Source organism: Hippoglossus stenolepis, chromosome 2, assembly GCF_022539355.2.
Source record: "Hippoglossus stenolepis isolate QCI-W04-F060 chromosome 2, HSTE1.2, whole genome shotgun sequence".
NCBI classification, from domain to species: domain Eukaryota; kingdom Metazoa; phylum Chordata; class Actinopteri; order Pleuronectiformes; family Pleuronectidae; genus Hippoglossus; species Hippoglossus stenolepis.
Genome location: NC_061484.1, coordinates 19,583,188 through 19,654,306, shown reverse-complemented (window position 1 = coordinate 19,654,306; position 71,119 = coordinate 19,583,188). Strand labels below are relative to the sequence as shown.

The following is a 71,119-nucleotide window of genomic DNA, read 5'->3' as shown; positions in this document are numbered from 1 at the left end:
AGACATAAATACACCAATACTTTATCCTTTACACTTTTTTTTCCTATTCATTATTTTCAACTCTAATTCAAATTGTAATTATTCTGAAAGGCATTCTTGCACAGGCTCACATTTCCCTGCACGTATTCTGATAACGGCAAAACGTGACCTCAGCTCTTTGAAGTCAAAATCTCTGGCGCCCATTTCTGCTGAAAAATATGTTCATAATGTTGAGACAAGGCAACGAAGAGGAAATGCAATGAGACTATTTTTAGATACTCTGCATAGTGACAAGATTCAGTTGCAGCAAATGAAGATGAGAAAAAAGGACATGAGTGGCTCTAAAGGCCCAGCACTCCTACAAAAATCATTAGTTGATGATGAATCTTAGTGTATTGAACATTTTATGTCCAAAAGTGTGTCTCTCCTGTGTCTATAAATGCAGGGATCCGATCTGATATAGAAATAAAATGCTGTAAAAGTTCTGATTATCTGATTCATGTCACACATGCAACAGTGATGTAGAACAAATACAAATGAAAGTATTCCACCAAATATGAAACTGTTCCCCAGAAAGCAAAGACAAATATTCCCGAGAACAAGAATTTTATTCAAACTATTTTTGCTGAAGTGTTTGCAGGTATTTAAAACTTTTTTAGTTGTGTAATATGACGAAGGCAGTAACTAAATATTCATGTGCTAAATGACAAAGACTTTGTTTATTACATCCTGCATTAACAGCAATAAAGACACCAATGGTTTACTGGCAACAAATGTATAAATTTCAAAGGCTTACAGACAACAACAAAATCGAAATCCACAAAAAACTAAAAATCTAGCATAGTCGTAAGATTTAAAATCGTTTCTTGGTCTTTTTAAGTGTTTTGTAAACATGTGATTAGACTGAAGTGTTCCAGAGAGAAAGTGTGGCGTGTTGATCAGAGAGAAGAGGGACTTTTTTTATGCATCTTGAGTCAAGGAAAAAAAAGAAAAACACTGAAACTCCAGCTGCAGACACAGCACATGCATTATTTATGTGAGGCACTTTCTCGTGATTCACTGATGACAAATCCGCAGGCAGAGTCGAGTCTGTTGTCCGTGTAGGAGTCGGAGTCGGTGCAGGTGGTGTCTCGGGTCCTTTTTCTACTCAATTGTTTTCTACACCCTTAGTGTTTTGGTAACATAACCGAAGATTGTGCCATTGACTGCAACAGAAGGAACAAAACAGTTTTTTTCCCCCAATGTATGACTCATATAAATACAGCAATTGTGCTTACTACGTTTAGATCATGTTAACATGGTCTAGTTTTTGTTTTGTTTCCTAGAGGCAAGTTCATTTTCTTGTAGAAGTTGAAGAGAAAAACAAACAACATGATGATAAAATCTTTGTCTTAAGTTGAATCAAAACATCTGTGCCTGTTGTCATTAATAAAATTCCAGTACAACAAAAAAGGTAAAAGGTTTTCAAAGTGTAGCTGTCTGCAATAAACAAAGACAACTTCTAAGGAGAAATGTAACCACTTACCTCACTGCAACCTCAATGCACTTCAAGCATGTTTAAAACTACTGTTACTCCACCAAGGAGAATGTGTTTTTGCCCTCGTCCATTTAGTTTTGTTTTCTTTGCAGGATGGGGTGTGGACCCAAAAAAATTGTTTTTTTTGTGAGATAGGGTGTTTTTGGAAGTTTTCACCAATGCCCCAAGGAATAAATTTAATGAATAGAAAAAAATCTTGCATAATAAGGGAACTGATATCTATGAGAGCGAGCAGTTTGGTGCAGCATGATTGAATTTAAGGGGACTGTTTGGCCTTGGTGGGGGTGTGTGCTCTACTTAGTGCCATTCTAGTTACAAATGGATCTTAAGGATGCACCCAGTATAAAATCACTCATCACGTTAGTCATGTGGTATCACCTTTGAGCATAAATGTGTAATGAATATATACATATATATATATACACACACATATATACACACACACACACACACACACACACACACACACACACACACACACACACACACACACACACACACACACACACACATATATATATACACACACACACACACACACACACAGGTTCAGGAGGTGGAGCGGGTCGATTGTTCGATCCCTGACTCCTGCAATCTGCATGTTGAAGCCCCCCCCCCCCAAATTCCTCCTGATGGCATCAGTAAATGCATTTGATTTGATTTAAACTGGCACAAAAAATGTAATCACCATTATAAACAGGTGGTGTTTTGAAAGGAATTCAGCTCCAGACAGTTTGATGAGACCGACAGAAGACAATCAGACCCTCTTTCACAACTACTCGAAACACTTGATGGAAATGACTCATCAGAAAGTTGACAACTTACTTTCAAGGTCTTCATTGTCTGAGACCAGTCCAGCTGACTAATCTGCGGTATTGCAGTAAGCAGGATACTGCTGGCTTTGTTGGCGTTCTCCTTCATCGTCTTCATTACATTGTCAACACAGACCTGAGATAAAGGAAGAAAAATATCCGGCTGCGATTAAAAAAACACGATGCAATTTTCACTTCCTTGTGTCACAGTTACTTTGTATTTCCCAATAATGTATCGGCCTATAAATGTTTGCACTGTGAATAAAGTTGCGGGAATCAAAAAGTCCCAATGGACATATATTCATGATGTGAAGGAAGCATCCTGTGAAATCAAAGCTGCTGCTGTGATGACACTATCAGATGTTTTTTATATTCTGCATACAATATTCGTCTCAATTACGCTCAAGGATAAAGTTTGTGATATTGATACTGTATAAATATATATATATATGTTGTGATGAAGAAATTCTAATAAAAACACAAAACCAACAATGTGTTAGTCTTTGGCTACTTTCTGACTTCCCAAGCTTGTTGTTGACAATCAATCAATCACAATCCCACACAATCCCATCACAAAATAGCTTGATGATGAGTTCATTAAATTCACTAGAATTACCACATTGCACTTGTATGCCTTTGCAAACCAGAGCAGTTTCAGTCTACATACATTTATCCTCCGGACTCATGAGGTGACTGTGACCTTTGACCCCTGAATTCTAATCAGGTCATCCGTGAGTCCAAATGAACAAACGTATAATGAATTTGAAGAAATTCCCTCAGGGCATTCACTAGAATGGAACGACACAGACAGCCCGAACACATAATACCTCCAGCCACTGGTGTGTGGGCATAACAAGCTAAAAACAAACAGGCCCTGAAGCTTTTTGAAAATGACAGACAGCAGTAAATAGTGCATCTGCGATGGATTAATACATATTTGCAGCTGTGGCCATGAGCACTGTAATCAAAGAAAATGACACCAGAAAAAAAAAATCAAGAAAAGAAAAACGGTCCAATGCTGAGGCTCATTCATTTGCTTGAATAGATTCTGCAACACAACGGAGGTCTGTCACACAGATGATTAGGTTTTAGTCAGTATTGGACTAATGGGAGCCAAATATACAACATATAGAAATATGTACTCATCAATATATTGTTGTTTCAGTAAGACCACTGAATTTTGATAAATAATGACATTTAAAACACTGAAAAAAATGTATTAATGACAATATTGAATTTTTAGTCCACCTTGAATACAAACTCCCTCCCCCACAAAGTCGCTGTATTGCACATCATGAAACATGTCAAGTCAAGTTACAGCTCAATCCTGGATGCTGGGGTGAAAGTGAAAAGTTAGTTTCGTTACGAGGGTATTGACACAGCTGTCACAGCAGAAGCTGTGAGCAAGCCACCTTAAATTTCAGTGCAGATGCGACGAGCAGGTTGTTGTTTTTCAAGCAGTGAACTGTGCCCTGTACACCAGTGAGTCATCATTAACAAGGCAGCGAGTTTAAAACCATTTCACCTGCAGAGTCTATATTAATCCCCTTTATTCACAATCCATAACTCCCCTTTAAGAATGTGGAAATTTAAATCTATACGTCTGTAATTATTTATCTGATTCCCGGTCGAGAGTATAAATGTGTATCCAAATTAAATGATATGATATCTAAGGGTTAATTCTTATATCATTTCTCAGCCAGACGTACAGTGATCTGTACAGTAAGTTACAACCTTGTTTTCGTCCTGTGCTGCATGATTATCTCCTGCAAACATTAACACTTCACTTGAGTGCTTTGTTTTCATGTCACACTCAATGACTGGGTTCGTATATTTGTGGCATTTGCGAGGACGAAGACAGTGAAGTTGATGACTCACTGTGAGTCAACCTCCTCTGGCAGGGCTTCCACCGGAGGCTGGCAGGCAGTGTGCCGGCCCAGGAGGTAGTGAGAATCTGGTAGGGAATGGGGGGGGTAGGTGGGCGGAAGGATGTGGCGAGCATTCGGCAACAGGAGGGGGAAGAGGTCAGCGGAAGGAACTCGGAAGTGGAGTTGTGAATTGGGCTGGATCAGTGACTAATAAGCTGAAGCTCGCCCACATGCAATTTTTCATTGCATTACCCAGAGTGTGTGACAGAGAGTAGGTCACTCGGAAGCTGTGTGATACGGACGTCTGTTTATGGAGCACAGCTGGAGAAAACTTCAGTGGAGAAAGAAGACCAACTAAAACAACTGCGCTAATCAACCAAAATGCTGATACTTGTTATCCTGAACCACATTATTATATTTGTTACTAATATGTATTTATACAGATCCTGGAATAATACACATATCACTAAAAACGACTCCATATCATTTTTTTCCTTATATATAGTAAAACAATGGACAGTTTTTATATAACCAATACAATTAAATTGATCAAAAACTACTTTACTCTGTGGCAAAAAGTGAAGAGCTCCTTTACCCAAACTTTGTTGTGCTTCTTGCTACAAGACGACACTAATCATCACAGATCACAGTAAACAAGGTCCCTTTGTAACGAAGAAAGTGAGAACAATAACAACTACTGATTACTTTATGCATCAAACAGAGTTTCTGCAGGTTTCAACCAATTAGATTTACGACTTTTTAAGACCACATTCTACCTAATAATTCCATAAATGACTCTCTGTCTGTGGATTGCATATCTCACGAACTATTCAACTAATCGTTTTCACACTTGGCATGTGTATTTGAAATGGCCCGGGGAAGTCCAGAGCCGACTTTGGGGCAATTTGGACACACAAGATTCAATATTTATAAACTTTGAGTAAAAGAGGCGACCACTGCTCTGTAGCAGTCAGAGGGTCCAAAAAAAATGTCAGGGGAATAAAAACAGGTCCAAATAAAACAAACGAAGATGTTTGCTCATAGTTAACGGACTTTTTGTCTGCCACATGTTTATGGAAACATTAACATCTGTCCATCATCTTTGTTTTTATCTCCATGTGATCAGTGATTATTGACTTGATCTGCTGTGTTGCAATCAGAGAACATAATTGAGCAATCATTTTTTTATTGTTTTATTATTGGTTCACAGCTTGGCACGAGCAGTTAAAACCTGTACATTTGACCGACGTGGCACAATTTCATCTAAAGTATTTGCTGCAGAGCATCTGAGTCCTGGAACCCAGTTTGGGAATCACTTGTGTGAAGTGACCAGCCCAAGGATGTAGAAACAGCTTTAAGAATCAGCTGGGTGTTTAGTGAGGACAGGGTAAATAAAGCCCTAAGGGAAGTGGTCGACAGTAAAATTAGATATGCACTATTATCCCTGATAATAGTTAGAAGAGGTCACTCTGCATTTTTTCTTTCTCCAGCAAGTGTAATGTCCCCCATTCATAGTACTGGTGACGAACAATTATCATTGGCTCAGTTTTATGAGCAAAATGGGGGAAGAAATGAGTGAAAAATAAATACACACATACATACAAACATACATACATAAATAGAACTTGCTGTTCATTTACAATTTAGCTTATACTATAGGTAAGGTAGAAAACAAGATAAATGATAAATAATAAATGCTATTTTAGCTAACATTTTTAGCTTCCTGTTGCCTTGTTGATTGCCTTTACCCAGGTCTCCAGTTACGATTAGCATAACGTTAAAAATAAAAGACAAATAAAAGTGTGATGCAGTTGAAATGAGTAAAGGAGGAGGAGAGAAGTTGCGGAGGAATTTATGATAGAATAAAATAAAGAAATGATCGGGGAGCACGTGATGTCACCAATGACCAGCACTGACTCACACAAGGACAATGGCAGCAGAAATAAATAAACTCAGCTGTTAGGACCAGCCTGTCACTCACCGCCTCCTCATGTTCCTTCCAACAGTCATAGTCTGTTGCCATGGCGATGCTGGCATAGCACATGCCGGCCTCCTTGGCGAGGGCCACCTCGGGCACAGTGGTCATGTTGATGACGTCAGCGCCCCACTGTCGGAACATCAGGCTCTCTGCTCTCGAGGAAAAGCGGGGCCCCTCGATAGTCAGCATAGTCCCTCGCACGTGACACTTAACGCCCAGACTCCGCGCCACCTCCACCAAAACCTGCACCAGGGCAGTAGAGCTAGTAAGTGTCTCCACTCAGCAAATTGAAAGAGGAGCAGGTGACTGTTCACATGGTTTGAATAGTTACTGTATTTATCTCATCTTGTTGAGATAAATATCTTCTTGCTGCGCTGTTTGGTATCTGCTCATCTGCATGTTTCAGTCTATTGCTATCTTCAATGGACTGAAACATTACACAATATTTATTCCAAGACAGGACTGCCCTCAACACAGGAGGGTTTTTGTGAACCCAAAATTTTGTCACTCTGAGATACTGTTTTCAATTTAAAAACACTAGTTAATGAAAGAAACTCAAGGTCATAGAAAAAGTTCCTGAAAACTGTAAAATGCTCATCTTAAGAAGAGATGTCTTTAAGAGTTTCAAAGTTTCAAAACATGAAATTAATCTTGTTTTGGTTTCTGCTTGCACGAGCTTGCAGAATTATCTTTATCAGTTCAAAAACTGAAGCTACATCTCAGACATGAGGTTTGTAAGATTGTTTAAACGTATATACCTTTCCTCTTCGTTTTTCCACCTCCACACTTACCCTGGTAGAAATTTTGGGAAACTCCAAATTTGAAGTAAACTAATTATTCGAAAGGTTTGGAATAAATAAACGTACAAGACATCTATGAAATTAGATATTTGTCCAGGTATTCATGGACTCACCTCTCTGGTTCGGTTACAGAAAGGTTCGGCCATGGGGATGTGACACACACCTGGAGGACTGGTGGGCTGTCCATCATACAGCGTCTGAGATCTCTTTGTGGTCCTGGCAAACAGGAGCAAACACAAAGGACTGAAAGTTATTCTCATGGCAACCATGGCTGGATTGTTTATTAATATTATCATCATTAACCTATTTAAAACGTGAAAAGTCCTTTCACAGCTATCTAGGACCATAAAACAATTCACAGATTATGGCAGCACCTGGTCTCTATCTTTATGGCAACAGCTCTCCTCCAGTTTACAAGTTTACACTTCTGCTGAAACAGTGGGGTCACGCAAGGCACAGTCCCAGGCACAGTCCCACTCCTTATGGAGGTGGGTAAATAGTATGCAACAGACCGATTTAGCCCGGTGGCTTGAGAGTACCAGGGTTTCTGTGACTGCCAGCAGCCTCTAAGTCTTTAATAAACACTGAATTATAAGATGGTGCCGTTTTACAGACCATTATGTAATGAAGTCATCAAAAAGATAGATTTCTCAGTGGTGGCAAATCAGCAAAACACATTCTATTTGTCATATTTTCCCAGAGATTAGCACGTCATAACACAATTATCTCAGTCATTCAAAATATGCATCTTTCAATTATTGCCCAACCCCAATCGCTTACTCATAAACCTTGCACTGGTGCTTAAATATTTTCAGCAAGCTGCAGCTCCACCCTACTGAAAGAAGAAAAAACTCACAGTAGTGTGTGTGTGTGTGTGTGTGAGAGACATAAACTGCGGTCTGAGGACAATGCTTGTTTTTGTGACAGCAGTCGTGTTATCTTGGTCAGGCATCATTTCATATGCAAGAACATTTTAAAAATCACTGTTGCAAATGTTTCCCACACATTTTTATCACCAATGGCAACAGTTTTGAAAAAGGACATTATCCATGCACTCATGTTGGATGGAATCTATGCTTTTGTTTCCATCCATTCTGTTCTCAAATTTTTTTTAAAGAAGGAATACTGTACAATTAAATACTTTACAAGATGAGGTTTTGGTTCATCTAGCAATTAATGATTATTATCAAATTAATTTAATATAAAATATACTGTTTAACATTAAACACACCAGATTTTTTTCATCATGATCCATGAATTATTACCTGAAAGATCTGTGAAAATGTTAAAATATTCCCCATCTCGTAATGTTGAAGAAAGTGAAAAAAGTGTCCCTGGATCCTTCCCACTAATGCGGAGCCGCACCAAAATGGTACTTTCCTGATCCATAATCACATCCTTCCACCAAGTTTCATGGTAAATCGGTTGAGTCGTTTTTGCATAATCCTGCTAAAAAACAAACACTAATACAACTATAATCTCCATGGCTGAGGTAATAAATGTCAAGTCTTTAGATGCTACTTGATTATTGCAAAGCGAAAAAACAACAAAATATATAAAGAGCAAAGATAGATTTTGGGACCTTTGGTGTTTTAAGGCCCATGTGAGACTGTAAAACCTAAAACTCGACAAAGCCAGTGACACTGACCTATATATGCAGCGATCAAATGTTTGTTTTTTAGTAAATAAGAAGAGGTAATGACAAAGATTGTGGCATCCATAAAGTGAAGCCTTGAAAACAAGGCGTCACATGTTGCAGGACAAGTCTGAACAGGTCCCAGCCAACGACTTCCTCATTTCTGATAAACAGATCTCGTCTGTGCTTGATTCTGGTAGCTGGGCTATTCATCGGTTTCACCAACACGGGCGAGTAAAACCACAGGCAACGTGATAAACTTGTGTACAAGTATACAGGGGAAACACACTGACACAATTCAGACTCAAATCAGGCAGTTGTCTGCCAACACATTGCTAACAAATAAACCATCCTTACTAAAAAACAAGCACCTCTCACTGCACATATTGAGTTATTGAATGGAATTTGTGCAATCCGCCGACTGAGAGAGAGCACCACACAGCCTCAGGGTCACGCTCATTGTATGTTACACATAGGAACACATGTATAAGCCTTGAGGTCAGAGATACTGCTGAGAGAGTATAAATTCTCATGGAAAGATATTCTCAGGTTCACCAGCAAGAGTTTTTATTTCTAACGGAAGAGTTCATAATCATCTTCTGCAATCTGAGCCACTGAGACAGAATACCTGGGTCCTGTGTTGATGTTCATTACGAAAAAGCTGATGTGTGTGGAAATGCATTTCAACAAATTCAAGTTTTATTCTTACTGAGGTCATGGATTACGCCACTTGGTTGTGAATACAGCCATCCATTGCTTATGTACACATCCAGCAGTGACAGCGCAACACTGTCATTATCATTCATTTGGTGCAGTGCCTGAGTCAACCTGAAAAAAGCAAGTCCAACACCCACTCTATTTGCTCTGGTCCTGATAGAAATCGCTCTCTTTAGTTGTTAAATGCTCCTATTTGTTCACCAGCCACCTCAGCTGAGGAGGTTATGTTGTCTGTGTACAGCCCACAATTTGTGACCGTTGACTGTACAAGTCAACTGCGCAGGCTCCAGGTACAATATATCCACCCACTGGAATTGAATGTGGGAGGAATCCATGAGTTGAATACCAGACCAATGCAGACCCTCGTTTTAAATATGAAGGAAGACAACTAATCAATGAGCTGATCGCACAATTCAGGACATAATTCCCTTTAGCTTCAACACTATATATATAAAAAAATTAACTGTATATAGCTCAACATGACAGCCACTAGCAGGAGAGTGGATATTAGCTGAGCAAAATGAATGAATGAGAACTGACTGCTCACAACACGCAAGATACACAACAATGACAGGCAGGAAGGAAACCCAACACTTTACAACTATCTGTATAGTAAAGGTTGTGCTGTAGATGCTCTGTCACCACACTGGGGTTAACTGTTTCCATAGGTGGAATGTCACAGAGACTACATTTTTTATTCTCACCAAAGCCTGAGGCAAACTGTGACACCTGAGAGCTCAACAAAAACAAATTAAACACAAGTTAATAGATTGTTTCCCACTGAAAGTGACGGTAAACAAAAACTGGCTTTAACAAGTGCGTCAACCACAGCGAGTAACTCTTTCCTCTTTCTCACTCAGCTATCTGGATGCTCTCGTCACACAGTAACATGAGGCGTGTCACTGAGATTTGTGGGAAGATGTTTGTACAGTCGCCCTCCTGTACACTTGTTACAGAACACCCACCAAGAACAACTTTTTTCACGAAGCTTGAACTATTTAACAAGAAGAGAAACATAAACAAATAATATAACAATAACAACACATTCAGTTATAAATACCTTATTTCAAAGAGTTTACTTCATAAAAGCGAACCGTGAAGTCATTTAATTCACATAAATATACTTTGTACTCTAAAATTCAAGTTTAAGGCTGTGCTGTAAATTATATTATGATGCTGTAAGTTATTTTAATGTTACAAAGACAAACAAGAATCTCAGCTATAGTTATTTTACCTCTGAATATACTTGAAAAGACATTTGATCGGACAGTCAGGAAGTTCCCTAAGTTCCCCCTTGTGGGCCGCGCTCACAGTTTACACATCTGGACAGGGTTTTTTTTGCTTCATCTAGATTCTGTGACTTCTCCCTGTGATTAGCCACGTGTGCACTGGTGTGAGAAAGAGCAGCGAGACAACTGCTCAGCAAAAAATGTCCCGACATTGGTCTTGACCGTTAAATAGTGGCCACAATCATTTTGCTGAATAGCACAGAACACCTCTGTGCTGAAGTAATATGGTGCCTGAGTGCAACTAAAATTAGGATCATGTTCTGAACCTTGTTAGTGAGACAGCTGGACACCAGAAAAAAGGCAATCTGTGAGCCACTACAAAAAAATCAGGGTTCCTGCCAGTTTCACCAAGTTAAATTTAAGACTTTTAAGACCAAAATGAATACAAATTCAAGATCTATGTCAAGTACGACAAATATGAAGTAATATCCCAGAATCCAGAGTCCCAAAAATACTTACACTTACCCCTTAAAAACCCTGGTATCTAGTAAACTACAGGCGGAGACAGTAGATATCCATGACTATCCAATACCTAAGCTGAATGTCCTGAGCTATATTCTGACCAAGTGTTTGTAGACTCATCAGTTCCATGTTCAATTTGTTTGTAGTTTAATTACAGGGTGATTATACTGTATCTGTATCTTGGAGAGAGAACGACAAAAGATGGGAATATTATAAACTATGCATGACGTCAAACATTCCACTAAAAAACAACTACTTTAAAGGTTCAGTGTTTAAGGTGAAAGGGACCTATTGGCACAAACTGAATATAAAATAAACCGTGTGATGTTTTCACTAGTGTGTTTCATCTAAACTTTACAATTTGTTGTTTTCTCTACCCTGGAATGGGCCCTTTGTATTTAAATACTTTATATTTACATCGGGAGCGGGTCCTCTCTACGGAGGGCGCCATGAAGGAGCCAAGACTGGACAAATTAAACATCTTTAGAGGCCCGGACACAGGCACAAGAAGCGCCTGCTCCTATCCGCCAGCCCAGTGAGTGGGGGAGGGAGAGACAGGCGCCGCGCACAAGCTCCACTGGCCTCCAGCCAGGATGCCAGCACACGGAGAGAGGGCTTCCCTCTACCGGCCCAGTATTTGATGACAATAAATATTTTTTCCGGCATTCTAGAGCCTGTCCTTTTCATTCACGGTGTGTGTTCGGCGTGGGCCTCTCAGCATTATCGCTCTCTTTTTCCTTCCCTCCCACCCTCAGTCTAACTCTCATTCACCCACTCGTTCCGTAAAGAGAGCCGGGCCCGCCCCGCCCCGCCCCATCCCGGCCAGGCTCCACCGGCGTGTCCCTACCAATAACAGTGCTCTTTTATGCAGCACCAGAGGAAAATCAACCAATCCAATACGAGTCTCGCATTGTGGAAGTATCGCAAGATGTAGTTGGGGAGAGGCCTGCACTGAAAGTCACTAAGTAAAATTTCAGGAAAATGTCCAAAGTTCAGTGCATTTCTGAAAGCAGCAAGAGAGTAAAATGAGTAAGGTACTATGAAGAGTATCTAAGTCCTGGGAGTAAATTGAAGGGAAAAAAACTAAAATGACCAGATTAGCAGGTTATCTGAACCATAATCTGATGTGTTCACACTCACCTGTCAATGAACTGATCTATGATGACAATGTCTCCAGGCTGAATTTCCTCCCGCAGTGAGCCACAGGCTGTGGTAACCAGCAGATGTGTACAGCCCTCTTCTCTCAGCGCCCAAATATTGGCCTGGTAATTCACATTGGATGGCATTATGGTGTGTTGTCTCCCGTGCCTACGAATAGGAAAAAAACAGCATTTGAGATACAGACAGTTTACACTGATCAATTTCAGAGATATAAAAATATATGCTTAGATGTAACAGGAAACTAATTTTATATGGAGTGAAATATTGTGTGAAGAGATGCAGAAACTACAGTGTCTAGTATATTTGACAAGTGCACAGAATTTCCACTAGATGGTGCTAACAGATAACATTTTCATGATTCACATTTTCTTACCTTGCAAGCAGGACACACTCCACATTTTTTATCTTTCCCAGTATCAAGGCATCAGACGGCTGTTCAAAAAGAGCAGAATCATCCAATTATGAATAAAACAGTAAGGAATTATTTTACTGCAAGGAATCATTTTACAAAAAATATGCCAGAATGCCAGCAGAGCTTGTTATTTACATCGATCTATTAAAAGGTCCAGTGTGTAAGATTTAGGTGGAAGGGATCTATTGGCAGAAACTTAATATAAAATATTCCTAGTGATGTTTTCACTAGTGTGTTTCATCTAAATTGTACTAATTGCTGTTTTCTTTACCCTAGAAGGTTATGATTTGGTCAACAGCTTCACTGACCTTTCCATATGGTGTATCCACATATCGCTCAGTCCTTCCCTCCAAGATGTCTGGATCATTAAGGCCTGAACCACCAATTATTCCAATCTAGATCAAACAATCGAAAAAGATTAACAGTCAAATTTATCAAACTTAATATCACACTAATAAAACACTTACATCTGTATAGAGAATTTAAATGTAAACAAATTCCTTTTACATAAGAGAATTGGGAAATCAAAGCAAAGATAGTAACACAAAAACTGTTTCAAACTATTTGAGCACTTCGTCAAATCATGTAACCAATTGGCAAATTCATCTGGTAAGACTTGATGCTGTTATTTCCCCCAGATACAGAGAGCTTTACAAACTGTACGTGTAGAACTTAAGTGTTTATTATCAGTTGACGTCTGTGTTAAGTCTATTAAGTTTAAGCCTAAACACACTTCAGAGACAAATATTGTACAAATATTAAAGTGAACCTAAATGTCATTTCAACAAAAAAGTTACTGTTTTGATTTTCCACAGTGTGGCTACTCTCTTTCCTTCCGAGCTATATGCAACAAAATATTCATATTTTTAACGCACAATATAAACATAAATGCAAATCTTTATTAATAAAGATAATACTACAGTAATAAAAGGTTAGGGTTGGGGTTAGATAAAAGGTTTCCTGGGATGTTTTACTACTTTTCATTTGAAGTATGACCTGAATTCCTCCTCCATGCAGTCAGCTGTCGCGGTGTGTGGTTAGAGATGCCGGGTGACCACGTGCTCCAGGGGATGCACCTCACATGCTTCCGCTCCAGCTCCTCTTGACAGTACACTGAACTTAGCCTGTTAGCATGTTTATTATTTTTAGCTTACACCTTTAAAGCCGACACACTTTAAGCTTGGCTAACACGATGCTAACGTCTACTAGCTTATTTCCCCCCAGCACTTCATGTTTGTCAGAGCTGCAGCTGCTGTGAATTTACCTGAGCTACGCTTCCTCATTGATTTTCCAGACTGACGTTTATAGTGGGGCGTTACGTGGTGGCTCCTTACCTTAATGGGCGCAGTGGAAGCCATGACTGGGTCTTCTCCTGTTAAAGTAAAGATGCGGCAAAGTACTGAGGCAGAAGAAGCTTTACAGTCTCTGCTTAACATCCGCCACAGAGCCGGAAGTCAAACATTTCCCTTCCTGTAACCGTGCTTTCAAAACAAAAGCGAAAGCGCTTTATCTTTTCTCTTGAGAGAGAGAGAGAGAGAGAGAGAGAGAGAGATGTTTAATACGCTATCACCTTATAGAAGACATATCACATAATTATCTGGTAATAACAGATAATATACTTGCTTACTTAGCCAAAAGGCAGAGACGCCATACTAACTGTATACTCTTAATTACCTGTCCCAACTAAGCTGATGAGCAAACTGGATATCATATTTCATTGTTTAAAAAGATGAGCATCTTCGCTCATGTTAATTCACAACCAATGACAGGTTTTACAGTTGTGGCTCATCTGTGTATATAGTGTGTGTAGTCTACATTATGAAAAGGTTGTGAATAAACACGAGGAGGTGTTCCAGCTGAAATACAGTACTGCATTAAATACAGTATATCACATGGAAACAGTAGGTCATGTCATCCTGGGAGGGTGGAGGAAAAAAAGGGAAGAGAAAGTGAAGTGTGTGCATGAGTCAATTGGTCATGACGTTCAGAGCTATGTTATTTATGATGGTATACTATGTCCAATTATACAAGGTCATTTTAGGACATTGGTTAAAGAACTGTTAAGGGTAAACTGCTTTAAATGCTGGCTCACTTTTTTTTGTGCCATTTTAACCACATTCACCACATTTAACAGGAAGTAAAGAACACACTTTTTCTGCCTTTATAGTGTGATGGTTACATGTCATACTGCACGGTAGGATCCCGATAATAATCTCTTTGCACATTCAGAGCTTTCAGAGTAACAGCCCATGAAGATACAGTATTTTGACCTTTGAGAGGATGCAACCAGCAAAAGTTTGGCATTTGTTTATTTATTTTTACAAATAATATAGTCAAATCAAAATAGTTTGCTGTTGATCAACTAATCAGCTACTCAACTAATCATTGCAGCTCTAAACTGAATCCAATTGTATTTACAGAAGCTTTAGTATCGAAATGTCAGTTTACCACATGATCTGTGGGCACCGTGGAAATTCCATCACTCAGTTTTAATGATACTTCTTCAGTTATATGAATAACAATCAAAGTGTAAACACTGTTGTGTAACAAACCTATGGCCTAATTATAATACTTTGACTTAGTCTGGCCGTACCCAAAATAAACAGTAAACAACAAAAAAATAACACTTGTTTGCTTTTTACATTTTATTTTTAAATAAAATACAATAGAAAAGAGAAATCTTAACACCATCTGATGATAATTTGTTGCTCTCCATGAGCTGCAAGTAGAAATTGTTTTCTGAAGATATGATATATTCAAATTATTGTAACCAAAAACATCACTGTATTCAATTTATCCCTGAGAGCACTTTCAAAATACAATGCATTTAAGATAATGAATTTCCAGAGTAAGGATTGACACTTGAAAAAGTGACTCCTAATCTGATTCCATCATGTCTTGTTAAAAAAGTGGCACCATGCACATCAAATAGCACTATTTTAGGTGATCGCTAACAGTCAAGAATGAAAAATGTAATATTTGTCCAATGTGCCCGTTCAGGTCAACACACATTTGTGTGCGTCACATGTAGTGTCCAATGAGAAGTCAAAACGTGGTGGTGGTATTAAATTGATATGTGTAAACCCCATATCCTCCGTTTATGAAATACTGCTACCACATAATAGATGAGTGAATCCATTGGCTCCCACCAAACACAGCGACTTCCACCTAATTATGACAGAGAGGTCAGAGCGGTGGGGTCAACTGGGTCATCTGTGATACTGTCAATAGCATTGTCTTTATTAGTGCTGCAGGCCTGGGTACCAACGTCATTAGCAAAAGAATCACTGTCACTGTCAATGGTGATGATGGTGGGCGATCGCTTCTCCGTGCGCTCATCACTCCTGTGCTTTTTGCTTTTTTTCTTGTGTTTCTTCTTTTTTTTGTGATGCCGTTTGCTTCGCTCGTGTGCGTGATCCTCATTGATGAGCTCAACACTCAAGCTCCTGCTCGTCTTTCTCGACCTCTCTTTGGATTTTTTCCGATGCTTCTCTTTGCTCTTTTTCTTGTGTTTTGTTAATGGTGCGGAGGCGTCTCCTTCACAGCCAGAGTTGGAAAGCGTGTTTTTAGATGGCTCCTCCAAATGTCTTGTTTTGTACTTTCTCTTTCCACCAGGCTTGTCATGGTGGGATTTACTTTTTGCTGAAGGAGAGCGACTGCTGGAAAAAGATCTTGAATGCCTCCTATCCCGTCTCACTGAGTCTCTGCTGTGGCTCCTGGAGCGAGAGTATGTGTACCTATCTGAGTATTTGTGACTACTGTAATAGTAAGACCGCCTCTCTGTATAATGCGTCCCACTGTCATTTCTCTCCTGGCCATAATGTCTATAAGACTGATCGCTCTGATAATTGTCTCTCCTTTTAGAACTACAGTCCAATTTTGAGTCTCTGCCGCTGTTGTAGGGATAATCTCTTCCCCTGGAGAGCGTGTTGACGCTGCTCTGGGAGATCACCAGCCTCCCGCTGTTGTGCCTGCGCTCTCTACTACTTGACCTCCTTCTTCTCCTCTGGTCTCTGTCCTTTGAACAGTGTCGCTCCCTGGACCTCTCATTACCATCAGAACCTCCATCTCTATCTTTTCTGTCTGACTTCCTGGATGTCTTGTGTCTGCTAGATGTCGGCGAGCTACATATTACTTTTGAATCAAACTGATGACTGTGGTCCATTTCTACATTCTCTGACTGTCCAGCACCTCTTGGATCACAGCTCTGCGAAGCAGGAGGACTGGCACTGGAGAAGCGGATGTGTTGAGGTAAACGAGGCACTTCCTCTGTATCTTCACAGTCAAACTCATCAGAGTCTGAGGAGAGCTGAACCAGCTCAGGAGTCCTCTCTACTGTGGGCTTGACAAAGCCTACGATGACACAGTCGTCAGGAGACAAACCCCCTTGTTTGTTAACTTCACCCCGAGTCATGTCTGTTTTGTTATGGGGGTGCATTTGCAGTGGAGAAGCATCAAACTCTCGTGTCTCCTCCTCTAAGCTGGTGTCAGAGTCTGAGTCGATGACTGACAGATGCTCTGCCCGGCTCTGCTCTGCTGTCGTAGAATATGAAGGTCCAGGAGTCTCATCATCCCACACAGAGTCCCTCAGAGTAGACAGGGTTTCTCCCGGGGGATCCAAATCCATTGTGAGTTCCTCGTCCTCTGAAATTGCTATCACAGATGAGTTGGAGCTGCTGTCTTCATTCGAGGAAGCGGCTGGGCAGTCGTACACAGCATGCTGGTCATATGCCTCCAAATGGAAGGGGGATTTTGCAAAGTTGATGAACTCATGCAGAAAGTGCTCTGTGCGCCCCTGGATGAATGGCCTGAGCTCTTCCTGAATAGCTCCATCTTCCATGTCGAAACGTGTAATGCGTGACATGATGATGTGCTGAACTATGTTTACCAAAGAACCGTGGGACCCATACAGCACACTGAGTTCTCTCTTTACCCAGGGGATCAGTCTATGTAGGCAGGCAGGATTTGTTCTGTAGAACTCAGCTGAGGTGTCTCGCGAGCGGCCGCCATCCCGAACAGTCCGGACCCTAACTCCTTGCCGATACAGCTCCCTCCTGAAGTTAACCATTTCCTGTTCTCGGACGCTGTTCACTGCTCTACCTTCACTCGCAGCTTTACGCTTGGCCGCCAGCCTCATCATCATGCGTCGGACGTAACGGTCCTGAGGTTGTTGGGGAGGGATTGTTGAGGCTTCGAACATTACTCCATTGTCTGGAGGTGGCGAGGTCCTTCCACTCATCGATCGGTGGACTCCAGTGAGAGTTGTGCGGTATCTAAACCGCACCCCCCCAAAAGAACCAAAGGAGCCATTGTTCACTGGCTGCAAGTCATACTTTTTAAAGTCTTGCTCTGATTTTATAGTGTGATAGATTGAATTAAACGGCTGTTTGCATAAAGGGCACTCTGCTTTGTTCTTGGACCACTCATGAATACAACGGAAACAGAATTTGTGCAGGCAGAGGTCCAGGTACGAAATGTTGTTAAACATGTCCAAGCAGATGGGACACTTGGAGTCTGGCGACACATCTGCTGACATGGCTTCAGAGGTTTTCCTCCTGCTACTCTTCTGGCTCTGCTGCAGGGCAATCTTGATTGCTGACATGATCTGACACAAAAAAAAGGGTTGAAATCAATATTAAATTGTAAAGTCTCTCATCTACAGAACAGGAAATGTAAGGCAGCCATCAATGTACTTTAAGTTTCACAGACATTTTACAGTTAAGTATAAAAATCAGCCCTTTAAACTTAAGTAGCTTAATTCTACAATTAACACTGCTAAAGCATAAAATACCTTTCCATTAACTGGGGAAAAACACACCAAGTAATTCATATGCAGTCAATTCATTAGTAAGCTAAGTCTGCAGGATGTGACTTGAACACAAAATTGTACATTTAATTTTATTTTTAATCACAGTGTGAAAACCTTTCAGTTTCAGCTGTGAACTTGCAGCACTAGAAATAAAAAGATAATGCACATTTCTGTATTGACACTAGTTTCAACCATACACTGTAGTCACTTCATTAGGTACAGCTGTAGAATGTAACGCTATTCAATACAGTCGATCTGCCTAAGAGTCTACATTTAGAAATATTATAATGTTCAGATTTTGTTAATGCCAACATAGAGGTGTGGGTCCAATCACATGTTTAAACACTGAGGTCATAGTTGGCGGGGGTGTGTAAGTGGACTGGATTATATTGCTAAGTTATTAAAAGCCTGACACAGCTCCTCTCGATCCACTCGTCTTTTTAAAATTGCTTATAAAACTGAACCTAATGAGCTTCCTAAAGTTAGAGCTGTTGTATTGTGTTGAAATACATTGTGCATGTGAACCCTGCGAGTGTAGATGGTGGAGGGTTAATGTCCATGTTCTTATCCAGATATTCTTCATCTTTCTTTTCATGATTAACAATCTCTCCCTTTGTTATATAAACAATACAATTTGATTCTTGGATCGTTTCCTTACTGTAAAATATAAAGCTGTTATGTACGTTTTAAAACAATACCAACTTATTTCATTACTACACTACAAACACCCAACTCAGTACAATTACATGTAAAACAAGTTGCCCTTAGAACATTTGAGTCTAGAGCACAAATACGTCATTAATATAAAAACGATAGCCAAACTCGAGAGCATGGGCAGCGTCATGGTGTCGTAATGTCAGCTCGTCCAGTGTCACCCTCCTACAGCAGATCAAACCTCCCTGTACATGAAAGATCCTGGAAACACTTTTCCAGCAAACTTCGTATCATAGTATTTAGAGGATCCGACGCGGGCGAGCTCGACATTAAACCGACGATTGTCTCCCTCCTTCTTCACCTTCGACTGTGTCATTTGTCGGTTTGTTAGCATATTAGCACGTTAGGCTACAATCGCAAAAGGCGCCGCCTGTTTGGAGGCGAGTGTTGTGGCGTCACAGCTGGAAATAAGTCGGTTCGAGTTCTGACACGTGGACGATATTAAACTCTTCTGTCAGGAAAGCAGTGCAGCTGACGATAAACAAACCCACAGTCTAGTTCCCGAACAGGTTGACTTGGTCGGCTAAAGTTAGCAGGCTAGCTAAGGCGGCTAAGATGCTATGTAGCTAGTTAGTCAGGACGTTTGAAAAGTTTACCTCCGAGTTCCTTTGACACGAACAATGGTGACGGTGTGTTAACCTTCTCTGTCCGTGAGAGACGAGTCCATTTCTATAAGATGTTTCGATCCTCAGTGACTGTTTACAAGCAGACAAAAGAAACACAACCCACCTACACGTATATATATATATATGTCTACATTCTAAATTCAACACGACACTTCCGGTTTTCACAATAAGAGACATCACAGCTATTTGAAACATCAAAGAAAGTTTTTTACAGAGAACACAAAATAAGTGATAAATAAATCACAAATAAGACTGTTGCATGTTTAGATTATTTTAGATTTACATTTGCATCCTTCATAGTTGCTCTGTTTGATACTTCTGGTACCAATATAAGTACATATTCCGGGTCTGTGGTTACCAAAATAAAACCCATTTAGGCCTCGTTTTCATGTTATATGACACCCACTGACGACTGGAGACAGCTGTACACTTTAAATACATATTTGTTTTTTTGTTTACTGCCCCACCGGGTCTTTTAGCACAGACTATACATTTGGCCACTGTAACTATTGTCCTTCAACAGTACATGTAGTTATTTCCACATTGTTTGTTCTTTCTGTATTGTATCCATCTGTATTTCTTCAACGGTCTTTCTGTTGCTTTTAACAGCCTAATTTCTTTAACTGGGAATCAAAAAACTTTTATTTCACAGTAGCAGGGTTGTCAATCCAGTTCAACTGCAATCTGAAGCATGTGTGAAATGTCATACCAGGCATAATAGAAGAATACAAATGTATTAGGCAGCATCAAAGCTCTACAGACAGTGTGCTCACTTCCCGGATATCCTGTGTATTTTTGTGTATGCTGTACTAGATTTCATATAAAGTGAAAATTCACATCTTCACTGATCCAGCTCTACAGAAAATATTGTTAATTCATTTCCTTCTTTCAACTAACATCTTCGTTTGTAGCATTTGAGTGTTTTCTTAACAATCCACCAACCCCAATACACCTACTTCAAAATGAAATGCATCAAACAAGCAGAGGTGTTTCCAACTGCTGCTCTGCTAAGGCTGTATTAACAAACATGTGTAAAATTGAAAAAAACTTTTCTAAAAATTCTAAAACAACTCACGGTTTACATTCAGTTGTAAAATCAGAGTCATGGCGATAGATGATATTACAATGTAATATTTTAATGGCATATACACAGTTTTTACAACACAAACTCAGGGACATTATTGAAATATTTCATCTTCAGTGATGGCTGTGGGTCTCGGGGAGATCTGGAACAACTTCTCCTGTCTCCAGAATGGTGTCACCCTAAACACGAAATCAAGAACAGAAATAATTAAAAAATATTCCTTTCCTCTTTAAAAATATCAAGCTATGGCCGTTAATGCAAGCTCATAAAGAGTTGTACATACAAGAAACCAAAATGACAGTGATTATAGCATAAATAAAAGCATAATGTTAGAATCAATAGATGAGTTGAACTTACTGGGAAGAGCCTGGGTTTCAGTTCCACAATACCATATGGCTTGGGCTGCGGAGGACAATGATACTGTTATTTAGTATGCCTACTGATCTATGCATTTATAAGCTAAAGAAAACACCTACATTATTCGAGACTTTTATGGTGAACATGGAAAATTTAAATTTTGCATATCCGTCATTCTAAAAGTATACGTGCTTTCTTTGCAAGTTACCTTGTTATAGGGCCTATATAATGATGCACTTTAGATACTAATATAAACAGTGGTGGAATTGTAGTCTGGGAGCACCGCCCCTCTGCTATGCATATAACAAACATAGGAGTTGTAGTGTAGCCCCCTTTTGGAACAGCAAGCCTGGAGTTCAAGTCATTGTAGGTAAAGCTACTATCAAATGGAAACACCACTGAGCATAGGTATACTGGACATATAAAACAAAACACAGTCAACGCCTGGGAAGTATGGAAGTTGAATATTGTTTCATCCACCCGTGTAAACATGCGTTTAAGACTGGGTCATGGTTCTCTTATCAATGCCCTGTAGTTGAACATTAATGTCCCTCAGAGAAATGCAAAGTCATCAATACAAAATATCAACAATTTAGTGGCACAGCTGAATTTCTAACTCTAATGATAAACTTCTAAGAGTCTTGAGTAATGTGATTCTGTTCAACAGTGTGTGCTCCACATCCTTAACATGTGATGTGATAGGTCCCCATTCTGTTTACTCTTTTTGTTTACCACCATGATCATTTTATTTTGCAATTTAACATAAAAAACAATGTCAAACATTTCTTTTAACTTACAGCAACATGGTATTTCACGTAGTAGTGAACAATCCAAGCAGGTATCAACAGCCGGGTTAATGTGAAAACTCCTCCTGTATACGCTTTGTAGGTCTGTAAGGAGATAAACAAATAAATATAGACAAAGTGAATTACACAATTAATAATTTTTTTAATCCTCACTGCTCCACATAGATCATAATTTAAACAGGTGCTTGTGCTCTCACACTAAGTAATTCATATATGCATGTAAAATATTTAGCTGTATATTAAGTGTTGGCCCTAAGTGGCTCTAAGAAACACAGAGAATTGTCAAGTGCTATCAAGTAAGATAAAGTAGGGCTGGTACAGTTAGGGGAACAAATGACAATATGTAAAAGGAAATTTTGAATTGAAAATAACCTGCAATTTGTGTGTAATAACACTAATGTTGCTTCCAGTCTATTTAACAGTCAGTCAGATGTTGTTGAACCAAAATTCAACAACATCTACTTTACAATGGATGGAATCATGGGTATCAATTGTACATTTTGTAAAGCTCTCTTAGGGCAATTTGGAAAATGTTGGCTGTATGTGATATATCAAATCAGTTTGTCGAAACAATTTTGACTCATTTTCTAAAGGCTGGAACACTAATTAACTCTGAATTCTCTAAATCTTAACTTAAATTGTGTGAATTCTGGAGGATAAACGTGAGATAAATTTAGGAAGATCTTTGCACCAAATTATAATTCTGAACAACATCTATCCAGTATCTTTCCCACTGATGAAAGGTCACCATACAGTTTGCCTGTACAAAAACACTGAAACAGCTGGCTTAGTGCTGCTTGGTGCTGTTAACTCTCTCTCTTTGAAAAAACAATGACAGAGCTCAGCAAGTATATTTCTCCAAGCAATTGAATTGAATATAATTGTTTTACTTGTATAGTGCCAAATCACACATTATCTCAAGGTACTTAACATAGCAAGTTTGAGTCTTTCCAAATAATATTATTAACATGTAATATGCACAGTAATTGTGGCATGGCATACTGCTAAGGCTAATAAGATGTCACCTAATCTAAATATAAGTTCTTGTTTTAAAACAGGGGTTAATATAAACTCTTAATATCAATATCAACTCTAACTAGATGTGATATTGTGCCTTTTTCCCAGCAGACATTTTAAGGTCAGGTGTTAAAAAACAAAGTCCCTGTTCTACTCAAATTATCAACTTAAATATGTACAGCTCTTGCTAATGTGAAATGTGAAGATGCCTGCACAGACACAAACAGCTGGGAGGCGAATAAACCTACATGTACCTGTTTGTATTGTAGCTCTCAATGTGCTAATGCTACTTCAATAAGATCAGCAGTTACAGTAAAAAACGTTTCTTCACTTATACATCACATATAAACTGTCATCACACGAGCATGCTTGTTGTTGTGTGGCTGTTTGCACGGACTCACATAAAGCCTCCACAGGCTCTTGGGCTCTAGGAAGCCAGCCCAGAACTTGGAGACGACGCCGGAAGGTTTGGCCTTGACCACGGGTTCCCTGGGGCTGAGCTCCTGGTCCTTCAGCCACTGTCTGCGGAGCTTTGCCAGCTGCTCGACACGGAGCTTCTCGTCCGGCGTGTACCCAGACATGGCTTCTTTTTATGGACGTTCAACCTCAGCACAACTACAATGACACCATGGAGGACACTTCCCTTCAGAGACCGGCGAAGAAGAAGAGGAAGAAGAGGAAATGTGGTCCAGATTGAAGAGATCGCCGGATTATAGTGCGACACCAACAGGGCAGGAGTATGTACTACATGGTGTTTATTTATTCCCCTGTTTGAAACATAGACTGTATATAAGGTTTGAAATGATAAGATAAAATAAAATAATCCTGTATTAGTTCCACTATAGGAACATTTGCAGTAGTCTAAATAGGCACCAGTAAGTAATAAGTAAGTTGCTATACGTGTAAGGATAATAATACTTAATGTAAGGAAATATAAAAAAATATGAATGGAATTAAAACTAATATATACAGTGTAAGAACAGGAAAAATATGTGCAGTGTGAGAATATGTACAGTGAATGGATTGCACATGAACCATTGTATTGTACAGACGTGAACCACACTTATCAGGATTAACTGATCAACTCAATAACGTTATTTATCCCACTGAGTGGAATTCATCTGGAATATCTTGTACAAATGAACATAAACAGATAGGCACAAGATACAAGGGAGCTAAATGGATATAAGAATATGCAAGAATATGAATAGAATAGATAATAAAGCTGTGGCAAGCTATGGCAAATGGCAATAATAAAGTTTTTTAAAAGTGGGCAAAAAGATCAGCTACAAAGAAGTAAAAGGTTTAAGGAGTTATTTACCATGTAAAAGACAGATCGCATATGGGATAAACAATTTGGAGTAGTGGTTAAAAAAAGTAGGTAAAACATAACAATGTCCTGATGGTAACAAGGAAAATTCACCAGTAAGAACATTTTCAGAAGACAAATCTCGACTATATTGTTCATGCTGCTTCTGTCTTTTACTGTGAGGCTGTGAAACCACCAGTTTAAAGACCATAATGACAATTTACAATAAAACTTCTTTTTGGTCAACTATTTATTATTGAAGGTGCTTTTGTGTTTATGTCCTTCTTTAACCACTAGATGGCGAAAACCACAAGGGTGACAAGGAAGTTGCACATTTTCAAGAGCAACAAGCCATTTGAAGGTAAAATGTCAACCTCAGTTCATTTGTCTCGACTAATACTCAGCAACCTGTGAAATGCTTTCACTTGTTCTGAAGGAGATTTAGCCAAGTCTGAGAAAAATAACCCATCATGATGTCAATAGGGATATCAGATTCAATTCTCTTTTCAATGATGAGTACAACAGAGTATGACAGACATAAACAGTCTACATCAGTCTTTTATATACATTCTATGAGTACAACCATGGCTGAGATGTGTGGCTCTAAACTTATGACAAGACTGTTGTAAAACTCTGCTGCATTATTCAGACATTTAATTCACATTTAAACTGTTTTGACAGTTTTGGCACTTGATGCTCCATCATGGAGTATTTAGAAACTATTCAAAAGTGTTTCTGTGTATTAGTATTGTAAAAAATAATGTTACACTGATCGCTTATCAATACACAAAATACCAGTGTGTATTTTGTGATTATTCTATTGTTATTGATGATTATAAAGTAAGAGAAAATTATAGAATATTTTTTGGTTAAAATTAAGATTAGTATTTGTGTGTAGATTCCTACATAACTAGACAGATTATTATTATATTTTTTTACTCTTTATGTATTTATTTTATTTTTAAAAAGGCAATGTTTACAGACACAGTCTACACATCCCTTTGTGAATAAAGCTTTTACTTTGAAATGCAGACCAGAAGTAGTATCATAAAAACCACGGTTTCCTGTCCTGTGTGTCACATGTAGCATGGTGGATGTTATTAGCTAATTTTGGGTCATTTATCGGCTCCAGAGGTTCCGCAGACTGACAGGACATTTATCAGTCTGGTGTTTTATCAGCACTAACTTCAGGTAAGACTTGTCTCTTGTCTCCTAACAGCCAACAACACCTCTGTCCACTTAGCCTTAATGCTGGCTAACCAAATGAACCAACCTACATTATGGTATTGCTATGCTAGCTGACAAATCGACACAGGCATGACTTAGCTTTGAAAGAAACAACTTACACGTGTGTATATACCGGTTAGCACTCAGGCTAACAGTATTTAGATATTAAACTGCTGTATCAGTTCTTATGAGCTAGCCTGTTAGCTGTGCGTGATGCTAACGTTAGCCGGCCGGCAGATCAGAGCCCAGCTACAGCTCTGAGGTCATGTGGGTCTGCGTCACAACAGCAGCACTTCGAAAATGGTGCGCGTCGATTCGTGGTCTCAGGACATTGGAGCGGAAAAAACAGTTTAATGACACTTATTATAGAATATTGATTTGATTTCCACACAAGACATCAACAAGTATAAGGAAATGGAATATTAAATATATGTGTTTCATGGAAATTTGGCACTCATAACTTGCTGAGAAAAAATCAAAGGGAAAGTTGGCAATTTCTTCATTATGCCACTTATATATTGCTCATATACATTTTTTTGCTTTTTATTTATTTTTTATTCTTGAGAGGTGAGACAGATATTCCACCTCGCTCTTGTCCATGGTGACCCCCACTGACTGTTTGTCAAGTTTCAGAAGATTTTACTGTGGAACTTCTGTGAAAATAAAAGGGAAGTTTGGGGTTAAAATAGTCCTTCTCACTGCAGCTCTGCCTACTGCGGCCTAATACGCCAACCATGGCAATTTATAGATGTGATTTCATGGCAAGATCTCTGAAGGTTGTGTAGAGTGTAAATAGTCAAATGTACAGATCTTCTAAGTACATGTACATACATTTTGTATTAACTTTTTCTCTTTACTTTAACAGGGTTGTTTCAAACTTTGGATGGAGTCTGCGTCCAGGTTTGACCTCGGGGTTTGGGATTCAGGCCGTCCTGCACAGCAAGATAAGAATGGTCAAGTATTTCTGTAACAACACAGACATCAGGAGCACGTGGGACCATGTCTTCTCTGCTTTCTGGCAGAGGTACCCTAACCCATACAGGTATTGTGATATTTTCATAGTCAGTAGGACTTTGACATAGATGTTCACTGTAAACCCCTCAAGATATCCCTGCTTGTTTGGAAAACAAGAGTGGATGTGTTGGTTTCACATGGAATGACGGGAAGTGCTTTCATGTTTATATTAGTGCCACGGGACTGTGATGACAAATTGCATCACAATGAATGGGTTTTAAAATTTCCAGATCTGAACTCAATGGAGGATCTTTGGAATGAAGCAGTGTTATGGGATTATTAGCAAACCTGCAGGAATCTTGTTTTTGTTTTGAGTTATTTAAAATCCTGCTAACACAAATTGAATATATGTTGCTTCCCATTTATGAAACAAAAACAAAGCCCTTGGTCATGATTAATATAGAGAAGTGAGAAACCACATCAGAGAAGTAAAACAAATGCTTTAAGTATATTCTTAGTGGACCTGTTGTAATTGCTTTATGACTTAACCTGAGAGATCTTTGTTCTGTAATGTGTCACAAACATATGTCTTTTTTCCCCCCATTGTGTTTGTCTTTCAATTGATTATTTATTTTAACAGAACTGAATTGAATGATAAACAGTTATGAAACCCAGCTGACGTGGCTGTGTGTGTGTGTTTGTCTTCTTTTCTATATACCAGCAACCATGTTCTAACAGAGGACGTTGTGTACCGGGAGGTGACTGCGGACCAGCAGCTCCTCTCCAGACGCCTCCTGACAAAGACCAATCGGCTGCCTCGCTGGGCAGAGCGGTTCTTCCCCAGCGGCATGTCTCGCTGCGTGTACATCATCGAGGACTCCATCGTGGACCCTGTTAACAGAAGCTTGACCATCTACACATGGAACCTCAACCACACGACTCTCATGGCGAGCAGCCTGATTCTCTTTGGTTCTCAATTTCGATGACATTGTTATTAACCTTTAGTGAAACCAATTTGGAAAAGTGTTTTATTTCCATTCACTCCAATTCAAATCCATTCAGTCGTTTTTGCATAATCTTGCTGACAAACACAAGGAATGGGGTGAAAACGTAACCTGGAGGTAGTTGTCCTCATCTAGTAGTTTACAATAGGCTGACAGAATAGACTGAACTCTGCCATGACTGCACAGTGCGGTCAGGTGTAGCTGCTAACTCCAGCAGTAAGGAGGAAATGTTAATTCAGCTGCCGGATCTTCAAAGCAAGCAAGCGTTTGAACGCAGCTCAGAAGGTATAATCTCAGGGAAGAAGGACCTTGACATGACTTGTACATTATGCAGCTTTAAGGTGTCTCCTAATGCTGCACGCTAACTCAGGATCCATTGATCCTATTCATGTTTTTAATCCTCTGCAGTATGAAACAAAACCGGCATTAAACTGGCAGTTTCCTCTATTCAGTTCTTTGAATTCTGTTCCTGAGTTATGTGGCTAATCTCACTAAATTTAAAACATTACCATGACCTTAACCTGCTGTCAGTCTTCTCTCTCTCTCACATTAGTCAGTTGAAGAGCGCTGCATTTTCCGAGACTCGGCGGAGCAGCCAGCCACCACCCTGCTGAAACGGGAAGCGTGGATATCATCAGGCATTTATGGTTTCTCTAGACCCATTCAGGTACATTTCATCCATTCATGCAGAAAGAAATTGTGCTTTAGAAACATGGTAAATTACTTACACATAATATATATGTGTAATAATAGGCTTCAGTTTAAGTATATGTATTTCAGACGGGCAGAAATATGATCTGTCTCCAAAGCTTTAGTTTGGTTTAAAGGTCATAGTAAAGACATCAGTAGGAGCCTGGGTGGCAAAGAGAAAAAGTGGGAGATTTGGGGGAAATTGAAATACGTTCCAAAAATGTGTCAGGCCCCCCAAAATTGTTATTTTTAGATGTAGATGTTTCCAGGCTTGTTTGTAAATCCCCAGAGAGAAGGCGAGTGAAGCTCCGCAGCTCACTGTTGTTTTTCAGGTATCTCCACCATGTAAAGCCATTTCCTGTTCTGTCTTTTCCCAGGAGTTTGGATTGGCTCGCTTCAAGAGCAACCAAGTGAAGGCCATGAAGGGACTGGAATACGCTCTGTCCAACTTACAGGGTGCGTATATTCACCAGCAGACACAGAGCGGGGAAAAGAAACAAGTTTAGTTTTAATTGTTGCCATTTCTGGAGGGGAGATAACTGATTCAGGAAGTTGCACTTTCATTCTTTAAAGCACTGCACTGCGACATATTGTACATAGTTTATTACTTATATATATTTATGGAGTATTTTACAAAATAAACATTAGTTTCTTCACCTACATGGATAAACATCCTTGAAGCAGCTTCAGTATGTAAGTATTGTTCTAGAGTTAGTGAAAGTAAAAACTTATGTTTCTTCTACTGGACTCTTAAAGCTAAACATTTACTTTCCAGTGTCAGTGTTGCGTAATCAAAATACTGTCTAAACCCCTAAAACAACAAAAAGAGGATTAAATCAATGAAATCTGATAAGAGAAAGTTATATATTTGCAGTGTGGAATATGGATGTTATATAGATACATAACTACATCTGTAAATGTTTGCTCTCTATCACAACTAAGGCTGCAACTAACCTCATTTTATAGATTTTAATCACCAAGTTTCTGTCCATTAGTGAGAAAATTGTGGTGTCTGTGGATTGACAAATTGTTTCAACCCTGATCAGAATCCTGTGTCATTCACAAAGCCTTTTATTATCAGAAAATTTACTTTTTAAGAGAGAAAAATAGACAAAAGTTTGAAAAGTCAGTGTTAATAAACAGTGAGGTGTGTTATTCAGGGCGTAGCCGCTTTGTGAAAAAGGTGGTGCCTTGTTTGGCCGTGAATCCTGAGCACTGAGGTTTGTGATGTGAAAGCTGTGTGTTGTGCTAATGCAGCATTCTGTCCCACTGCCCCTTTGTTGATGGCACTGCAGGGATTGGCATCAGGCTGAGTGTTGTGGTAAGTGTGTTAGCAGAGAGGCCTCAGTCCCAGGCGCTATCACATGATGTCATACATGACCCTCAAACAGTAGCTTGTGTAGCTTGGGTAGTGACCGTCTCCCCTTGTGTGTGTCAGCAGATAAACACGTATTTGTCTTGATAAAGTCAGAGCAGAATGTGTGATTAGTAAAACTGAGAAAAGTGACTCTAGTGTTGGTATAAAAGTAGATCCTGAATAGTTTAGTCGACCTTCGTTAGAAATCTGTTAAGCCACAATCTCGCTGAATTAAATTTGAAAATTGCTCTAGTTGGAATGTTTCCATTTCATATTACATTGACCAATAATTAAACAATAATTTAATTATATTTCTAACACAATGGTACCTAAACTGCAGTGGAAATCCAGGTCAAACTGTAGAACTCTTGTATCAGAATGCAAAATGCAGTCATTTTTCAGTTGCATTATGCATTTCTACTCTTTTAACTTTGCATTCTACATTAACCAAACAGTATGTTATAAAGTAAGGACAAATTGTTGACCTTGACAACAGTATCACTTCCTCCATGTTCACTGTATTGCATTGTCAGCAGTTACTGATCTAATTATTTGACTTTTTTTTATCTCTATCTATTAGAGCATCAACATGGTGAAGTGAATATTTTACTGCAATGCTGTTTAGCAAATTGGGCTTTGAAAGGTCAGGTGTGTAAGACTTAGGTGAAAGAGATCTATGGTCAGAAACTTAAAATACAATAACCCTAGTAATGTTTTTACTTGGGTGTTTCATCTAAATTGAACTAATTGTTTTATTCAGTATCAACAGTATGGACAAACTAAACCATTTGAGTTTTTATGACAACTGAAGGCTACCACAGGTTCTCTTTCATGTTTGGATGAGGAGGCTGAAGTGAGGGGTATTCAGCTGCATCATGCAACTTCACCACTAGATGTCACTAAACTCTACACACTGAACCTTTACACACTGTTGTCAATGCGTAACTTGTATCAAAATAAGAGCCATATCAAAATTGAGTTTTGGGGGCCAAAGCCGTTACCAATATTTCTGACTCCGATTCATATATTTATCAGCAATAATTCCTAAGACTTGTTTATCTCACCCTTGTGAAAAAATACAAAATATTTGAGGTTTGATATTTTACAGTTTAACTGTAAATGTTACTGTTAATAACTATAAATAAAAACAAATTAATACAACCACATGCACAGAACTTGAATTAAGATAATAAACATAAATTTGTATCATAATATAAACCTAAATGTACATCTTTTCTGCATTTTTCTATTCTGTAAAACAAAAGTTTTCAAGTCTGTATATCGGCAAAAAGATGCCTATATGTCTGAAAGTGGAAAATTAAAGCCTAAAACACCACAAAAACCACTGACTGTTGTTGGTAACACCAGCAGTACCAGTACCTGCAGGTTGATTTAAACGTTCTTTTAGGTGCTTTCCGGACAAAATGTGAATTCACAACTAGTTTCTTTTTAACAGTCCGTGAGTGTTGGTGGAGCGGCTGCTCTCAGACTGTGTGTGGCACGGTCAGTGAAGCAAACACACACAAGAAATCAGCTCAACTCGAGGGAGGAAAAGTGTTTGGTAGGAGAGAAGTGAAAATGTGCTGCTTGTACTTTGTCTCTCAGTCTGAGCTCAAACTGTTCACTAAAACATGCACGATGACTAAACGATTTCTGTTCAGTAAATCATTATGTGACGTAGAAGTCTCACTGCACAAGCAGATAAATGTTGTTGGCCACACACACTCCCTCCAGTTATTATCAGCCTGTGAACATGTGAAGAGGGTTGTCCCTCTGCCAGGCCGCTGCTCTGTTGTATTGTCGTCCGGTTGTTGTTCTCACGTGAGCTGCTTCATGTGTGAGGGTTCACACTCAGGTCAGACACAAATAGACTCTGCAGCCAGTGGGAGGCCGTTCTTATCAGCAAACCAATGTGGCCGTGCTCACCTCAAGACTTTTTCAGAAAAACAAAAACACTACATTTTGCCACTGTTGCATATTTTGTGGCCAAGTTTCTTTCACATACAAGTTACAATTTCAATCTTGCGAGCTCAGACCTTTCTGTGAACTTAACACAAGTCTGAGTTGAGTGCTGTCAGATTAACGTAAAGATTAACAAGGTTAAATACACACAAAGAAATTCACTGTGATGCATTTCTCATCCAAGCATCACCTCTTATGGAAAATACAATCTGTTCTACAAATTTTGAACTCACTGCTGGGGGGGTAACACTTCCTCTCACGTGCCAGGGGCCAAGTTCATCCCACCAGCACAGGCTCAATGTTACGTTTTCCTTGTCAGAAAAGGGCTCAGGAAAACCAGATTGTTATCTCCGCCCCTGTCTGTTTGGTTGTTTGTTTGTTTGTTTGTTAGCGGGATTACACAAAAACTACTGAACGGATTTCCACGAAACTCAGAGGAAGAATGGGACATTGTCAAGAAAGAACCCATTGGATTTTGGCATGGATCCAGACGAAGAGGCAGATTCGGGAATTTTGTTTTTCCCTTTGTTTAACAGTGTGATAAAGGTTGTTTGAATTTAAGGGGACTGTTTGGCCCCAGTGGAGGTTTGTGCTCTACTGCATCCTAGTTGTCCTTATTTTCTCTCTCTCTCTCTCTGGACACTCTCACAGGAGAGGCACACCCGCGGCTGCTCAGGGACACCATGAAGGATGCATCGGGAAAGGCCAAAGAAGCAGCCAAGAACCTGGCCTCAGCTGCGGCTGCGACCCCACAGAAACCCCAGCAGTACATCTGACAGGAGAGTGAAGTGTCGTGCAGGTGACACCAACTCAACCCAATCCCTGAATTTTTGCTGGGATCTCACTTCTCTCTGCGCTGTTGTTCCACCCTGTGTCTGATTATCTCCGTTCTCCAGGATTTCCCCCGACTCTTACTTCTTTCCCTCCTCTCCCTGTCGTCTTTTTCCTCTGTTCCTCTCTCAGCTTTTATTAGTTCTCAGGTCTTGAGCCTTTGTATGAAACGTCTTGCCTTCGTGCAAACTTTCAGATCAGCAGCATGTTTTTAATGCTGTAACGACGTCGGGGTACATGCAAAAGGTTTGGCCAACGTGTCTTGGCCACTTGTTTAATATTTTACTGGACTCTACTGTTGAAGACTATTGAATAATTATTTATTAATAACCAGTATGTTTACTTTTATTTCACTGTATATTTCTGGCACAATGTTAACATTCTTAACAGTTTGACACTTTGGGATTTCACCAGTTTATTCATCAGCTGCTTAACATATCGGTTCACATTAGACCAAGTCTTATGTGTTTGGAAGATTTTAGGTTCAACCATTTTGAATAATGGTTCCTTTTCATTTCTTCATTATTTGACATTTTCTGGGTTTGCCACGATAGTAATGTCCCACTGTGAAACATAGCACAGAGCATGTGCTAGTAGAGTCAGCATGCAGTGTATATTCTGTAATATAGTGCACATAAATAGAAAGTTTAGTGTAAATGCAGAACCAGAGCGCTGATAATCACAGGATACCAAAGTCACTTGTGTGAATAATGACAGACTGAGCAGTTGCCTCCTCTTCTTGCTCAGATTCATTCTGCTATTGTGATTTATCTTTAACTGTATGACTCACACTGAGATGCAGTAGTGAGAATAGATCGTTTCAATCTGCCTGTTGCTGTGAAGCTGAACCGATGATGAAGATGTTTATTGTACATTTCAATGACTGCATTCCCATGTAGATAGAATTTTAGTGTATGTAGGTTTATTTTCTTTTTTTTAATTTTAACCAGGTAGTAACACGGCAAATAATATGTAAAAACAGAATAGGCTGGACAAGTTAAAGATATTGTTAAAAATATTGTTCAACCAAATTCCAAATATTATATTTGTTTATTTTTGTCTAATTGAACTCTAATAAAATATTTAAAGTTACTGTTTTGATTTTGCCTCATTTCTCTGGTGAACTTTTTCTCTGCAAACGATGAACTCTGACATTTAAAAAGGACTTGATATTCCAGTTTCGTTGCTGCACAAACCAAACAGGAAGCCTCATAACATTTGAACACATGCATCTTCTTATTCCTGCTGCTTTGTTTTTGGCAGTTGACGGTTGTCACAGTTTCTATTTCCCTCTCAGTAAGAAGCCTGTTGTTCTTCAGAGTGTTGAATTTTACAGGTCAATAACGAGGCTGAGGCATCTTTACGTATAAAACATTTTAATTATATTACAATGAGAGAATGCACAATACCTTCAAGTGTTTGCTAAACATAGCCAGCACCAGGTACTCGTGTACACGCACTCGCACGCACAAAACAAAACAAAAGGAACTTATATAACATCTTCTTAGCGAATGTTACACATTCGCTAAAAGGAACATATTCACAGGTCTCTGGCACAGAACTCTCCCTACTCTGCACAGTATGTCAGCCTGAGCAAACTCCCACCGTCCTCTTCTCCACTGAATCCCAGCCACCTCTCGCTCCTCGAGAGCAGGAGGAAGAGATGAACCGAAATGTTGATGCAGCGCTTCCTGTGGAGCGAGCGTCACTCAATACATAACAAGAAGAAAATACATAAAGGCTGGGGTCCAGGTCCCGGAAGCGCAAAGCTGACCTAAAGTCTACAAGTAGTTAAAGCTATTCTGCTGGAATTACATAAACTCTTTACTAATCATTCAGCACGGAAAAAGTGACTATTCATTTGGCAGGAATAAAATTTCTTAAAAAGCACCATTGCTCAACGGGCTCTGGGATGCGAGGGCGTCGAACCTTGCTGCCTTTCTGACTTGCCGGAGCTTCTCTGCACAGACTCTGACGATCTCTGCTTCACCCCGATTTCATCCCACAACCCAGCCACCCTGTTTCCCTCTGTCTCTGCATTCTGACTTCCCCAAACATCATGCTGTGCTTTGGTGCTCTTTTGAGAAAAAAGGGAAGAAAAAAAAAAAACACACTGAAGTAAATCTCTGTGCAACAGCAAAAGAAAGAAAACATCAAACCTGGTCTGCCCCTATCTCTGAAGTCTGTAAAACTGAACCCGTCTCTGTGTTGAAGTTCTGCTTTGATCTTTCTTTTGTTCAGAGTTCAATGAGGATTCCTGTCAACTCTTTTGACACAAGCCTTAACTTTTGTTTTGAGAAAAGAAGCAGTAACATCTTCTGTTAGGGTTAAAAATAAGAGCAACTGTGACTGATCATACAGTCCTCATTAATTGGTACAATCTCCGCTTTCTCTGTTTCTTCTAAGGAAACGTTTTCAAAGGCACATTTATTTATATCTAAAGAATTTCCATTAACGCCACCTGTCCAGCATTCAAACTAAATGTTTAACCACCATGACACACTCATGTTGAGTGGGTGCTAAGTACATTTTGTCAATGATGCCACTGAAAAATGAATAATCTCATATTTGGCCCTCAGCTCATCCCATTCATCTTTCTCACTGGGAGGTTCTGTGCAAGAGAATAATCATATGCCATTAATATGGTTTACTCAGTTGTTCATTTGACCAACAAATAGAAGGACATTTATGCTACAAACAGTCATGTAAAAATTCTTGGACATGAATGTAAACTCTTGATGACGAAGAGAAAAACGACCTTTCCCAAAAGAAAAGGGTTTCGTTTTTTTCCTTCTCTCGTTAATTTTTTGCCCTGCTGCAGTGAGTGGAGAGAGTGCAGATAGGATGTAAAATTCATCAAAACAAAATAAAGAGTTGGTCACCGAAACAAATGCACCACAGAGTCAAAAGCAAAACCACCTGCTTGTCTTAATAACCCCTGCCCGCCCCCCACCCCCCCTCCCTCAGAAAGCACAAGATGGTAATATTGCTGTGTCTCAAGAGGTCCCCTGATCAATGGGTAACACTATTCTGGGGATGGACCACTGGGAGCGTTGAGGATAACACCTTAAGCTGCCATCGATTGGATTATTCTTTTTATCGCTCATCTCCCAGGGACTCCCACTGAACAAACACACAGTAATCAACATACAATAATAGTAAAATAACGAAAAGAAAAAAAAAATAGACACACAGGCCTCAAGCCCAAAAGTTTTGAACCCTGTTGATGACCATTCGGGGGCGACTGGAAGCTGCCATGGGAGATTACCAGTGTGTGGTTGTTGTTTTTTTTTCAGTGACAGTGGCGACACTGGCAGATGATTGGGCGTCAAGAGGTGTGTGGGGGTAGTGCCTGGACAGGATGTCATACAACAGCGGCTACTCAGTAGAGACTGGAGGGGCTTTTTATTTATGTCTTTATTCGTAATGCGGCCTTCTCTTCACTTGCCCCATGCTCATGGAAGTGTTTTGGCATTTCAGCCCCGCCAGAGGAGGAGGAAGAAGAGGGAGGACGAGATAAAGAGGAGGGGAGTGTGACCTGAGCAGGGACTGCAGGTTGGGGAGGTGGGGGGGGGGGCTGGGGGTGGGCTGGGAATGAGGGAGGCTCACCAAGGCACAGAACGACAGCAGGAGAGTCAACCAAGGGAGGGGGGCCAGTGTATCAGCTCCCCTGCCCCCACTCTCCCTTCAACAAGCCTAGCCCCCTGTCTGTCTATCTCTCTCTCTTTCACACACACACACACATCACACACACACACACATTCACACAAACATATATATATATATATTTATAGATAGATATACTCAACTCTTTTTTGTCTTTTCATTACAAGAGCACATTTAGGAAAATATAATACAAAATTTAATACAAGAAATATAGACTACACTGGCTAGATTCACTTTTAGTGACAAGTAGCTTCTTTCGTATGCAAGTTTTTTTTGTTTGTTTTCTTTTGAGTCTGGTAGTTTTTAGTTTTTTTGGTCAGACCTGCCACGGGGGATCGGCCCTTTTTGTTTTTGAAGCGTCGGGACGCCGAGCCCTGAAGAGACGGCCAGAGACTGAGGACACTTAGACTTGTCAGAGAGCAACAGGACTCGTCTGTGACTAGTGACGATTGTGCATAAGGTTAAAGACAAGTCGGAGAGGAATCTTATCTACATCGGTCTCCAGCAGCGCCAAGAAGCTCCAAAAATACGTAAGGTTTAGCAGAGAGAGAGAGAATCAGAATTAGTTATTGTTATAGAAATTAAAAGTTCACAACTGGATATTGTTAAGTTTCTACGTTCTACTCATTAGAGCTGGTCCTTTTTCTAGTTTTACTTTTTTTCCCACATTTACAGCTTTGACTTGTTAATCAGAGCGAGAAAAAAACACACACAAGCACACACACACACACACACACACACACACACACACACACACACACACTGCTTGAAAAAGTAACAGAGCTGTAGAAATATGCCAATGCTGGGTAGATGGAATTGTGGGCTGGGAGAGAAGGATCCATTGGTGAAAAAGAAAAAGATAAGCTGCCCCTCTTTTTCTGCAGGTCCTCTCTCTGCAATTCACCCACTCACCATCTACAGGTGAAGGAAAAACTCTGATGTAAAACCTCATGTTCCACCAGAGTCATTTCTCAGTGGAAGCACCCGCCTCTTGTATTTATTGCTACATCAATTCGCTACTGAGACAAAGATTCAGTCCAATCTTTAAAGAGTAGAGTTTTAGTTTCGAGGCGACTCCTTGTTTTTTTGACATAGTAGTCCATCCACACTATAGGGTGGTATAGTGTAGTGGTCAGTAGTGTGGAGGAGTGGTTAGGCGACCCAACCAGAGGGAGACATGGAGGTTTTGGACAGTAACTGTACATCTATTTACATCCTTTCTTCTCTGCTACAGCTCTGAAACCTTTTCAGTTTGTCTTTGGCCAAAAATCGGCCATGTTTGGTTATGAGGATGTTAATCGTGTACAAAAGTAGCTGTTGGAAAAAGTCCTATTTTTGGTGACGCTGTTGCAGAAGCACTGCAACAGCATTGACAGCACACAGAGGAATAATTCCACAGTTTGGGAAACACACTTATTTGCTTTCTTGGTAAGAATTAGATGCAGTTCCCAAGCCTGTGTGGTGAATAGGAATCTACACAGTTTATCTTAGCTTAGCAAAGACTAGAAACATCTAACCTGGCTGTGTCCACAGCTAAAGAAACCCACCTTCATGCACCTCTAATGCTTTTAAAGTTTTAACGTCTGTGCAAGCTAAATATAAAAATGTTAGTTTCAGTTTTTCTGCAGTGTCATGTGTCTGACTACTTCTAAGTCCGGATCATGTGCCTGACTGTTTTATGACCAGGACTTTCCACATGACCCACAGCAACTTCTCAGATTTTACACTGGAGTTCTTATCAGTATAAAACAAACAACATATGATTTGCTAATGAGTTTTACAGGTGCTGGTCACAGGTATTTAGCTTTTTACAGGTTTATCTGTGTTCACTCGTGTCCAGTCTATATGCTAAGCTACGCTAACTGAGTCTGATTCTCACTAAAAAAATAAATAAGCAAGTTTCTCAAAACGTCCAACTGTTTTTTTAAGCTTTGACAAATTTTTCAGCTGTCGAATGTTTCAATAAACAAGCAGGAAATCTGCAAAAGCGACTCCTGTAAATCTAATTGTGTAAAAGGAAGATACTTTGTAATTAAAATAGCTTTGGAGGTCCCAATGTTGCATATATTGCAGAACAAACAGAAGTGCTTTGGCAGTAACATCACAAACTTAGTGCAAAGCCTTGTCTGTGTATGATTGCCAAGGGAAGATGATGTGAAACTTAGATTTTGTTTCTGACGTCTCTTAGCTTTTTTACACAGACAAACACACAAAACAAAAATCCTGATCAACAAGTCAAAGCTGACAAACGCACCACACAAGACCCCGATAAAAACCACAAACTCTGCTCTGCTCTGTCTGAGCCTGTTGCAACACTAGGTAGGGGTTGTGAGGGCAGTGGGAGGACAGGGCGTGTGAGGAGGGTCAGGCAGGATACAGTAGGGTGAGGTAGGGTCAGTGGTCAGGGTGGGGGTCAGGAAGGATTGAGTGGCTTTTTAGCCCCATGTGCTTCCTGGAAACCCAGGGCCAGGAAAGGAGGAACTGGTTCAGGGTGTGCCGCCGTTGTGGACTGGTCTGACGTAGGTAGTGGGCGGCGATGGCAAATGGTCGGGGGAAGGCGAGGTGAGAGGAGGGACGCACAGGTGAGGAAGCTGGCTGGGAGTTGGATGGTCACGCTGTGTCTAACAGTGGTGCGGCTGCAGTCTGTGGGAATGTGTGGCTGTGTAGCTGGTGTCGCTGGAGCTGCTCTGGAGGCTGTAGTGGTCCTCTTCCTCGACGTCGCTAATACTATCCAAACTGTCCGCCTCGCCGGGGGTGAACTCCATGCCCTCGATGTCCACCTCTGCAAAAAGAAAAGAAAACACACAGGGTTATTTTCAGCACTGTTTGAAAACAGAGCAAGAGGGAGAAAACTGTTTATTTCCACCCAACCGAGGGCATATTTATTAGGGAGCCTGTGGACTAAACCTGGATTTCGGCGGGCCATTAACCCTGGAGAAACAGGCAGATCTTTGTGCTCCCACAGCTAAATCCCCATCCACTGATAAACAACTGCATCCAGGATTAGTAAATATACAGTACAACAGGCTGAATACAAAATTTAATGGGTGACTGTATTTAAGTTCATTTCTGCAGATGAAACTTGACAAGGCTGTTTAGGTATTAACCTTTAACCTGGGGCTGTCACCTGAAACAAGGCCGGGGGCTACTAATCATGTGGCTCAAGGTTTATCGGTGAACAGGGGGAGGAATGCAAACAGCCAAACAGCCAAACAGCCAAACAGCTGTGACTAGGTCCATGTGGATGAACGCACTGATAGTGTCGTGTTGAGAGGTTATTTGTGAATAGATTGTGAACTAACAACGTACATGACAAGACCAGTCACCAGAGGTGATCTACATTTTGTTTACATTAATAGTCATAGTTAAATAAAGCTCTGACCACAACAAAGCACAGATCTGTCTGTATGGCACAGTAGAGCTGACGTAACAGGACATAACAATGTGGGATACACGTCTTTATGCGCTCCAGAAAATTATGTATGGATTGTGCTTCTGATCGGAACAAATACGGTTCTCTGATGGGTTGATCCATGATTTGCTACCACTGGTTTACTGTTTGAAGCCAGCTCACCTTGCTCGGAGTCGGTGGAGATGGTGGAGCCCATGCTGTCAGTGCGGATGCGCTCCACAGATCCTGACACGGAGAGCTGCTCCAGGCGGCGTTTGAGGTAGCGGTGCTCTCTCTGCAGCTGCTCCTTCACATTCAGAGCCTTCTTGTCCTGCTCCTCCAGCTTCTGCTCGGACACAAACAACACAAGAGTCAGACATAATGTTCACTGGACACCAACACGTCCATCTCTAGTAAAGTGTACACCTGTATACTGTACGAATATTATTTACCCATTACTACATCCGCCAAGGAGGTTATGGTTTCTCCCCTGTCCATTTGTTTGTTTGTCAGCAGGATGACACAAAAACTACTGAACGGAATTCCACAAAACTTGGTGGGAGGACATTGGCCAAGAAAGATAACATTACGATCCAGACAAAGGGACAAACTTTCTTTAACATTGTGAGATGGGCTGTTTTATTTAAATTTTTTCATTGATTTCTCAGAGTAAATTTCTTATATCCTTTTGGAACAAATCAGGCATATTTAGGGGAATGACATCCATGATTGTGTGCAATCTACTGCAGATCCACATAAAAATCCAGATCTAGTGATTTTAAATTTGGTTTCTTGAGGAGTTGAAATTGAACAATTGAAATTATGCACAAGTTCCCCTATAAAGTAAGTTTGGGAATTTTCTTTCGGGTCAGATCATTCACTCTCACGTGATGCCTTTTGTAGATCTTGCAGGAGAAATCCAAAACTTACGGTGACTTAAACAAATGTGGTTCAGCAATAGAATCCCACACACATAGATTAATATTTCCAGCATGTGACAATCATATCAATTAAGATAAGTGGAGGCGTAGCAGACATAATATTCTTGTCTCATAAAGAAAAGTTTAAAAAAAAGTTAAAACCTAAGTAGAACCTAACAAAAAAATCTTAACAAAATAAACCTCACCTTATCATGCAGATGCTGTTACTAATGCTTGTTTTCTATCATTTCCTACCAATCAGACCTCAGCCAAAGTCACAAGAGTCTATTCAACAACTGTAAAATTTCCACACGAGGAAGTGGCAAAGTGACTGCGTGAGGTTAGAAAGCAAAAATTAAATGTCAGATCTGGTAATGGTCTGACTCAGTGTGGGATCAGATCTTGCTCCCTGTTAGCATATGAAAGTTTTCGGTGGTGAATCAAAGCGGAGCCGAACACACGTGGCCCCTTGTGATACGAGAAGACACAACACGGTGACGAGAATTAGTGCAGAGAGGACGTGCATGATAAACAGGAAATGAAGGGTTAAACCTTGCGACGTCTGGATTTTCCACCGACCACACTGTTGCTGCTGGTAAACAGTAAGATCAGTGTAGCATGTCCTAAACTGTTTTTACATTTGCTTCTCATCTGCTACATGACAGGTATTTTTAATACCACTTGTGTTTGTGAGCTGAAACATGAACCGTGGAAGAGGAGTCAGGCTTAAACAAACCAAACATCCAATTATCTCTGACATATCAAAAGATCAGCCACCAAATGTACTATGTTATTCCACTTTGTTAACTCATTTGTTAGGTATGGGAGTTTTTTCTTTTTCTTTCAGGCTTGGGAGCTTTTTTTTTCAGGCATCCCCTGCACACCTCTGATTGAAAGATTAGCAAACAATACCCCACTTAAAGCAGGCGAAGGAGAAAACCAGAGAGCGTGAGTTGGGTGCACGAGAAACTCAAGGAGAACTGAATCTATTTTTAGTCTACACTAGAACAGCAAACAACATTTTTTTTTTCACAAGAATTTTGAGTCATCTTTCAATTACTGTTTGTGAGAAATTGATTATTTGACCTTAAATTGTCAGAAATAGTAAAAACTCTTTCACATTTAAGTGACGGAGCTCACTTGGTGTGGTGTCTTTAAATTGCTTTTTATTGCCAGAAAAGGTTTTGCTTGATCAATCACAAACGATTAATTGACTTATCATAACTGTTGTTCTTGTCAAAATAAATTATGGCTCTGAACAGGCCACCTTATCAAACATGGCTGTGATCTTAAGTGTTGTTTTTTCCCCCAGAGCTGTTCTTTTAGTACCTTGATGTGCATCCTGGCCCTTTTCAGCAAGCTCAGTGTGGTGTGTCTCGTGCTGTCTGGACCCAAAGGCACCAGCTTCTTCAACTGCTCCAAGTACAGCCGTAGTTTGGCACGTCTGCAAACACACAAGCACGAGGTGAGTCAGCACAAAATCAACCAGCAGAAAAAGGTCGGAGAGAAGGTACCAACACAAACACACTGACAAGAGCATAACCACACATCCCTGAAGTGCACAAACAAATGCTGCTGCTCATACAGTCTGGAAACAACCATACTAATATGTCTTCTATTTAAAATGGTGTATTCATTTCAAAATTATCTCCGTGATTCAGCTCCATATCAGTAATAGTGGCACATCTTAAAATGCATATCCTGACAATAAGTGTTTGCAACATTTTGTCTGCTGCTGTTTGTCCGGTTGTGACTGATACTACGATGCAAAATAAAATGGGGCCAACAGGGTTTGCAAACACTTGAAATCTCCGGAGTAGTGTGTTGCGGCAGGCCTAAACGCAGCAACAGGGATGTATTGTAAAATTAAAACAAGGTAGTGTGGATTAGGGAGCAGCTCAGAATTTTTTGGTCAGAACCCAGTCCAAGTCATGTAGGGTCCCGATGCCTTGCTACGGATCCCAACGGGCACGGGTCAGGTATCCACAGTCTAATGTGGATGTAACCTCTGACTTCTAGGTCTGAAAAACATACTAAGCAGTGAGAACCCTCCTTGCCCCAAAAGCTTCGAGTGAGTCTTTAACCTCAACCACAGACTGTAAAATAAAGATAGATGACATGACTGCTCACCAAAAGTGAAGCCAAAAACTTCTTGCTCGTCACCTGGTGGCTTATCATAGTATAGGCCATAAACCCTACCTCCACCATGTTAGTGGATGGGCCATGGACCAAACTACAAAATAAAAGTACACATGAAGTAAAAAAGATGGTTTCTGTCATTTTAGGTAGTTCTTATCACACTGATGTATGTCCAAGTGTAAATTTGGTTTTAATTAGTTATTTCATGCAATAAGAACAGTGTGAAATGTCATGATTGACAGATGAGACTAACTCCTGTTTGGTTGAGTGCCTGTATCGGCAGCATTCAGATATTTTAGTTTGATTTCTGGGTAGTGAGAGGAAGTGGAGCTCTTTGTATACAGTCTATGAACCCCACAGTCACCAGGTGCAAAAAACCATCACCGACCAAAATGACGGCCTTGAGAAGTTCCTCATCTGTCCTGAACGGCTGAACTGATGACAAATCGTGACCTCAGAAAACACTGCTTCCTTGCCAAAGCCCCGCAGGCCAACGACCCTGAACTGCCAAGTAAACACTCACTGGATGCAGCATTTAGATGTTTAATGCAGTGATAGTGGCAACAAAACAAAGCCAATCTCTGCGTGGTCATGCAGTGACTTTGTATGGATATTGTAAAGGGCTGCTTTTATTCACAACATTTTTTTATCAGCAGATTACCTCCCGTCTCTGTCCTTGGGCCATTCAACTTTGTTCTAGTCCATGAACCGTTCCTTTGTTCTGAGCTAGCCTTCCCCTTTTCTCCGGTTCCTTTGGCTAACTCCGGCTGAACGGTAAACATACTCCGACAATGCAAGGTCTCCGTTGGCCATCGCTGCAACGACAATCAACCTAATAAGAGAAACGAAGCTCTCTGGAGACTGGCTGCGGAGCCGAGCACACAGGAGACCACAGCGAGTGCACAAGGACGCGATCTTTACACATGCACAGTTTTTTCCCTGTTTTATTTTCTTTTTAGGAAGGGCGTCACCTGTGTTTTTCACATAAAGTAAGAAACTCTGACTAGCACTGACTGTTTCATTTAGAGTTCAGCTGAGGACGGCCTGTGGGCAACAAGACAGTGTCAGGGACTAAACATAATAATCCAAGGTCCTAAATGAAAAAAGCATCTTTCATTTGATTGTAGCTGTAAAAACACACCAGATATTTAAAGCTAATTTGATTTTGATTGAAAATATCCACAAAACCATGTCTACCTCTCTACAGGTGCATACAGGCATTTCCAAAAAAGGGCGTGTGAAAGTGCACTCGTTCTTTTATTTCCTCCTCTCCCAGGGGGCAGCCTCCAGCTTTCCCCCCATCCGCTGAACCCCCTCCACCCCTCTACTCCACCCTGCCAACATCAACACACCCTCATCCCACTGGAAAACAAGTGTCTTCTGAGGACAGGGGTGGGGGCCCACCTCCAACCTGCCCCAGCCGAGCCACATGAAGCACTTGGAGTCCGGCCAGGGGGAAGCAGGCAGGAAGGAGCTGGGGGTCTGCAGCACAGGGGGGAGAGGGGTGGTTTTTGGAAGGGAGTGGGGTCTGAGCGAGTGGATGACTTTCTCTTGGGTTGAAAAAAGGGCTCTTTGAGTGCAGTGTGCTCAGCTGCACCAGGCAGCACTCCATACACATGATCCAAGGGGTAACTCGAGCCAATGGGCAACCATCTTGTACCCTCCCTCCCTGCTCTCCCCCCTCTCCCTCTCTTGTAATGAAAAACAAAAACAAGGCGTTCCCCAAATATTCTGCCTGGCAACCCACCTTTTCCCCCAACAAAACTTCACAGGCCTCATCACAGGCCCCACCTGTATGCTCGCCGCATATTTTACCTGGCATGCAGCGGGCCGAAATGTGCACAGATGCACCTTCACTGCTGCTTTTAACCACATAAAAATAAAAATGAATGTCTCCACTGTTAAGTCGTCAACCTTTCAGATATACTGCCTCTTTTCACTCGACCTAAATGAAAAGCATACAACTTGTCACTCAACAATCGAATATGCTGACCTGGAAGAAAACCATACCGGCTATTTCAGGAGATGTGCACAAAACAATGTTATATATATTCAAAATAATATACGATGAAAACAAATAAATATACTGTAATGAATAAAGAAGTTGCTTTTAGCGGTTAAAGAAAGTTGTTATAAAGTGATAAGATGTGGTGGTGAGTTTTAGAGGTGCTGGTAAAAAGATGTTTTAACCTTCAGACATAGCCAGGCTAGCTGTTTCCCAATCAGCTGCTGGTTGTTGCTTCATATTTATTATATTGTCTTCAGGCAAATACATGCATGTCCCAAAAATTACTCCTTTAAAAGACTACTATGGTTGTGATTGGCCTCTAGCATGTGTAGTAAATGTCCGCCTGTGACCTGCTTAAGAAAAGCTTCATGTCTCTGACGCATATCTATAAAACACGACCTGGTTAAACCTGACAGTGTGTCCCTGACAGCACCCCCAGCAGCACGTGTTACCCTGCCGCGAGACACACTCACTGTTTTTCTTCAAGAGTGCACAGCTGATTTGGAGTTAGGACCCTCCCTCACTCACATTTGTTATTCCTAAGCCAAGCCCTGGTCACGCAATGTTTATCAAATTGCCTCAAACAGCCATGCAAAGTGCAGCGCCAGACAAATGGGAACGTTGATGGAGAGCATACAGTTCGCATGGCTCACATGACATCTTCCAATTTGTCTGGGTTGAAAATAGGAGCATCTTTGATATTCCAGTCATGAACAGTGTCACAGTGTGAGACTATTATGGCAGATTTCTAGTTTGTAAGTCAGCAAGTGCAAAAGCAACTGCATGCAACATTTACTAAAAGCACACAGTATTATGCTCTAACATCAGCCTTTGACCACTAAAATCTGCAAAAGTATTGGACTGTAATTCCTCTGAATTTGAGGATCTAATAGTAAATCTGCAATCTGATTTTCTCTGGAGTCCTGTCTGCAGAGAAATGACCACCTGACTGTTCTCACGTGCAAAGTACCACGGGATGATTTGTGTCTGATCTCTGGCCTTTCCTTCCCCCTCCTCTTCCCTCTTCCATCGGCAGAGACAGAGGAGAAAATAGAAAAGGAAGTTTTGCTCAGAAAGCTGCACACTGCTGAAACTGGAGCAAGCTTTTTAAACTGCTGACTTAGCTCCAAGGTTACTGGGTACAGACCGGGCCTTTCTCACAGACCTGGTCACACTTTGGGACTCTGAAGGAGAGGAAGCATGACATGTGTTGTTTTCAAAAGCGAGAAGTGTAGCTGCAGCACCTTGTGTATGCAGATAACCAGTTTTAACAGAGTCAACACACACCTAATGGTTTACACACAGCATTATGGCGACATTAGTCCCACTGCCTTCCAGTGGGCTGGGATTGCGAATCTATCGGCACACATTTTTGAAAAAACGTGTGCAGGGCCTGAGAAGTCTAGCTAGTACAAACAACAGCCCTTCACTCACTGCACTGTCTAATGAGCTTGCTGCAGCCCAGCGCATTCCTCAACCCATACGCACAGCACTGAGTGGCTTGTCTGGCACCGAGCCAAACCCGCTCCAGCAAGGTCAAAGGTCATCAGGAGTCACCACTGCCGGAGCTGACTCGGTCTGTGGTGTTGTTTTGACTTGACATCAGCATGGAAGATAGGCTGCCAGGTCGACTCGGCTTTAAGACGACACAGTGAAGAGTTAATCTCAAAATGCGGAGGTTTTGGCTGCAAATTAAAAATGTTATATGTATTTTAAGGGTTAAAATCAATATTCAAACTCATTACAATTTTACAGTTTTGGCCATATTTCCTATCAGGTATAATGACTCATCAGGTTTATTGCTGAGATCAGGAGATGCAGCAACATCACTAAAGATAAGGTTTACCCACTTTCGTTATCAACAGTTTTGCACAAATCCACTATCAGGGATTATTATACAGTTATACATTAACAGTTTGGATGCGCTCACTTTAAGTGTTAGTTTCAAATAAATTGGTTTAGTTTGGGTATTAATATAATCATTTGCCTTCCAAATTAGTTTGGTTATCTTTTGACTTAACTTGTATGTTGATGATGTTCTATTGTTTCTAGAATTGATTTGGTTATAACTCTATTACAATTACTGACATGAATCGCAACCAAAAATTGCCCTTAATGTTTCTTTCTATTTCTAAAAAGTGCCAACTGTATTTCTTAATCCTCTCTGGAAGAATCATTTAGTTACAATGACTTTCAAAAAGTTATATATGTTTTTCTTAAATTTAGAAAAGGTCACAAAAAAGACCCCAGAACTTTTCCAAAGCAGAAACTTTCTGCATCTGGCCGCCTGTTTACAGCGCAGCTCTGTTCAGTCAAGTGAAAGTGGGGTCTGCGTCGTGTGAGTGTGGATCACCATGGTGAGGTGGTGGAATTTGGGGTTGCCAGCGGAGTGGCTCCACATCTGGCTGGCAGGCTTCTGGGGAGTAACGAGGCAGATGGAGGGAGGTTTGAGGTGGTGAGGGGCCTCACCCATAGGCCAAACACAACACGCACACACACACACACACACACTAGGCCTTTCAGCGGCCAACTTCATCAGTCTCGCTGTCACCATCCAGCCCTACCCTGAACATGTTTACATTTAACAGAGATCTGATGCGCCGTCTCTGAAAAAACAAGAGGGTAGACAAACAAGAGCATTAAGAGCAAGTCATGTGATACTGGCAGAGGGAGTTGCCACGGTGCCCACGCTGGAGAGACATGTGACACCAGGGACGCACAGGGAAATACAAGAGGCTTTTTTTTATCCTTCTGATATGCAATGTCAGTCATTTGGGACAAACTGTATTTGTTTTCTGTCGTCGAGGAAGCCACGCCCGCCCACAGTGTTGAGTGACAACTGCGAGGTGAGACAGGAGTCTCCCATAAACAGCAGGATCATGGAGTTCGCTCTCATGTGACTGCTCTTACGCGCAAACAGAAACTTGGAACACACCACAACATCAGCAAAGACGGAGGGAGGGACCTAGTTACACTACTCGCACAATTAGTCTAAAGAAATGGGAGCATGCCTAGCTGGTGATTAATCAACAGGAAACTACAGAATTAGGCAGTTTGTTGTGCACTCATAGTAGTAGTAGCATTTCCTTAAAACAAGCTGGAATTTCCACTGGGTGTGTGAGGGAATGCCTGGTAATTAGGCTTTTTTTTTTTCTCGTGTACTGAAACAATCCCCTGAGCGAGCATTGGATCATTACAAAATCCCTTCCTCAGCACAGCCAGCTTACATCGGTGTTACAGGAAAACAGATGTCAAATAGAATTTAAAGAGCAAAGCGCGTGAGAGGGTGAAAAACAAAGGCCTCCCTGGGTGCATCTCTGATACATTTCAACAATGATGGACCTGGACATTTGCTGCCTTGCTGCTGCATGCATTGAAAAGTACATCTGCAAATGTCGGACAGACTAGCAGGGACAAGTTCAGTGAGCTCAATAACCACATCCCCCCTGACTGGTTTTATAATGATCCTTGTAAGAGGATTCCAGCTTCCGTGTTGAGTGTAAAAAGTTTGGCTGTTTACTCCTGAGAGGAGCAGCGTGGTGGAGGATCTGGACCTGCCTTCAAATCTGAGAGGTTGTGAGATGCCAAAGAGAAAAACACTGTCTTCAATTTCCTCAAACTTTACATGAGGGAGAAAACTTTGGTTGAGCTATAGTCACAACCCTCAGACTTATGCAACTTGTGACGAGGGATCTTTTCAACGGTCACAAGCCGAAAAAGGTTGACAGCTGCTGTTTTGGAACTTAATACAACTTAAGAGAATAAAGGAGGGAAGGGAACAGATTGACAAATGACAGAATGCCTGCAGCTCTAATCTTTTCAATATTCAATCCATAGTCAAACAGATATTCACTTGTGATCCAAAACAAGCAAAGCCGAACATGGATGCATCTGCAAAGCATTCTAGTAATATTCTGCTAGTTTTGTGACCCCCATCCACCCACAAACTCTCCCCCCTAAACCCCCTCTTACTTAACTGCACATTCCAGTGTATGTCTGCATACTTCGCTGACCTGAATTTCAAGCTGCCTGCTCGACACTCGGAGCAGCCACGTCCTACGCTGCCTCCCGTCCCTCCCTTCGACAGCATTCAAGAATGTCTTCGCCTCCGCCTGGTTCAGTCGACTCACTTTCCCTCCTGCTCTCCTCCTTTTCACTTCTCTCTTTTTATTGTTTTTATATAAGACACAAAGGCCGTGCAAACACCTCGTTAAAGTGCATCCCACGTTGTTTTTTAGGAGCATCAGCTTCTTTACAGCAGCGAATCAAGTTACTGACACAGAAAGTGAAGAAGCCTGCAGCAGCAACACCTGAGAGGGAAAGGAATGTTCTCACCTCAATGTAGGTCTACGCAAGTCTCATTCGCATACTCAAATAATGTCTTTGTGAGGTTACAAATGCACAAAAAGCCAGTGCACATTACCCTGCAGGCCTCATGCAAACACAATTGTCCACATAGTAGAAGTGCAGTAACCACAGCCAGTCTGACCTGAGAAAGTTGAAGAACCTCTCAGCTCCCGGTGACCTCAGGGTGGAGAAATTTCATGTGACCTCTGCCACTGACCTCCAGCTGTGGCACGTCTCTTATTGTAGAGTCTTTCATTAGTTACAAAGCAGACTGTCCTGAGGCCACAGCCACACTGACTTCAGCAAATGTTGAACAAATATGACTAAAGAAATCAGGAGAGAACAGATATCCCATTTATATGCAGTATCTAGTTGTATTAGTCCATGGCAGTTGTAATAATAAAAAGGATTACTTAATCTGTATTAGATTTCTTCCATCAAATTGATAAAATTAGTGCTATTTAATCTATTTTACTCACTAGATTAGCCTGACAGAGACACTCTTTTTTTTTAAAGATATTTTTTCATTTATCTTTAATTTCCATTAGTCAATCCATGAATCAGTAAATTATTATCTAGCCAAAAATTTATCTGCAAAGCTTTTCAGAATAAATATGTCATTTAAGACATTTTTCAAGTGCAATATTTTGCAATTTTTTCTCTCTTATGTAATAATAACAGTTTCCACTGATGGTCAGACGAAATAAGCTTTTTAAAATGTCAATTTGAGCTGTAGGACATTTTTGATTCACGTTTATTTCTGTTTTGTGACATTTTACCAACCAAATGATTAGGAAGAAATTATATGCAGACCAATCGTTGATCAAAGATAATAATTAGTTGCAGTCTTACATGTATTTACTTTATTTCCATATAAAATTATATTTATTTTATCTATGTGGCACAACCGATGTCCACTTTAAAGTTTGATCAGAATTCACCGATTTAATGTTGAATATACATTTAGCTACAGTTTACAACATGGCCAACATGAGACATGGCACAACTCCTCAGTCATTACTGGTGGTTTACTAGCAGCTAAAGACACACAACTGAGGAATGCAACTGACAGTGTGGCATTTGAGGAAGTTAAAAACAAAAGCAATGTGGGCTCGTGAACGTCACACCAAAGCCAAAACTTAACCGTAAAAATGAAACTCCCAGCACCTTTTTTTAATCTCATACCCTGTAAGAGGCAAACATGACATTTAAGTAAAAAAGATAACATTTAAAAGCAGGATGATGACATAATAAGCTCACAGAGGCTGTGAAGTTTACAATCCACATTATAATGTCCTTCGAAACTCCTCCACTTAAAATAGAGTCATACCTCAAAAGAGTGGAAACGGGCAAAGATGAGTTTTTGCCAGAGGAGCTTTCTCCTCTTAAGTGCCTCAGGTTTCTGCTGACTCAGAAACTTTTAGAGGGCAAAAATGAGGAGTAAGGGGAAAAAAGATAACAGAAAAAACAGATGTGGTCTCTGGAGAAAAAAGGAGACAAAGAGTAGTACGTAAAGACGTGAAGTAACAGGGCCGTGGATGTCTCTCCCTCCCACTGCCATAACTCAAACAGCTCAGTAAGGTACTGCTGCTGCTGCTGCTGCCCGGCCTTTGACACACACACACTCACACGCACATAGATGTACTTCACCCAATGGGAGAGCTCCTCAAAACCAAATAAGTAATTCATCACAGCTGGGAGTAGGAGACACTGAGAGTAAATTTAATTAGAGAGAACATTAGACCGTGACAAACCGAGAGTCTGCTCCTGTGTCCATGAAGCTTGTGTAAATTTAGAGTCAAGTTCAAGAGGTGTTGCACAGTTGCTGCACATTATCCGCGGTGGGATATGCTGTGTTGCTTACGGTAAAAGACCATTTGTTGAAATCAATCTGCAAAAATGAAAATGAGAGCACCTGATCGCCATGCGTGGCCACTGGAGAGTTAAAAATAGATCTGTAAATCCTTTGCTCAATTGAGGTAAGCGCTGCAAACACAACAGTTGCCCTAGCCTCATGCGACTGGGCACCGATTTCCTGTAAACAAACGTTATGTGGGAAACAACAAGGTCTATACTTTCACAATTTCTTGGCATAGCGAGAAAAGGAAACTTGTGGCACGCACGAGTCGTCACAGGCGTGATAAGCGGCGGCTGAAGTCATAAATGGGAAGGAAGCAATGCCAGCGGAGAGCAACCACACAGAAGCATTCGGTTTCATAGAAATGTCAAGCTGATGCTCTGCAGCTCTGTCCTGTGTCGATGCAATGATGAGAGAGGGAAGAAAAAGCTGCAGAGTCACCCTTCAGAAGGTCTGTGCAGAGTTGTCACAGCTGAGCTCAGGCTTCAGCAGATAAGCAGGTTTGTCTGAGGACAGAAAACCCTGTGGGACAACGCTGGCTCCCGGCCAGACACCTGACTCAGGCCCTGTTCATACCTGGCAATAACGTGCGTCTCGGTTGATCCAATCCCAAGTGGACAGCTCTAAATACATCACTTCACACTTGGGTTATGACTGTGTTCCCATACGCGACTGCAACGACTCAAGTGACCACATGTGATCACATCTCTCTACATACAAATGTACACACATGTACATCAAGACCAAGTGTGTTGTTGTAAACGTGCTCCTCCAGTATGAATGTCTGCCAGAAATTAAAAGAAGAAATTAAAACAACACTGACTTTTATTCTTCATCATGTTCCAGCTAAACCAGTTTGCCCGAGATGTCTAATGTTCGAAGATGTTTGGGTTCAACAAACATCGTAGACAAAACCAGAATAAAGCAATTTGATATTGCGAATGAGTGGTTACTTTCTCTAATGCGGAGGATGTTACTTGAGTGGACGGTTTCAGGACACACTAGCATAGTTCGGATCTCAGTGTGTCCTCAATGAGTGTCTGGTGCGCTCACACCTGTACGTACAGCCGTCCACTCAAGAGATTTGTTAAGGACTCAAGTCTCCGTACTTGTTCAACCAGGTGAGCTATTGGGCGCTCCCCTCACAAGATTCTTTATCGGGAACAGCCCTAACAACTATTAGACTATTCTCAACAAATGACGTGCATCAGTCACCCTGTCAGCCCTGTGACTATATAGTAGAAGGATGTGTCTGTATGAAACCAAACACACAAACACATGACCAAACAAAGACAGTGAGTCAGCACCTCCCTGGAGTGGTTGTCTGAGGGTGTGAGGGATGTCGAACTCAAGGAAACAGGGCTGAACAGGGCTTTGAGAGAATTTTCCAAACCAGTCACACGGCCATTAAACTGGTTGGACTGGACAGCAGGACTTTTGGTTTTGATATGAATCAGCAGCAGACAGACAGACAGTCTGCGATCAACCGGGGAGACGGAAAAATGTTGGTATCATTTCAATCAATATAGCATAACAGTGGGCCTGGAAATAATTTATTTTATGTTGGTTTTTGTCAGAAATTAAACGTTTGGTCAACAAAATTGTGGTCACGGAAGTTATAGCAGAGCCGAACAAAGCCACAGGTAAAGTGGATATGATGCAATTAAAATGCGACCAAAATGAGATGTCCCCTTAACTTGAATAAAATTGTGGCTATAATGTAAATCCACCAGTCAACAAAATATGTATCATAGGTCTAGTCGATTTTGGACATTTTATTGAAGAATTGTTACATCCGTAAAAACTATACTGTAGGTAAATATACGCTACATACACATGCCTCATAGATGATCATGCTCAACCTTTAACACCTGCATGTTGGAGTAATGACAATGTACTTTGAAGACACAAGTCCAGACAGGGTTTGAATCAGGATGCATTATGTTGTAAACGATCACAATGATACCTTGTCATTGCAGGGCCTCTTATTACAAATTAGTAGGTTGAAATGTATCCTTAAAAACGGTCACGGGTGGAAAAACAAACAGGGGAAATAAGGACAAGACGAAAATACAGAATAATCCTTCACTTGTGTTTAAGGATCATTTCATTTCATTGCTAAAATCTTAGAGAATAAGTGAGACAAGTCACATGTTTTAACATTACAGGGATGATACTGCACTGAATGTCTAAAAAAAAATCGTCTTTTTTTTAAACATGGGGCCATAGTGATGACAAGGGAAGTGAGTAAACTGATTATGGAAGACTTTGATGGAACTGTCAGTTTGACTGGAAACTCACTTTATTGCTAAGCCACCACACCCCGTCATTGGACATGAGGTAACCGGTGTGTCTCAACACCTACAGTGAAATCGGCCCCGGCCTCCTCCTCCGTGTCTCAGGTCAGGGAGGAATGTGTCTGCACTTGTCTCTTCTCTCTCTCTCCGTCTACACACATCCATTACTCACTCGCAGACACGTGACTGGCAAAACCCAATCCCTCAATGTGTGTGATAGTGTGTCACACACACGCAGCCCAACACGCCCATCTCAGCCTCGGCTCACGTGCTGATAGTCACATCAGCTGTTTCCCTAAATCCTTAGGCAGGCAGTTTTTTGACAAGTCAGCTGAGGTAACTGATGCAAAAACAAAACTACCATAAAACATTTTACTGCATCGACCAAACTCTACGGAAGTTAGGTTGTCTTGTATCCAATACGGGTTCGGCCTCCTGACAATGTGAAGTCATCTCCTCTGTTAATGAAGTCAAAACAGATGTCTGTGCCTTTAATGAGCAAGCGTATCACATCACCACGAGCTGAACCCTGTACCCCGAAGGGGGGAAAAGAATATGTTTCTGAGTTGCAGTGAAGTGCATGCTGGGAGTGGCAGAGCAAGATCACAGTGCGTGTGTGTGAGTTGTCTCTGGCCTTCTCAGTTTGGAGAAATGACAAGCGAGGGCCAGAGTAAGTCCCCCGCCTCCGCCTGCAGCATGGGCAGGATTATCACATTACTGACAGGATTCCCCTTCCATACAAGGTAACGAGTTTCATCCGTGAAATGGAGACAGATCTCAATCGACACGGAGGTGCTCTTTGAAATCGGCCTATTATCCGTTTTGAGACACGAGGAATTAATTGATTAAATCTGTGGCTCTTTGAACATGACCTCTGATCCAATCTGGTGCTTCTGACTGAGAGAGACATATCTGGGGGGGTTTCCCCCCACAGCCAGCATCCCTTCACCGAATATGTTAGGAATTCAATTGTGCTGAGTAAAGATATGAGCACAAATCAGATAAAATGGAGAGAGATTGGGTAGGTGAAAGAACTTGAGATGCCACCTTACCTGTGTTTCTCCAGCTCGTTGTGTGACGATCTGAAAGGCCAAACAGACAAAGGACACAGATGAGTGTCAAGAACACGTTTACCAAGAATACTATAAAAACAGTTAGGCTGGGATGTAATAAATAATCCCTATGTGAGAGGTATGGTTAGTAAATGTAAAACAGATCAAAGAAAGACATTTGGAAGAGAGCGCCAAGTACGAGCAAATCTGAGAAGCATTCAGGGAAAATATGTCAAGAGATCAAACAAGGACAAATCAGCTTTTACTTTCCTTTCTGCCTCCAGGAGCCTATAAGGCTTTGGTATGCTGCACAAGAAGAAACGTGGTAATGTGACACTTGCATGTTTACTTGCATAATAATTCTGATTGGGTGAATTAAGGGCACAGACATCCAGGAAATTGGTCACACCTTCAGTAAAATAGACAGCCATGACAACTATGCAAAAACAAAGCTCAATGCTTAAAATCTCTTTCCATGTCCATGTGACATTTTGTCAGTGAGCGAGGACCAGAGGTCAAAAATGGCCTAGAGAGAGAGAGCGAGAGAGAGCGAGAGAGAGCGAGAGAGAGCGAAAGAGAGCGAGAGAGGCATCTGTGACACTGCGCAACACACTCCTCCGTCCCTGCTGGCTCGCCCAGCACCCATACAAACAGCACGCACGCACCACTGTTGTTGCTGCTGCACGCTGACTGAACAGCAGCATGGACATAGGATAAAAACACACCCAGACGTCTGGGAGGCCTAGACGCTACAGAATTCCTCAGTGTGTGGGCTATTCTGAGGAGACTCTCTATTATGATGTGCAGCCGGGGAGCAGGGGCGGGGGGTGGGGGCACTGCAGTCCATCTGAAACAGGCCCTCTGTTCACGAGGCCGTCATGGATACCACCACGGCAATAAAAACAAAAACAGCGACAAACAAAAAGGACCAGACTGACAACAAGCCTTTTCAGATTTCCTGAACTGCTTGCGAGCCCTCGAGCTCGCAAAGCAGTGGTTCACACAGGAGGCCGAGGCATCGGTGACAACCCCCCCGCAAAAAGAGTTACAGTTGACCATGCAACAGGGACAAACTCTTCAAACCAATAACCCACTTTAAAAGACAAACAATGAGCGTTAATCCATCATGGAGGAAGTTAGGTAACTGCGGGGAACGTCCCAGTCAAAGCACAGGGCTAGACCAGGATATCATACTATAACCTCCACAGGAAGAGACTGCACACGGAACTGTAACCAGGTTAACACACACCTTTACATGTTATGTAAAAGAGCGATGTAGCATGCAAAGCGCTATGTGGTCTGATGTCATAAACTTGTCCCCGATGGCCTGTAAATTGGCTTTTTATCACCCCTTACATGGGATGTAAAAGTGCCAGCACTCATACTTGTGTAGAGAGTGTCCTGTGTATTTTTTCCCCCAAAAAAATGTCATAGATTTTAAGGATTTGAAAAATAGTTAGGCAGGCTTTTTCTTTATCATCTGAGCTATTTATATTTTTAATGGCGTACTAAGTGTGACAGAGAGGTGAAGCAGGAAAAGTCTCACCAGGAAAATTCCAGGTCTCGCTCTTTTTTTTTTCGAAGTGTTTTGATTTAACAACAGCCTCACGAGTAAACAAGGAAATTCCACCAGGGTTCTTCTTTCTGTGTGTGCAGAAATAGACTCACAGCTGAATTCCCTGAATAATGCACCACTGCAAAACATGTTATCTGTTTAATTTGAAGTTTTGGTCGTGATATCAAACGCTGTGACAGTTGTTGATGCTACAAAGAAACAACCAGCTTCTGTAAGATTGAGAATATGGTTTCAGTTCATGCATGAAATATGTTTTTAATTCACTAACCCCCCCCAGCATCCTGTTGAGAGTAAAGAGGGAGATGGGGAAGTTTGCCCCCTTTTATTCACAGCCACGAGAAAAAAAAAAAAGGAGGGAAAAGCAGGTCTGTTGCATGAAACCCACTGTTTGTCGCCGTGTGTGTGTAGGTGTCTGTGTAAGCCACCACACCCACCTGCCACATACACACACACACACACCCCTCACCCACACGCACACACTTAACTATGTTAGTCTGTTGGCGATTGTAATGAGAGGAACGTGGAGGGGGTTGCATAAAAATAAACTTTCAATTTTGCAAAACCATTTGCCGTCAAACGGAGTGTAATTACAACAGTGATTGTACATGCTGGATGTGCAATGATGTAACTCTACTGAGGAAACCAGGCTCACTGAATTTCCCTAAACTAATATTACCCAATAGCTTTTTTTCATTATTAATCTGGTGTTGACGTGCCAGAGTTCTGAGGAATAAACCTGCACTGACATAGACATAACCTTGTAATATTTTGCATGGATGCAAAGTGAACCTCCTCACTTGGGAGGAGAGAATCAGACTGAGAATCTGACCATAATAACACAGTGTTTAATATGAATTATGAGCCCTATTAGTGATCTGGAGCTGGACAGACCTTTTCATTATGGAGATGAGAATTAAATATGAACCATTGTGATTTTTTAAATAGACCAAATGCAAACTGAAACTTAACTGTGTTTACTAATGCAAAGTGATTGCATGGAAATTGTGAGCTCTGGCAGAAACGCCTATACTGGAAGAAGAGTTGAGAAGACCCCCACACACACACACACACACACACACACACACACGCACACACACACACACACACACACACACACACACACACACAAACTAGAGAACATTTACCTTCACATCAAACTCTCACACACAAATCAAAGTTTTGCACAAGTGAAAGCATGTGATCCCGACAGCAAACACGAAAGCTTCTGTACATATCGACAGTGTTCCGTATCAGCATGGGGTTTTTTTGTTTTGTTTTTTTGTTTTAGGAGTGTGTGTGTGTGTGTGTGCGTGCGTGCGTGTGTGAAGCAGAGAGTGGGAGCAGCAGAGTTGACAGTGTACGCGTGGCAGTGTTTATTGGAGAGACCAAAACAGAGGAGAGAGAGCCCAACCCAGGCATGAAAACAGTGTGTGTGTGTGTGTGTGTGTGTGTGTGTGTGTGTGTGTGTGTGTATGGACTCACAAACAAACACACAGGGGGGGGCTGGGTTAGGGTGAGGAAAGATAATAATAAACAAAAAAAAAAGAGTCAGACATATTTACCTATTGTTCTGATTTTTTCTGGAAATTGGCGAGGTTTTCGTTTTCTTTCGGGAAAAGTCGCTGCTGAACGGTAAGACAGACGCATAGCCGTGTTCTGCCTCTGTTGACAGGACACAGGAATTGAATTTAGTTCCTTCATCGTGGAGAAAAAAAGTGAGCTGCCAATGGGCCATTTTTAGGGGGGTGGGGGGGTGGAATGGTATAACATGACACAGCTCGAGAGGCACACTGTGGCAAATGCAAGATATCAGCGCACACAACACATAGCATTCTGTAGCTAACGCTCAATACAGGTCATTATGATGCTGTTGTCAATGTCACGCTTGTTCACTGATCGCTCCCCGGGCTATAACCTCGTCTTTACACATGTCCACAAACACATGACACCCTCTGAATTGTGAATAACACTCCCAGTCCCCCCCCCCCCACCCCACACCCCCCACTGGCTCCACTTCGCACCCATCGCCTGCTCCTCCACATCCCACCGTCCATAAGAAGTGACATCATACCTGCACTGTGGCAGGGCACGTTTAAAAAACTTTACCCACGGCAGCCTGCGCTAAGCTAGCTGCCACCTCGGCGTGTGCTGCCTCCGCTAGAGGAACCGGGAGCGGGGCTGTCAAGTTGTCAGTCGAGCTGGATTTACCTCTGTCTCTCCTCTCCAAGTATTCTGCCGCCTCCAGCAGAATTAACAGAGAGTTAAGTTCCATCTTCTTCCTTCTTCTTTGTTATTAATAAAGAAATAAAGAAAAAAAAAATGATGTATTTACATGAATGTACGAATCATAAAGGAGCCGCAGCCGAAATGATAGGAGAAAAAAAAACAGTTGGAGAGATGTGAGCTCGCTGCTGTTTTCACTTCTGAGTCTTGGTGACTCCAAACTACACTATCAACAGCAGGCTGACTACAACTCAGCCCGCTGACGGACACACACGCCGCCCAATGGGAGCAGCCTGCGGGACGGCACTCCGGATGTGCTGCAGCCAATGGGCGGGTTGGGCACGATTTGATTGGTGCGACGGGACAGAAAAAGTCAACAGGGACATACCCTAGCAACAGCCCGGGCCACCCGCCCCCCTCCGCGGCCGATTGGTGTGACGCAGAGGCGAGCGGGCTCTGATTGGCCGGGGGGGATTGTGGGCGTGCGTCGCGGCTGAACTTGGGGCGTCGCTGTGGTCGATGTGAAAACTTCTCTAAAGTGCGAGTTCTGGATTTGAACCGTGAAATAAACGCGTAACGTCCATAAAGACTCTGTTATACACGTCAGCTATAATCTACTCAAAGTGTTTTTCATTTGCTGCTCAAGTCAACATCATGCACACACTTTATTGGGTGATGAGCTGCAATATGTTTGTGTTATTTGCACGGTCGAAAAAGATGCTAAAATGCATAATATATGAAATTTCCCATTGCTATTATGATATGAGCATTTATAGAACAATGTCAGGAGCATGAATGCCCTGTTAAAACTAACCACAGCCCGAGAGAGAACAGAATCATCATTTTGCAGCTCACACTGCCTGTGTGCCCTGCATTTGAGTCCTAAACTTTGTGTGCAAGACCATCCACTTGCTATTTAGAAACCAAACTTTAAATGAGGAGGACAACATTGATGTAATGAAAATAATTTTTAGGCCAAAATATTTGCATGTTGCCGTCCTGCTGTCAAACTGGGTTATGATTGTTTTTTTTATTATTTAGTCGAGTCAAATCTTAAGTCGTTAAAAGCAACTTCTGTCAATAGTATTCATCTTTAAGCTCAGAGGGAATCTCCCAGCAGAAGCGAAACCCTTAACGTTGCTTGACTCTGGCTGCAGACCCTGAGCCGTGTGGTGCTCATGCAGCTGAACTGTGGGAGTGAGCGAGGTGTCACGATTGCTGGAGCATAGGAAGAGTTATGAATATCTCAGCAGGAGTGCCTGCAGAGTGTTAAATGTGGGTTGCTCTGCATGGCAAGCAGTTGTTCGCCGGCAGCCAGATGTTTGTGCATCGGATTGTTGGGAGGGTCGCAGATGAAGCAAGTGATTTATTTTACAGTGATGATGAAAAGGCCCCTCGGGACCAGAGCCACAAACATTGTTTTTGTTGTAGTTTCTTGACAATAAGTGTCACACACAGGATCCTCATGGGGAGTTGTACGACAGACAGTTCATCAAAGAGTTTAACCAACACAAATTGTTGTTTGTTGTCGTTGTTTTTAAAGTAAAAAATGTCCTAAAATGTGCAAAACTTGACATTTTCAGCAACACAAACACAAATAGATAACCCATGATATTGCAACATATTATTTAAAGTACATTGTTTGCATTTACACAATTGTTGGTCTATTTATAGTGAACAAAGAATATTAAATTAAACTGAGATGTGTTTATAATACTAAGTCGGTTTTCTTTCATATAACTTGTGTCGAAACACCTCTCACTCTCAGCACAACACGATTCATCAATACCACAAACTGCAGCCTCTAAAAAAAGCTGTAAAGTTGAATCAATATTTCTGTTTTAGCAAAAACTGAACATTCTAACTTTCAGAATGGATTCATCTCAGATCTGTTGTAGTGCATTGCTTGTAACTGATAAGGTAGCATTAACTTAGTGTATTTAGGTCTGGTTCACCAAGCTGAAGCCACACCGAAACTACATTCAGCTGCGAAACGTAACGAATTAATGTCAAGAGTTTTTATTTCCTGTTGTCGTTATGCATGACTTAATTTCAGTGTCTAACTCTTGTTTACTGGAATAATTACAATACATTTCTCATAACAAATTCCTTGTTGCCATGATGCATATACGGCTGTGGAGGCCGTGATCATGTGCATGGGTTATTGTGTTAAATATCTTTTGTTTGTCTTTTTAATACCTCATTAGGTGAGTCTAGGCTCCATGCCAGTGACACGACATGCTCAGTGACATGCTCTTTGCTCTTTGGCAATTTGAATACACTATATCCAGATCAGAACAGGGGACACATTTGTTTGTTTAAAATATAACATTTATTCATGATGGTGGTTTTCACAGGAAAACAGTGTTTGCCGTCCTGCCTGCGTGTGTTCTTCGTGGTAGCGTGAAGAAACAGTAAACAAGAGACCAAATTAGCCTCCACTACATCCTCCTTGTGAAACTGTGCAGCCGATGTACAGTCATAGTGAGAATATAACCAATCTCGCATGCAGTGCAACTGTGTCACAACAGCAAAGTTACTGCGATTTGCCAGCTGAAGTCTGGTGTTGTGTTTGGGCTGCGTCTCATGATTGTTCCCCGGGTAATTATAGAGAAGTTATGTAACTCATACACCTCTTATCACAGGCCTGCATATGCAGTGATGTCAATGCACTGGGCCACTGAACTCTGTACATATATCTGCAGCTCATTTATGATGATTGCAAGAGTCCACAGGTTTATGGAGTCTGTCTCTTCAGGTTTTGTTGCGTGAGCGTTTGTTTGACCTCGACGGGGGTCAAAGCAATCAAGCAAACACCCGCCCTTGACCTCGCAAGGATCTTTTATGTAAACAACAATTCATCAACTCATGCATGTTGCCACTTTTGAAGTCAGAAGTGTTCACTCTGCACAGATTCAGAAGTCCTGTCTCCTCTGCACCTCCTGTGGACTTCAGCAGCACTTTTCATGCTGTTATTCAAGGACGTGGTTTGACAATCATCTCAATTACAGAACCAACTTGGCCAAGAATCCCTTTTTAAAAAACGGGTTCGGTGTAGTTGATAAATGCTGATCAGGGAATACTCAGATCTGCTGTTCATTAAAAACAGGGCCTGCAAAAGTAGCATCTGTTTTTGTCAAATGCCTGTTAATCTAATTAAACTTGTCAGATTTCAGAGTGTAACAAAGTAAAAAATACTGTGTATTTTAAAAATGGCAACTAAACCAAAGTCACTTGAACATCTGCAAATGTTTGGTTGCAATGCTATATAACATTGTTGCTGTAAGTTAATTTCAATTATTAGTCTATTTCCATGGTTTGCATGACAAAAAACATTGTTGTCCTGGTGAAATGTGTTTGCCAATCTAATCCTGTGATATTTGCTTTAATGGGAAATAATGCAATGTCAACTGTCCGTGTTCTAAAGTGCAGAAATTCTACCATCCTTTTGCAAGGGAAATAGCCTTTGTCCCTCCCACAGCACGCTTCTATTTATAGACTTATCATCTGCTCTCTGATCACAGTAGCTCAGGCCTTGCATTGCTCATTGCTTCAGGCCCGTCAGCCAAAAGACCACTCTCTCCACTCGTTCTTTGTTGTCTTCCATTCTACAGAAACATGTCCATCCTGTCAATGCACCAGTGACCAGCCGGCCTCATCGGATCATCTGTGACTAAATCTGCCCAATAAATAAGAGCATTATAACCATGTTTTTGGGGGGAAATTGAGGTCATAATATTGACCTTCCAGCTGCTGCACTACATTATGCTGTTACACATTAATATAATTATGTATATATTATGTATTTGTATTTAATTACATTTGTTTAACAGTCAGGAAATAAGCTGAAACTGCAGGCCTCTTCATTGTGAGTGTCAACTGTCCACTTTGAAATATTCTTAATGTTCTTTTCCCTTTGTTTAGCTCTATACTATTGAATAAACTGCATTGGAGTCACGGTTGATACATACCACACGGAGGCCTGGGCTGCAGCTCTGCAGAAGTCTTCCTTATGCAATCGCTGCAAACTGAGACCATTAACAAACTATAATAGCAAACAGTATAGCACATATTCATACATTCAATCAACCTGCATTAAATTGTACACACTCATAGATCTCAGTTCTATTTTCCCCTCAAGATGCATGCCTGACAAATTGGTAAAAAGCTCAAATGTTAAAGAAAGTGTTAAAAATCCTGGATCCATTCCTTTTTCTGGATCTGCATCAAAATGTAATGAGTTCCATCCTTCTGCTACGTTTTCTTGAAATTCATTCAGTAGTTTTTGCGTAATCCAGCTGATACACAAACAAACCAATCAACAAACAAACAAACAGGACACAGGGCAAGAACATAACCTCATTGACAGAGGTAATGATGCTTTTTATTTACAGGGACGAAAATGTCATTGAGTTGAGTGATATTCACTAGTCATGCATTGACACATCAGTTTTGTGAAAAGGAAAAAAAATGTCCGGTTAAATTCTGCTGCTTCAGTCAATTTCCATTTTTAGTCATGACTGCTGAACAGAATATCAGCGACATGTGTTTTCTGCTTCCTCCGTGGCAGCAGGCGGTCTCACAGTGATAAACCCCCAATCAAAGTGATGTTCTCAGGAAATAACCCAAATGCTTTCAATATGTGGCCGGGGGGGTGGTTTCTTTTTTACATGAGACTCTTCTGTCATTCTCGTTGCATTTACAGTCACGCTTGTGGCTCATAAAACCTCTTTTCACAATAAATATCTGGAGGCCTGGAGCCAGGACGTGGAGCGAGCGCAGACATGTCAAGTCTGAGAGGAGTTTGTGCCAATTATTATTTCATCCATTTACCTTTCTTTAACCAGGATGTGATCAAAATCGAATCAACAGCATGTTTATAAAGAAAGCTTTTTCATCTTTTCATAGCCTGATATTGTTTGGCTCCGTGCATTCAGGACATTAGCTCTGCTAAAGTGTGCTAATGTGGCCCCAGAGTGATCGCTATTCAGCTGAGCTAATGAGAGAGCAGGGATGGGCGGTTGTTTATCTTGTTGACACTGATTGTTTACAGGCTACCTTCTTCCCTTTTGCAGGCCCCCTCCACCTCCCACCCGTCGCTTCATCTTTTTTTCAGGCCAAAGGTCAGTTGCTGTATTTTTTAAAAAACACAAATGAAGCCATAAAGGCCGCGCAGCACTGAAATACTAAAACCCTGAGCTGCCGGAGTTAAAGCCTATTACAGGGCTAAGATCAGAAATCCACTCTTCATGCCCCTACACTTAGCGAGAGCACGCTCGGATTGTTCTCGAGCAACATCGCATGTTTGCCCGACTAATTACATGATTTTTCACCACACAAAAAGGCGCTGCCGCTTGTGTCACTTCACACCTTCTATTCACAATTTTCCATTGAGCTTTAGCTTGATGCAACACCTCACATGGTTTGCGTAGTCACATATAGTCTTATGTGCCGCCCAGTGTATTGTCAGGATCATCAGGTTTGTCATAGCTGATGTAACAGAGAGAGACGACATTATCTGGAATATTTCCCAAATGGGCGGGGTGGGGCGGTTGAGTCTGAGCACCTCTTGTACACTCATGCACAAACATCCAGCTACATCTGTTATTATCTGTCTTTCAGTGTTCAGTTTAAAAATGATACCGTACGAAGCAAAATATGAAAAAATGTGTACGTTGATTTGTGTTTGACATTTTTCTCTGATAGAGAACAAATATTTCAGCAGCTACAAGCACAAAGCGTTTATGTACTGTATGTTTGCAGACTTGAAACCTTCGAGGCTGCTACAGGCTGCAAACCTGTATACACACACACACACACACACACACACACACACACACACACACACACACACACACACACAAACACACACACACACACACACACACACACACACACACACACACACACACACACACACACACACAATTAAAGTTGTTTTGTGCTTTCTTAAGATTTGAAGATTATTGTCCCTCAAGGGGGAATCTGATTTACTGTAGAGGAAAATCACAAGAACACATCATACAAAAAGACAACAGACATGTCAACATTCCATTTAACCCCAGTGAACCTGTACTGAAGAGACTCTTCTTATAATGGGTGGTCAGATTGAAAGTGCCCTCCTCAAAACTTGTCCTATCTGCTTAACAAACGTCACAACAGTTGTTTTTAAGGAGAAACAAGTATAGACAAAATAATGTTAACAGATTTCTTTCTGAATTTTGAGGCAGCGATATCGCAAATGCAAATGATTGGGTTGCATGCCTTCAGGCAGTATTTGTGCTCCTAAAATCTGCAGATTGCTGATTTGGCATCTTTGGAGGACACCCCATCAGCGGTTTGTGTTCTGGGTGTACAAAGCCGGCTGTGGCTCAGATGGAAAAGAGGGTCTTCCACCCCTGGCACCTCCAAACTACATTCTGAAGTGTCCTTGAGCAAGATACTGAACCCCAAATTGCCCCTGACGGCTGTGCTGACCGTAGGATAGAAAAAGCGCCGCATATAGGAGCACTGCATGAATATGAGTGTGACTTGCTCTGTAAAGTGCTTTGAGTGGTCAATTAGACTGAAAAGTGCTGTATAAATACCATCCATTTAGTCAATTATACAGTATGTGTACACAATAACCATCTATAGACTCTTTCTTTCCCCTCCACCCATGTATTCTTCCCCCACCTGTGTCCCACCATATGTGCTTCTTTCTCCATCTGTGTTCTTCTGCCCACAGAGCTGACAGCTCTTCACACAACAAGAAGCTTAAAGGTGGCGGATGAATTTATTTGGCGATCATTTCGTGTTTCAGTCCTGTGGGTCGACCTCGTCACTGTAGCGCCAGTGGCAGCACCTGGACTGTTTACTGTGTCTGGCACTGCTCATCGAAACTCCCTCCAGGTTCCTGGGTTCCTCAGTTCCTCCGCCCTCCTGCATCAGTGCTTCAGCAGAACAACTTTCACCTGCTCCTTGCCCTCTTGTGCTCAGTGTCACATGATGGCACCACGTTGCTCTGGCATATGTCCTCCATGGGATATGAACCAGTGAGTGCACAAGGCCACGGCTCTCAGATATGTTGTGCAGGATGTGGAAACCATAACACAACAGTTAAAAGTCATAAGGACATATTTAATTTTCTGTCTCCCTTTGTTTCGAGTGAGGAAAAATCAGAGCAGGCTGAAACGCAGGGAACCAACAGGGACACAGAAACTCAAGTATTGACTCAAGAAGTCCAAGAGGGGGGCAGGGATCTGTGCATGTGAGGGTGAATAGGCTCAAATAAAACAACCATATCCGTGACCATGGCAACTGGCGAACTTAAGCTAATTCATACTCTCAAACAGCGGGTCTCTAACAACAAACATCCTTCCTATAAATATGCAAACCAGGCCTGTCTTCTCTTGTGGGTGGGCAGCAGAGAAGGACGGTGACAGACCACCCACCAATGGATGTGATTCTCTTGTGATAATGGATGAATATTAGACTCTGAAAAGGGTCTTTTGTTGGAACAAGTAAAACTGAAGTCTGTGTGTCAGGGTTTGCGGTTTCTTGAGTTTGATTTCCCACTGAGCATCCTTGTCAGCGTGTCTGGATTCATAAATCCCCATGTCACTGCTTCTAACCTTTGTGACTCATTAGTTCAAGTGAGACTTTTCTATTAAATAAATAGTACGATATTTAGTAAATTGGCTAAATTATGCGATAAGCAGAAAATGTCTTTCACATATGACGAACACAGCAGGAGATTGTCCAGGTCAGACGTGTTCGCAACAAAGGAAAATGTCTGGAACATTCAGGTCAGGGGTGGCATCTGGGTAGAACACACAGGGGGCAAAACATGATGTATGACTTCTACTGCGGTAATCATGTGTTTCTGTTTACAGCACATTGACATCGGTGTCTCCCCTCATCGTCAAAAGGTCTCAAATCTCGTTGTCTTTCCAAGTTGACGTCTTCTTCTGCGTCCTCTGCATGTATGACAACTCTTTTTCATCCTGACATATTTGTATTGTTTTTGTTTCTGGTTCCATGTCTGTCGTGTGGCAGAAACGTCATCGACACGCCCATTCGCTGGCTGTGAAGTTTCCAGACATGTGTCTGCTGTATTATCACATGGGCTCACTTGGCTTACAAACACTTAAAGTATTCACAAATCTACACACATCTATATCTCATTTGTTTAATGCATACTTGATACTTGAATGCATATTAATACAGATTAATATAAAAATTGCATTTTGTGACTTTATGGGAAGTTATGTGCTGTATTGCTGCCTTCAGTCTGCACATCCCCTGGCTCTATAATTAGCACACATGAGATGGTAATGATCTGCAAGAGAAAATAAAAATGTCAAACTTGGATTTACAACGTTCACAGAAACTTCTTAAACCGCGTCTGCAGCATAATCCACTGTCAAACAACCGCAGTCTGAAATTACGGCTGAATGTTCTGCGTGATACAACAAAGGACAAATAACACATATGAAACATCACAACAAGACAAACGCTGGAGCAAACAGAAAGAAACAGATTCAAATGTAATCAGAATATGTATTTATAGGTTTGGTGAGAAACTAAGCAACTGTTTTGGAAAAATATACATGCACACGTGCCCCACCGGTAAATAGTTGTGTGCTTGTGCGTGTCTGAAATGTTTAGCCTAAGCTTTTCATCAGCCAGCTCAATGGGCGTGGCAGTGACAAATGTCAGAGACAGAACGACACTGTAATTACTAACTAACAGGGTGATATGATGTGACTGAACCTTTGTTTGCATTGTGAGCGAACTATTTGTGGATGTGTGTGTTTGGGTGTCTGCATTTTTCTTCTCTCTCTGCGCATTATTTTGCCCATCTGGCATTTTTAGGCCCAGAGCTGCAAGGTACTGGGGTTTTGCTCATATCCGGTGCTGAGCTGGCAGTGGAGGGAGGGTCCAGCGTGTGAGGAGTCATCAGCACTCCCTTCCTGCTGTACTCTTCCACTGATCCTCACACACACAACCTCAGTGGTGAGTTTCCTTGCTTGTATTGTTTTGTCTCCGGCTTCGGGGACGTCTCCCCATATGTTGTTGTGTAATAGTGAATCTGAAGATTTCTGGGCAGGGCACTCCTCACCTCAAAAAGAAGTCCTCCTTCTTCCTTCCTCATACACACAGACGCCTCTGACAGGTTGTATCCCTGTGTGCCCTGACAGGTAGTTACCCCCAGGTGCTGTCTGTGTATACATACATATATAAATATGAAGATAGTAATCAACTCAAACCTGAGCTGGCACTGAGGGCAGATCTGGGAGGTTCATCTTGGGCCAATCCATACAAGAATCTGTGTCACTTTCCTTGATTCAGCTCAGACGCTCGCTGGTTAGCTCACCCCGTACATCAGTTATTGTCCCGAGCAGCGGGAGGGAAACACATTTTGAAGTTGAGCAATGTTTGCATGTAAAAACAATAGGCGATAACCACAGATATGTGAAACTGTATTTCAGGAGGGCACTGAACCTCCTGGGGTCGGTTTTTATGAGGGAAAAATACGAGCAACAAGAGAGGAATGATAAAAAAAAAACATGCATGTTTATTTTTGTGCATGCACATGCATCAGAGGGACCGCAGTATCATTAGAAGGATTCACAATATTTGTTTACTTTTAAACACACAAGCCCAGCTCTTAGGAGGCCTGAAGCTGAAGTGCTCGTGCAGTCCCCTTAGCCGTCATTTTTAAGAGACTGAAGTGGAACAAAGTACAGGAGTTTCAGAGGCGAGGGGTTGGGCGGGGTGGGTGACATCTGAACGCTGAAGTTATTGCTTGGTGCAGCTCTGCGATGGCTGCCGGCCTCAGCAGACAGAGAAAAGAGCGAGAGCGAGAGAATGGCCCACAAACGCACAGCTGTTTCTAATCGGTAACTCAGCACCGATGGCTGACCTACATTCTGGTGCTCGCACGTCTTTGAACCCGTGGCCCTGTTAGACTGTAGCCATATGGGGGGAAGGTAGAGGGAGAAAAACAAAGAGAGGGAGGAGAGTCAAGAGGGGTAAGAGAAACAACAGGGAGTGAGAAAGGGAGAGAGAGGGAGAGAGGGGCAGAGAAAGAAAGAAAGAGTGTTTTCACGTTTGTATTTAGTTATAATGGATTGTGCAGGTATGGGTCTGACACAGGTTGCATTTATGTTTCATGACAGAGTGTATGAGGCAGCCAGTGCTCTGGTGTGAGCCTGCAAATGTTTCCGCAGCCCAAAGTGCAGCTGTGCACACCTAAAAAAAGAAAACAAAAATGAACTCATATAGAAAAAAAAAAATCATGACCGTCAATTTTCTGTTCCTCTGCATGGGACCTGCTGCGCTCGGAAAATCCTCATGTTTCAAAAATGTCTTTTCCTTTGTCAACACCCAGCTGTCCGTCAAACTTTAATAAAGTTCTGCCACTGGCATCTGAATGAGTGTCCCCCTTTCATTAGGGCTGGAGTGCATGGAGCTAGCATTCCTTGCATGCAGAGGAGGGGTACGGCCGAGTGCCAGGGGTCCCCTGGTAATGACTCATGGCAAAGATCCCTATCCCAGTTCCACTCCCAAAACAGGACGCTTCTCTGGGTTATGCAGAGAGAGAGGGGGGAGAAAAGAGAAAAAGCTAAAGGGGTGGTGGTGGTGGAGAGGCAGCGTTGGAGCAAAAATGGTGCAAAAACCGTTAGCATCAACGTTTCATATGCACACTCATACACGCTTTGCCTCGGAGGGAGGCAGGAACTGGAAGTGGGTCACTGTGTCTCAGGACTCTGGGAAAAAAAAGAAAGATAGAAAACAGAGAGCAGCAGCAGAGTGGGGGAGAAGGGGAAATTGAGAGGGAGAGAGAGAGAGAGAGAGAGAGTCAGTGGTGGACCAAGGCCTGCCAAGAATTCACTAAAAAAATTACAAGGAAAAAGAAGGAGGGCCAGAGACCGAACGACATGAGAGATGTTTTACTGTGAGTCAGAAAGAGAGAGAATAACAAATTAGTGCTGTTTGCATAAGTGTTGCTCCTCACGGGCACGCTCGCATCCCGTGTCACCAGAAAGCAGGTGTGACACAGGCGAGGGCAAGGCCTCAAAAACTACAGCACAAAGAGGCATGTTTCAGTATCAGTCCGGCTCTCACTACAGACACCGAGCCAACAACAGCTCACACCATGAAAACGTCTCCTCTCAGTGCATGGTCATGTTAAAGTGCTGCGATGGTGTCTGTCAATATGTGGCCACGGCAATATGTGGCCTCCTCCGAAAACAGTGTCAATGAACCCGAATGAGACTGTTGGGGAAACAGACACGTCGCAGACAAACACTACGAACCAGCTTTTCCGCTTGTGCTGGAGTTTTCCTCTGCTGACTGGCTTGCATCGGTCAGTGGTGAAACTCCGCTTGGTGCACTTGCTGTGTGTGTGTGTGTCTGTGTGTGTATGTGTGATTCTCTGTTCCTCTCTGGGCCATAATAGTCCACAGGGTTCCTCTTGTTTTTGTGCCGGACTGAGACAAAGGCCTTGTGTCAGCAGCAGTGATGCCAAACACTGAAGAAAGCCATCAAGGTCCTGTGGAGGGAGCGTAATCAACAGGGTGGAGGGGGACTGCTGCATTGTGGAGGTCTTTTATTAAACATATTCATGATTTCCCCTCTGATTTCCATGCGCACTTTTCTCAGTTCCCTTCCCCCACTGTTCACTCCTCTTAAAATCAATGATGTGCAGTTAGTTATTCTAGCCCCAGTCTGGTGTAAGTTCACTTGAATGCAAACTGGAGGCGCCGGGGATCGATCTACTGATATTAAGTGAGTGCTCTGCCTCTCCCTCTACCTCCTGAGCCACAGCTCTGAACTAATTAAAACCAAACTTATTGGGGAAATGACACTCCGACATCCGTGTGATGAGAACTACCCAAAATGTCAGAAATCATCTTTGAGAAAAAATTCATTAGACTGTTTTGTGTGGCCCATGTCCCATCCACTAACATGGAGGAGGCAGGGTTTATGACTTGCACTGCAGCCAGCCACCAGGGGGCGATGGAGACACTTTATCGTCACTTTTGGGGAACTGTCATGTCAACCATGGTCACTATGTGCACATTCAATAAACTGAAGTGAGGGCGTGGCTGCCAAACGCATAAATTCGTATTTATCACACCAGGCAATCACAAAGATTATTGCTGGATATTTACGCATGCAGGTGCAAACAATGCTTCAACTACATGTTCAACTTTTCAATGCACACAGTTAACATATCTGACTTGTCTGTGGTACATGATAAAAATGACATGGACTTAACTGAAGGATGCACAAGGCTCAGTAGTTAATCCTGTTTAGGTCAGAGTAAACAAAAATATCAGAATGTAAGTCTGTGGATTATAATATACAACATAATGTGTGTGTTCTTTGGTTGTGCATGTGTTGCTGTGGATTTAAGTTCTGCAGAGTGAGGTAACCTGACACAAGTCGTCTCATATGATGTTTTGGTCGTTTCACTCAGCGGAATGATAATCATGTTTGATAGCATGTGCTTGTGTGTGTGTGTGTGTGTGCATGCGTGTGCGTGTCACCGTCTCCACTACCCTCATTAAGTTAACTGCGGTTGACTTGCCAGGACTTGTCATGGACCTCTGTTTGGCCTGTGGTTCCAGACTCTGTGTGTGTGTGTGTGTGTGTGTGTGTGTGTGTGTGTGTGTGTGTGTGTGTGTGTGTGTCGGTGGGGGTCTGTCAGCTTAATCCTCTGTCAGAAAAAGACAGGAACAGGAGAGTAGGGGTGCAAAACAGCCTGTCAGTCACGTGCTCTCTCTCTCTCTCTCTCTCTCTCTCTCTCTCTCCCTCTGCATGTAACCAGAGTTTGTGTCTTTGTGAAGGAGTTCACACAGTAATAATACATTGCTTCCCTCAGATGCCTTGATGTGGAAACAACACTTTCATCAACAAAAACCCATAGGGGGAGGAAAGACAAATGTTGTCTGCAAGAGTTGTGAGCTCAAATTTTGAGCCTAAATAATAATAATAATAACTTTATTTGTATAGCACTTATTTAAACAAGGTTACAAAGTGCTTAAAAAAAAAGAAAAAGAATCCATGGCAAAAAGATGCATGAACTCAAATAAAAGGTTTTCAATTCAGTTCAATTTTAAAGGCCAAATCATAACATAATAAGGTGAAGACCTTAAAATGTATAGAGAAACCCAACATTTCCCACAAAAACCACAGGGCTTCACTGCCGGTTCATTATTTAGCAGAGTCTGTGTCGTCTCTCCAAGATCCAG

The 71,119-nt window shown here is 41.5% G+C and overlaps 5 protein-coding genes across 7 annotated transcripts; 1 reads left to right on the top strand and 4 right to left on the bottom strand.

Annotated features, from left to right (window-relative positions):
- Positions 1-568: 568 nt before the first annotated feature.
- LOC118123912 (methylthioadenosine phosphorylase) lies at positions 569-14,127 on the bottom strand. Its single transcript, XM_035181606.1, has 8 exons — positions 13,986-14,127; positions 12,960-13,046; positions 12,613-12,671; positions 12,219-12,386; positions 7,088-7,190; positions 6,178-6,417; positions 2,342-2,464; positions 569-1,184 (listed from the first exon to the last, which is right to left on the bottom strand). The coding sequence occupies exons 1-8, from the start codon at positions 14,085-14,087 to the stop codon at positions 1,146-1,148; spliced, it is 921 nt and encodes a 306-aa protein (XP_035037497.1). The 5' UTR covers positions 14,088-14,127; the 3' UTR covers positions 569-1,145.
- A 1,154-nt stretch (positions 14,128-15,281) lies between these two features.
- Positions 15,282-19,944, bottom strand: toporsa (topoisomerase I binding, arginine/serine-rich a). Its single transcript, XM_035183143.2, has 2 exons — positions 19,771-19,944; positions 15,282-18,256 (listed from the first exon to the last, which is right to left on the bottom strand). The coding sequence occupies exon 2, from the start codon at positions 18,251-18,253 to the stop codon at positions 15,824-15,826; it is 2,430 nt and encodes an 809-aa protein (XP_035039034.1). The 5' UTR covers positions 18,254-18,256; positions 19,771-19,944; the 3' UTR covers positions 15,282-15,823.
- A 971-nt stretch (positions 19,945-20,915) lies between these two features.
- ndufb6 (NADH:ubiquinone oxidoreductase subunit B) lies at positions 20,916-23,741 on the bottom strand. The gene is made up of 4 exons (XM_035165445.2): positions 23,466-23,741; positions 22,039-22,131; positions 21,242-21,286; positions 20,916-21,063 (listed from the first exon to the last, which is right to left on the bottom strand). Exons 1-4 carry the CDS (start codon positions 23,643-23,645, stop codon positions 20,998-21,000), a joined length of 384 nt encoding a protein of 127 aa, XP_035021336.1. The 5' UTR covers positions 23,646-23,741; the 3' UTR covers positions 20,916-20,997.
- A 1,672-nt stretch (positions 23,742-25,413) lies between these two features.
- On the top strand, positions 25,414-33,499 carry prelid1b (PRELI domain containing 1b). Of its 3 annotated transcripts, XM_035167426.2 has the most exons (8): positions 25,414-25,564; positions 26,466-26,642; positions 27,276-27,501; positions 28,112-28,225; positions 28,626-28,704; positions 29,544-29,569; positions 31,062-31,166; positions 32,219-33,499. In XM_035167426.2, exons 2-8 carry the CDS (start codon positions 26,551-26,553, stop codon positions 32,252-32,254), a joined length of 678 nt encoding a protein of 225 aa, XP_035023317.1. In that variant the 5' UTR covers positions 25,414-25,564; positions 26,466-26,550; the 3' UTR covers positions 32,255-33,499. The 3 variants fall into 3 exon arrangements, with proteins under 3 accessions (XP_035023317.1, XP_035023336.1, XP_035023326.1); XM_035167445.2 differs by lacking the exon at positions 31,062-31,166; XM_035167435.2 differs by lacking the exons at positions 29,544-29,569; positions 31,062-31,166.
- A 258-nt stretch (positions 33,500-33,757) lies between these two features.
- On the bottom strand, positions 33,758-58,096 carry mxd4 (MAX dimerization protein 4). Its single transcript, XM_035167457.2, has 6 exons — positions 57,861-58,096; positions 57,215-57,314; positions 54,077-54,106; positions 41,705-41,819; positions 39,639-39,801; positions 33,758-38,846 (listed from the first exon to the last, which is right to left on the bottom strand). The coding sequence occupies exons 1-6, from the start codon at positions 57,922-57,924 to the stop codon at positions 38,686-38,688; spliced, it is 633 nt and encodes a 210-aa protein (XP_035023348.1). The 5' UTR covers positions 57,925-58,096; the 3' UTR covers positions 33,758-38,685.
- Between the last annotated feature and the right edge of the window lie 13,023 nt (positions 58,097-71,119).

Excerpts from the sequence above, each read along its gene's own strand:
- LOC118123912 (XM_035181606.1), bottom strand. The coding sequence starts at position 14,087 with ATGTTAAGCAGAGACTGTAAAGCTTCTTCTGCCTCAGTACTTTGCCGC. Across the intron at positions 12,387-12,612 it reads GAGTGTGTCCTGCTTGCAAG|GCACGGGAGACAACACACCA; the intron begins GTAAGAAAATGT and ends TCCTATTCGTAG. Across the intron at positions 2,465-6,177 it reads GGAAGGAACATGAGGAGGCG|GTCTGTGTTGACAATGTAAT; the intron begins GTGAGTGACAGG and ends CCTTTATCTCAG.
- toporsa (XM_035183143.2), bottom strand. The coding sequence starts at position 18,253 with ATGTCAGCAATCAAGATTGCCCTGCAGCAGAGCCAGAAGAGTAGCAGG.
- ndufb6 (XM_035165445.2), bottom strand. The coding sequence starts at position 23,645 with ATGTCTGGGTACACGCCGGACGAGAAGCTCCGTGTCGAGCAGCTGGCA. Across the intron at positions 21,287-22,038 it reads ACGTGAAATACCATGTTGCT|CCCAAGCCATATGGTATTGT; the intron begins GTAAGTTAAAAG and ends TGTCCTCCGCAG. Across the intron at positions 21,064-21,241 it reads TGAAACCCAGGCTCTTCCCA|GGTGACACCATTCTGGAGAC; the intron begins GTAAGTTCAACT and ends TTTCGTGTTTAG.
- prelid1b (XM_035167426.2), top strand. The coding sequence starts at position 26,551 with ATGGTCAAGTATTTCTGTAACAACACAGACATCAGGAGCACGTGGGAC. Across the intron at positions 26,643-27,275 it reads AGGTACCCTAACCCATACAG|CAACCATGTTCTAACAGAGG; the intron begins GTATTGTGATAT and ends TCTATATACCAG. Across the intron at positions 29,570-31,061 it reads GCATCAGGCTGAGTGTTGTG|TCCGTGAGTGTTGGTGGAGC; the intron begins GTAAGTGTGTTA and ends TCTTTTTAACAG.
- mxd4 (XM_035167457.2), bottom strand. The coding sequence starts at position 57,924 with ATGGAACTTAACTCTCTGTTAATTCTGCTGGAGGCGGCAGAATACTTG. Across the intron at positions 57,315-57,860 it reads CTTGGAGAGGAGAGACAGAG|AGGCAGAACACGGCTATGCG; the intron begins GTAAATCCAGCT and ends TCCTGTCAACAG. Across the intron at positions 38,847-39,638 it reads CTCCACCGACTCCGAGCAAG|AGGTGGACATCGAGGGCATG; the intron begins GTGAGCTGGCTT and ends TTCTTTTTGCAG.